Genomic DNA, 72,089 nt, shown 5'->3' with positions numbered 1-72,089 from the left:
TGACCACGTCTTTACTATATTATATATATGTTATTATCCATGAAGGATAACTATGTTTTACTTATTAATGTTTACAAAGTAGAGGTTGTCTCCCATTAATTATGATAACACATGCATGATCACGATATTATGATTGTAAGAACAGAAATCATAAGAAAAGAAATCATAAGAAAAGGAATCATAAGAAAAGAAATAATAAGAAAGAAATTAAAGACTGAAGCAACGTCATTTCATTACTTCCTTAATTATTTATAAATGTACGCCAACACTTCCTCCACCACTTTTCTCGGAGTAAAGTCGAAATAATAAAAACACGATGGTGGAAACTCGAAATAATTTCGTTTTTTATCATCGTACTTTGGATCTTGTACCACCGTTGTTCCGAGTTATGTGTGTGTGTGTGTGTCGCGACGACCCTAACGGGACACCGTACCAAGCGCACAATGCACGTATACCTTATGCTTACATCATGATCCAAAGACATTAACATTCCATTATTTCTTTGTTATTGTATTATTGGTAAAGATATTTTTATATATCGTCATCCATTGTTATGATCTCTGTGTGCATGTCAGACAAAAAAGCTAAACTACGATTATGAAAAGCCAAAAGCACGATAGTGAAATGTCAAGGTACGATGTTGAAATGTCAAGGTACGATGGTGAAATATCAAGGTACGATGTTGAAATGTCAAGGTTGATGATGAAATGTCAAGGTACGATGGTGAAAAGTCGAACGTACGATTGTGAAATGTCGAAGGTACGATGCTAAAATACGAGCTACGATGAAGGAAAGTCGAAACCACGATGATTATAAGAAAATAACGAAATCACGATGGTAAACAGTAAAAAAATGCGATGTTGAAAAGTCTAAAGTGCGATGGTGGAAATTCGAAATAAACAATACAACGAAACCATGATGGTTAAAGGACGAAAGAACGATGATTAAATCTCGATATAATTTCAAGTTTCCATCATCGTGGTTTCGCTATTCCGACTTTTCACAATCATACTTTCGACTGTTAATCATCGTACCTTCGAATATTTACCTTGTGGTTTCGTTATTTCGAAATTTCACCCTCGTAGTTTCGTGTTTTCGTTGTTTCGAAGTATGTGTGTGTCGCATAGGCCCTAACGGGATACCGTACATTAACACGTACGGAATACAAATAACGAAACGTGGAATTGCCGATTTAGATGTGTTCTTTCATGCAGGAATAGCACTATTGCACCCCTTTTTCCTGAACTAACATCAAATCATATGTGGGATTGAGTTGTGGCCCTTTATGCGTAAGGAAAACTAAAATATGGTAAACAAGATCAACAAGGAAAGGCGGCGTTCAATGACCGCAAACCCCATTAACCATTTACCTCATATATACACGAAACAACGCACTTTCGACCCCACCCCCCTTTAAGGCCTCAAATAGTGAAAAAAATGTCCTGTTTGGGCCCCAAACACATGTTTCCGTTTGAGAAATGTTGATTAAAAAGTTATCACTTTTTCGGCGCTGCCCCCATCAAAAAGGTTCATTAGGGGGTTGCTAGAAGGGGAATGTGCCCCTTCTATTTCGGGGGTTTGAAGGGGGCGCCAAGAAAATTTTGGACATGTTCAGGCTAAAAATGGTCTCAGGTCGATCGTAGAGTAACGTGTAACCAACGCTGAAAAGCCTTTTACTCTATCTCAATCCATTGAGAAGTTACAACACTATGAAATCAGTTTTGATGAAAAAAAACAACAATGGAAAATAATGATTTTTGGCAATTTTGAGACATCCCCCGTTACCATGGTAACAGGAAATTAAAATTGAGCATGCTGTAACAGAGGCTATTGTCCAGTCATCATTTGTGCCAAGTTTCATCAGTACTGAAGCATTATTCATAGTTCATATCAGTTTGAACTTGTAACAGGAGGCTTTTTAATTAAAACGGCCAATTTTCACAATATGCTCATTCGGTAAAGGGTTAAAAGTAGATTAAATGTTCTCCCATTGACAATAGAGGTTATAGTAGACGTGTGCGGTAAAAAGTTACAACAGTTAAGTCATACACTGTGCAGTAGTACATTTTAAATATATACTTTTTTGCGCTATCGGTATTACCTTGTATTTGATTTAACATACACGTATTTACAATAATTGATGGGGCCGAAGATACTGTAATCTTTCAAATCTTGTAGAATTATAAAGAAACATTGCAAATTAACAAACCACAATACGAATTTTGTGAAGTCCTTCGGAACGTTGAATGTGTACGCCATCAAAATATTCTTTAAAATAGAGATAATGGATATCTTATTATTATAACTATGTAAATATTTTCTTACCAAGGAAAAAAACCCATATACACCATTGGTGATAAATTCCCCCCTTTATTAACGCATTACCAAATGACAGAGTTAAATAGTAAGACACCTACCAATTTAATTCAATTCCTACGCATCAAAACTCCAAACCGGTGTTAAATAGCCGATAAACACCGCTAAGACCAATATTATTTCTTAATTACACACACATATTCTCTCAGTTTTCACACACGTCAGAGATTTCTTAAAGTTTTCAAGTTTCATTTACAATCTTTTTATGGAAAACTTTGATTCCAGAGTGTAATATACCATCCAAAACAAAAAGCAAAGAAGGGGTGGGGGAGAAATCAGAGGGGAAGAAGGCAAGGAAAAATGCCAACAAAAGAGGGGGTGTGAATAACGGTCGGAAAATGGACTAGCATGCCATACGAATACCGTCCGACAGCCGACCAGATATCGCACGTATACTTTACTGTCACCGTACGAGGGAGAATGACCGCCCACTTCTTCCCGGGCATGATTGAAATGTTTCTCTCCGATCTCAAATTATCAACGGTGTCTCATCGATCCCTCTATACAGTAATACCCGCTTATAAAGAACTCATTGGGACATTCAAAATATGTTCCTTATATCCGGAGTTCCTTGTAAGCATATAACGAATTATTTCCTTGTATCAGGAGTTTTTTTTATAGCGAACAAATTTACATATAACGAAGTGATTGTTTACCATGGTCCTCAATTTTGAAGAACATTTGTTCAAAAACAATTAGTCATTTATTTCTTTTTTGACACAATACCCGAGAGCATATGTTTGGAATTGGAAAATCCTTTGCTATTTCAATTTTAGTTTTACTCCCTTCCGCAATTTTTCATAAAATTTCATAATTTGTTTTTAAACTTAGTGCTTTTCGTTTTTTTTTCCAAGATAAAAAATATTTTCCTTTCCTTTATATTGAATATTACGGAAGAGCATTAGTGCCAGGTGTATGTTTTTTATTAACTCGAAATTTCGAGTTACTAACTCGAAATTTCGACTTACTAACTCGAAATTTCGAGTTACTTATCTCGAAATTTCGAGTTATTAACTCGAAATTTCGACTTACTAACTCGAAATTTCGACTTATTAACTCGAAATTTCGAGTTACTAACTCGAAATTTCGACTTACTAACTCGAAATTTCGACTTACTAACTCGAAATTTCGAGGATTGAATTCAAGATACTTTCTTTCGTGTGTAGCTGTTGCACATTGACAGAGCACCTTTAACATTTATTTAACAGAACAATTTTATAGGGTCAAATTGTCCACACATACTGAACATATCCTTCGCTTTTTTGTGGAGGGGGGGGGGGGGGGGGGGGGGGGGGTTGTAAAATCACACTTTCCACATTTCTGTGTTAACCGGGTGTTTCTTTTTCTTAAGCACACATACAACCATCATGTGGAGAAACAACAAGTCCAAAACCCACCCTATTGTAAACTGTGCAATGTCATGTGTTAAATAAGTTTTTATTGGCGTGTATACACCAGTTAGTCCGTCACGTTTCTTTATACTTATAATGTTTTAGTAACATTATTCATTAATTACTAATACTTTGATATTGTGTTGATAAAAGTTGATAAAAGTGATACTTGTTGTTATATATATGTTGGGAATAATATAAAAGCATCCGATTTTACAAGAAATATAGTCAGTCCAACAATGTTGACAAAGGCCTCAGCACGCCCTATTTTGGCCACGCCGCGATACTTTCCTCAGATGTCCCACACGTGAAGTATAGGATCGGTTTTTTTACAGGGATGAGAAGAATATGATTAGTGAAAAGATATGTTCGAACAGATGGGCTGAAGAACGCCTGAACGTACAAATTAAAGGAAGCCTTGTTTTTTTAGGTCGGGTGTGTACATGCCATTACTAAGTTTAAGTTAAATTTCAGTAGTTTTTGTCCAGGCACCCGTTTCTCCATCTCCATCGTTCAAAGGCACTGCCTACTATATCTTATACCATCTAACTAATAACTTTGGCCATTCTTGTAATGTTAATAAGTCGAAATTTCGAGTTACTAAGTCGAAATTTCGAGATAAGTAACTCGAAATTTCGAGTTAGTAAGTCGAAATTTCGAGTTAGTAAGTCGAAATTTCGAGTTAGTAAGTCGAAATTTCGAGTTAGTAACTCGAAATTTCGAGATAAGTAAGTCGAAATTTCGAGTTAGTAACTCGAAATTTCGACTTACTAACTCGAAATTTCGAGTTAATAAAAAACATACACCTGACACTAATGCTCTTCCGTAGAATATCTTCTGTTATATTTTAAGGATGACTTTTACTTATGAAAGATATAGATTTCTTTTCATTTCAATCACGCTACTTTGTAGTTTTCAATGGATTAGCAAGATCGAATAGCATGCGTGATTATGTTGAAAATCGATTATAAATGATCATAGTTGTTTTATCGAGTAAACCTATTTAAGAAAAGAAATAATAGAATAAAAGGAATAACAAAAACTCATGCTAACCGTGTTCGCTATTACCGTATATTTTTATATTAATTAAATAAAGAAAGGCAAAATTCGGGCCAAAAAAATTGTTCCTTGTAACCGGAAGTTCGCTATAATCGTGTTCGCTATAAGTGAAGTTTACTGTATATGCCGGTCCCCGCTTGTAATGTGACGTAGGCATAAATATCTTTTAGTATTATCAAAGTATATGGCCTCAAAAATATATATTATCAATTGAACATTTAAAACTAGTCAAATATTGCGGTATTATAATATACCGTAAATGTGACTGATTTTTGAATTAGCAGATTATATTAAATTGTGTTTATATAATAAAAGACCACCCACTCGCATAATATGAAAATATATTCAAAGGTCGGACAAAAAATATGTAAAGCCGTACGGATTCGGATTTTATGCGCCGCAATATGCGGTCTGTTCCAGAGTTCCTAAGGTTTACCTGTCGGCTATATGGACAACGGCAAGTTTGTTCTCGAAATCGTGACATTTTTGGTATTCAGTTATGGTTTTCCAAAACCGCATCGCTTTCAAAATTATGAAAGTTTGCCGATGTTGGCTTTGTGAAAGATCACGAGAAATAACATCGTAATTGGTCACAGTTAGATATTAAAGCGGACCGTTATCTAGAGCTAATTTTAATCAGATTGTACACATAGTACATTATATAATTACACTACAGCACATTACATACTGTGCATTCTACACGTTTTATACAGTACAGTCATTTCTCTTCTTTAAAGTAAATTCTGTATTTTATATGTACAATATATTCTGTAGGTATAAAAATAGAAAGGATGTGAATTACAAAAAAAATACTAACCAAGATATAAAGTTATAACAAAAGAAACTTTAATTGTTATATGAAATGACGAAATGTACAAGAAAGAATAACGAAATCCATTGACCGCAAAAAAGACATGCCCTGATAAAGAATATTTAAACAAATAATGCAGCAAATCTTGATAAAAAACATGAACATAAATGTTAACATTGATATATATGGTACAATTTGAAATAAATGTTAATACAAAACTATTAATTATTAAGTAGGTAATGTTTGAATTACCCTACAAATTCAATTTATATCACTCTTTGCGGATTTTATTAAGGATTAGCATTTTCAAAACTTAGACAACAAAATGTCTCTACAGAGCCCACGGCATCACGTACAAAACGTAAAAATAAGATGTATTATTTTGAAAATTCCCATTTTCTTTCAGATTGAGAAGGCCTTTGAATACTTAATGTTATAATGCTTATAAACCTCGCTGAACTTCATGTACAAATTATGTCTTGTCTGTAACTTTTGTTTGGAATCCGAGTCAGCCTCGTGTAGTTGTTTGTCAATGTATGAGTCTGTCACATTCATTTCATCTTACAATCATTTAGTGCTGCTAATCAGACTATTTTACTAGCCTATTTAAAGGGGTAAGTGGTCTATGTCAGCCAACACCAAGTTTCATATACCAAAATGTTCGTCTGGATCTGTAGTTTCTGGGATAAATATTCATTTGACCCAACCCCGATGCGAAGCTAAGGTATCCAAGATGGCGTCAAAGATGGCCGCCAAATTCCTAAATATTCTAGTTTATTTACGTTAGTTAATTTCTTTTCTGAAGTTTTGTAAATAAATTGAAATCTAACATAAAATTATTTATCTTTTAACTAATTCATGCTATAAATTCTGACTTTATTGCATTTTTTCTAGTTTTCAATTTTTCTAATTTTAAATTGTGTAGAATAGTTCGGGGCCTATAAATCTGATCTTATTAGCAAAATTGCCCACAACTATTATCACAAACCTAAATCAACTTTTGCTGTAAATAAACATTTTGCATCTAATTTAAGTCCCTTAAAATAGAAGATTTACAAGATGTATCACTATAGAAAGCTATTCAAACATAGTCTTATCTATACATACATACGTACATGTACGTAGGTACGTACGTACGTACGTACATACATACATACATACTAGAGATAAAATTATAATAAGAACAATGTATAGCCAAATGAGAGACTCTTCTTTCTTCTCTTTTTTTCATTTTGAACTTTTACAAAACTAAAATATGTTTCCACTCGTGCTTTAAATAAACCTGTTTATTTGTAAATATTTGTATGCGATACAAAATCCTATGTTATCTAGGTTTTGCCAAAATTCTGTCGGACTAGTTAGGCATGAATTTAACTTTGTAATGATATAACTAACAAATATCGAGTAAAGTTGAGGAAAATTGTAAAAACAATAATTCTCATATACTGACATAATGCATTTCTAAAATATTTATTTTTAGGGAACTACATGATCGCGCATTAATAAATTTCAGGTGTGGTTATGATGCTATAGATTATTATTACACTTAAACATTTAAACTGTTGGTTTGTTTTATGGTTATACAGATCGTGTTTAAAGCGATATTTTCCTTGATTATATCTCTTGTTTTGGTATGTTAAATAAAGAAAATGTTTTAACATTGTGACTACAATAGAGATAGATATCCATTTGTTTTTTTAATGGTAAATACTTTTTGAATACTATTTTCCTTGATTATTCTCATGTTTAGGTGTATTGAAAAATAATACAAAAAGTTAATCATCTTGTTTACAATAGAGGTATCTGGCTTTATTTTGTTCTCCTAATGCTAAGTAATAGAAAGAGCACCGAAACACGAGGCTATCTGATTTGTACGAGGGGGCGTAGCCCCAGAGTATTAATCAGATTGCCGAGTGTTTTGGTGTTCTTTCTCTTTTGTATCATAGTCAAACATAAAAGCTCGTTCCCTGTTGTCACAATATGAAACCCCGGCAAAAATGAACCAATGAACAAACATCTGAATATGACATTTCTGTCGCTTTCCCTTTCTCTGCCGTCAAAATATGTAAACCCCAGCAAAAATGAGCCAATCAATGGACATGCTCTGGAGTGCGGGTAACTAATACCCGCACTCCAGTTAACGCACTGTGCATGTATATGTATACGATTTAACCCTGACACATTTTCAACAGAAAGGTCTCCAAACTATGATACAAACAACTTTTAAATTATTTAACGAAAGAAATCTTCACGTCAGACTTCATGCAAATATCTGTCATTTCGATACTTTATATTATTTTATTTTATGCTTTTCAGTGTTTTATTGTAATATATCAGATGATTATATTCTGATAAACCACTAGTGAAATTTATAAAATATAATTTTCACTGTAGCCGGACTATATCTGAATGCGGATGAAAAGAAAATCATAACCAAATGGAATAACAGGCAGAAATAAATGCTGTCAAGCGTAAATTTTGCTTCTTTAGGGAAAGAAAGTTGATGTCACCATACATCATGTTATTAATGTAACAAAATTAGAGAAATTTAACAGAACTATATTTCAAAATTGATGATGTGACGTCATGATGTGATGACGTCACAAATGAGAATGCGCGACGTTACGCGGCAAAATCAGTAAAAAATACTTAATATCACTTAAAAAGCATGAAATAAAAAGAAAATTTATTTGTTTTACATATAAGATTGAAATAAATTTCATTCGTGAACACCAGCTATTATATTTTCACTCGTGGCTACGCCACTCGTGAAAATATTGCAACTGGTGTTCACTCAGTGAAATTATATTTCAATCTTACATGCAAAACAAACAAATATCCTCTATTTCATAACTAAAGATAAAGATACAATTTAAATGACATTTCATCGCTTACTTTCCCCTGGTAGTAACGACACTTTGGCTCAATGGACTGTAATTGGCGTATACTCAAAGTAAGCCAAGGTACGCCCCTGCAAGTTCGTGGCCAATTCATACGCATCAAAGTTCCAAATTGGTGTTAAATAGTCGATAAACACCATTGAGATCGACATTATTGGCGTCCGCGCCGAAGCGCGACGCCTTTTATGGAATGAGAAAGGGCAATTGCAACCTATCGGGCCTTTTCGTCGGTCATAATAGGTTCTTACCGGTTTTTTTACGGCCCTGATTGCACTAATGACATTTTTACTAAAATAGCCAATATCAATTATACCCCCTATATAGTATAAATAAACGCATACCATATTTGGGGGTATATTTTGGATATTATCGTTAATATTTATAGAATTTCAAGTTCCTGTGAAAAAACCATTTAATATTCTAACCTCTAGCATGCCTACCAATGTTAATGATGAACAATGTCTTTCGTTCGTCCATTCATAAATGATATACAATACTGGTTAAAACAAATTAACCATTGAAAAGTTTATTAGAATATCTGGTCATCAGATGTCTACTAGTTCATCTTCACTTGCTGCATTTCTTGCTTGGACGCCCTTTGATGCTTTGCATCAATGTTTTTCTTGTTTCGATTCTAACATGTCAAAAATGAGGATGATCACTGACGCCATTTTGTTTTTCAAGCGGACATTATTTCCACTGCCAATTTATTATTTTATAAAATTTTCAACAATTTAAAATTACGTGTCAGACTGGATTTATTGTGCCGATAAATCAATATTCATCCCCCACTCATAATAAATCATTATTCATCCCCACTCATATCAGTTAAGTGTTTAATAATACGTATTAACAAAAATAACAGGCACGGGACCAATTATTTTTGTTAATGCGTAGTATTAAACATTAACCTATTTAGTTTAAACATATTTATTCCCGAAAGTATATATAATGTACATACGTACAAATATATAACAAACAAAACATTTTACACAATGGAAAAGGATGAGAATGAAAGACAAGTCTTATAGAATTCTTAACCTATTTAATGATCTACATTACTTTTTGTCCAATCACATTGCAGTATTTTTCAGATTTCTGCTTAGTCTAACTTTGGTTAATGTGTAATAACTAAATAAAATTTACTTAATTAGTCGTCTAACTAGGTTAACTAATTTCAATAATGCATTATATCAGGGAGGAGCTACAGGTGTGGTTTGCACTCTGAAATGTAAAATATGTAGGTACGGCATAAGCGGAAATAATAAACTACCACAAAAAATAAAAATAAAAAACAAAGGGCTAGAGGTGTGGTTTGCACTCTGAAATGTAAAATATGTAGGTACGACATAAGCGGGAATAATAAACTAAAAAAAAAAAACAACAACAAAACATTTTTATAGAAAAATGATGTTCTTACTTCATAGAGGTAATTTGTTTGTTTTTTGCATGTAAGATTGAAATATAATTTAACCGAGTGAATACCAGATGCAATATTTTCACGAGTGGCGTAGCCACGAGTGAAAATAGAATAGCTGGTGTTCACGAATAAAATATATTTCAATCTTATATGTAAAACAAATAAAATTTTCTTTTTATTTCATGCTTTTTAAGTGATTTTAAGTATTTTGTTACTGATTTTGCCGCGTAACGTCATGCATTCTCCTTTGTGACGTCATCACATCATGGCGGCACATCATCAATGATTTTCTTTTCATCCGCATTCAGATATATATTCCGGCTACAGTGAAAATTATATTTTATAAATTTCACAAGTGCTTTATCAGAATATCATCATCTGATATATTGCAATAAAACACTGAAAAGCATGAAATAAATAGAGGATATTTGCTTAGTTCAGTGTAAGATCGGAATATATTTCACCAAGTGAGCACCAAAAGGTATATTTCACGAGTGGCAGAGCCACTATTTCACTATTTTGTGAAGACTAGAAAGGGCGGGACTATTTGCGACAATGTTCACGCAGTTTAGAGAAATGCCTTGTTTTTGTTGAAAAATAATAAGAGGATATTTTTTCGTTTGAGTGAAATATGGAATATATTTTCACGAAACATGATAAAATGCCACATATTTTCACTAGCCGGGAGGGCGATTGAAAATATGTGGCATTTTATCATGTTGAGTGAAAAATATACCATATTTCATGAAAATCGAAAAAATAACCTTTTTATTTAATTTCTTTTTCAAAGAAAAATGGTTACGAATCCTACTTCTTGCTACACAACAGCAACTATACAGAGCGCAGTAATATATTATTGCGTATTGTTTTGCACGCGATATTTGGCGCTACATGGTGACGTAACGTAAACAACTGTTTAAACGTCTGTACAGCGTTAATAACTGAATTAAAGATATTGGTGTTCGGATTAATTTTCTTAGTTAGACCATTTTCTATCACTCTTGTTTTCAAAGCAAAGTTCAACAAAAAGTTGTTTTGTATTTATCAGATTTTTCAAACAAAATGGCGAAAGAAGTCCCTTAAAGCAAATATGAGTTTTGACTCCGCCCACTTTCATATTTATATTTTTTAGTTATTTTTAAAAAATATGAAATATATTTGAATGATATTAAGAGGATATTTTTTCGTTTGAGTGAAATATGGAATACATTTTCACGAAACATGATAAAATGCCACATATTTTCACGAGCCGGGATTGAAAATATGCGATTGAAAATATGTGGCATTTTATCATGTTGAGTGAAAAATATACCATATTTCACGAAAATCGAAAAAATAACCTTTTTATTTAATTTCATTTTCAAGGAAAAATGGTTACGAATCCTACTTCTTGCTACACAACAGCAAATAATGTTTGTAAAATTAAATAATGTTGATCATTAACCTATACTTAGTGTTTGAAATTATTTTTTGTCCAATAAGATGGCACTGCGCAAGTTTGCATTATGCATTTCAAATTTTGACAGAATTAATTTTAGTAAATCAGCTTTAAACAACCAGTGCTACTAACCAGGTAAATCGAATGAACTGATTAACCGACGCTATTCCGCATTATAGGCGGAGCTACAGGGATATTGTTTTTTTTTGTTTACATTCGTGCGATGCACAAGAGAACTGTTTAGACGCTCGTCTTATAATATCGTGGACATTTTGTCATAAAATCACATAAGATTAAAGAGAAAGTAGCCGTGAAAACAAACATACTTATAAACACCCTTTCTCTCCAGAAAATAAAATATATGTAATAGATGGTGAACAGTTGTTTTACTCTAAACATTTTAACTGAAAACATTACTGATTTCCTAGCATTCTTTTGGCCCTTCATCGTTTTCGATCAGTATAGTCTTTTACCTGAAGGGCATTACCTCATCAAATCAGAGAGACATTTGTTTTCTATGAAAATAGTACAGTGATTTATATGTTTTGAAGTTTTGCATGTTGCTTAAAGTTACCTTAGAGGACTCGTGACATTTGGAAATAAACAACATCTGGGGAATTCTGGCTTGAATGCCCACGTGCAATAAAAAAATCAATACTTAGAATAATATATTTTCAGAAACCACATGGAAAAGGTTGGGAAGTTCTATTTTTTTATAAAATTTCTTATTAGTACTGAATTATATTCACAATATAATTTGATGATTTTTGATTTTGAATAAACATGAGAAAAGGTGTTACATTAAGGTCTATATTTCAATTAAAAAAATAAAGTAAAGGAGCAACATTGAAAACAAGGTAATGCTGGACAGATACCTAACTTAACGAATAAATTTACAGTTATTACATTGATGATATATTGTTATTAAAAAGCAAAAGGGTCGGACCATAAACATTAAACATAATCCTTAACCTTCACGATTTAAGTGGCAGTGAAGAGAGATTCTAATTTGCATAAGGCGGTAAAAGATCAGACGTCGCCGATATCGACAGGTCGCGTGACGAAAAAGGGCGGAGACATGTAAAGAGTATGGAAGCTTGAATTGACCCCCTAGATGCCGTGTTCATGATTACTCATATGTCGTCATGTCGACATATATTTACGCGACATGACGTCTTCTATCATCGTTTGGTGGGATAATAAAGAGGTATTGACAACGTTTGTTTCAAGGCATGTCGACATATTTTTTGTCAGTAATGGAGTTGATGAGAATCGATAAAAGCTATGTCAACGTATTTTATCGCGGCAAGCCTTGTTATATCTGCTTCTGCGTATTAACATCATGGACACTGTCGGAAAGACCTAATTAATATTCGGAAAGTAAGCCCCTCCCACCAAACCAAAATCTTAATACATTGAAGAACATATTGGTCGAAACTTTGAAAGGTCATTTATGTTTACACATCCGTGTTATTTGTGCCGTGTGGCGGCTGTAAAAAGTCTCCCCGTACATTTAATCAATGATGTTATATTTTCGATCCTTGAAGATCGTTCAGCACGACATTATTGTTGTGCTTGTGGTATTTTTAGTTTCAACTTTTCGGCATTTTCTAGTTGGGTGGTTCCAATATTCCTACTTGAATAATGTTGAATCACCCTTTGGATATGTTGCCTGCTTTTTAAATTTGTCTTTTGACGTCTTATCTGTGATACGCAGGCTTCATAACCTCTGATCCCCTTTCAAAATTCCATTTTATTTAGTTCCGCCCATTGTTTTCTCGTTTAGGGCACACGCTTTTTATTACTTGGGGACCATACGCCGCTTTTCATGGAATGGCACGGAAGTGTCACATTGAAGGTTCCATGATAACCGCCGTATGAACACATCTGCGGATGTTTCTAAATTCTAAATTTTACTATTTCATGTTTAAATGTTGAATTCTGCCTAAGCCGGTGCTAGGGGGCATGGACGGTAACATGCACTTTCCAGTACCGTCCATGAACAGGCTCAATCAAACCGAGCCTGCAACATTTTCAATTTTGCTGTGTTGGGCTTTCTTTAGGGACTCTGTATTTATCTATTTTAATTAGATAACATAACATAACAAAAGAAAAGAAAATGTTAATAATGGTATACACAGTGAGAGTAATGGTTAACATGTTTTCCAGAAGAACAAAGATGTCTAATTCTTGCGTAAAGTATAAAGCAAACGCGTTTTATCTTTAATATTAAGTATACTGACTGAAGAACTAATATCAATGTTTATCCGTTGCACACATGGAATATATTGACGACATGTCATGATAAGGACAAAACAACAAAGTTTACTGATAACAACGTTTTTAGGAAAAAAACAACATATTTGAATATCACTTATTTATTATGCTGAATATGCAAAGAATATTTTTGTTCATAGTGTACTGATAACATACAAGAGTATTGTTTAGACAATTCTTATTTGCAAAGCAAGGTTACAGATATTCTTTTTAGAAGTAACGGACATTGTATCATAGTTTGGGACCTTTCTGTTGAAAATGCGCCCACGTTAAATCGTATACATATACATGCAGAGTGCGTTAACTGGAGTGCAGGTATTAGTTACCCGCACTCCAGATCATACCCGTTGATTGGCTTATTTTTGCTGGTGTGACGGCAGAGAAAGTCAAAGCGATAGAAGTATCATATTCAGGTGCTCGTTCATTGGTTACCTTTTCCCCCGGGGTATCATATTGTGAAAATAGGGAACGTGTTTAATGTTTGACTATAAAATAAAAGAGAAAGAACATCAAAACACTCGGCAATCTGATTAATACTCGGGGGCTACGCCCCCTCGTTCAAATCAGATAGCATCGTGTTTCGATGCTCTTTCTATTACTTTACTTTTTAAATTTAATGATTAATGGCCAATGATGATAGTACGGTTTTACATATTTAATCCTTAAATCTTGATAACGCAGACAAGCGAGGAGGAAATGAAATTGTGTTTCCAGTTGTCTCATATTACACGAATTGCAGATTCTTTGTATTTGTTCGCGAGGAATATTATGATATCTTCCGGTTTCGATAAATAACTCATATGCGAAAACACTAAATCTTGACATCGCGATTCTATATTTATTTTCCGTTATGACACTTAAATGATTTTCTAACTCGAATTGATGTTTGAATATACAATAATACTTTAAATGACTAGAGTTATTTATATAGGAGTACCAAGATTGAAGATATATATCATAAAGCCGTTGTTTAATCATGTTAAAAGTAGATATAAATGGCTACGACTACCGTATGGAATGTCAGCTTCAAGCTACATATTTAGGAAATGTTTGAAGGACTGACTGGTCTTACTGCTATTGTAGATGATACATTGATATAAAGGAGGTCTCGCGAGGAGCATAATACAAACTTACGCAGTGTCCTCGAAAGAGCTAAGTCAAAATCCTGACAATTTTAAGTTCAATCCTGACAAATGTATTATAGGTGTTACTGAAGTCCCATTTTTAGGTCATCTAATTACACCAAACGGATTAAAAGCTGACTACAAAAATGGAGGCAATTTCAAGCCTTGAAATACCAAGGACGCGACAGCAACTTGAGAACATACTTGGTATGGCTAACTACCTACAGAATTTTTCTCCAAACTTAGCCCAGATCACAAGCCTTATGAGATTGTAACTCAAGAAAGACACTGAGTTCACATGGGATGAATCTCAAACTGAGGCATTCAACAAAATGAAATCAATCATTACAGCTAGCCCAGTACTGTCCTACTTTAACCCAAAGTTACCAGTAACACTTGAGTGTGACAGTTAAAAACTGTGGCAGCTGCAAGTTTAATGCAAAATGGGCACCCTGTTGCTTTTGCATCCCGAACAGAAACCAAGTCAAATTATGCAAATATTGAAAGGGAACATTTAGCAATACTGTACGCTTGCAAGCGCTTCCACCAGTATGTAAATGGTAGACACATAACTGTTCACTCGGATGTAAACCTTTAGGCTCAATCATGCGGTAAAGCTTATCGGCATAATCTCCTAGACTTCAAAGAATGAGATTACAATTGTCTAAGTATGACCTTGACGTTAAACATGTTAGTGGTAAACAAATACCCATCAGACTAACTGTCCAGACAGCCACTGAAAGACATGTTTCAACTAGACAGCCTGGACTTACATGTGCACAAAGTTATAAACGTTTTAAAACATAACTCATTGCAGACTTGACGAACTGAAGCATGACACTCAAAAAGATGCAAACATGCAAATTCTGAAAGGAGACAAATATTAACATTGAAAAGTTCCGTGTTATTGGGTCCCTTTGGATTTTACTGCCATGCACATTGTTGATATACCTAACCGATATACGGTCATAATGTTATAAATATAATAATTAACAGAACAGTAAATTTGGCTGTAAACTGAAAAGTCCTTTCACTGGTATCCGGATATCTTTTCTGTAGTAAATGCATAGCAATACGTTTTTTATGCCACCGCATCATCTGCGATGCGGTGGCATATAGCGATTCACCTGTGTGTGTGTTTGTATGTGTGTTATATAGATTATATACTTAAAAATCTTGTAAAAAACCACTAGTCCGATTTCAACCAAACTTGGCAGAATTAATCATTTGGTGAAGTATTTCAAAAGTTAATCCAAGAATTTCATTCCATGCAGAAATCTGGTTGCCATGGCAACCAAAAGGATTTATAAGAATAATTTAAAAAAAAAATCTTGTAAAGACCCACAAGGCCTAGAGCATAGATATTTTGCATAAGGCATTGTCGGGTATACATCTACCAAGATTGTTCAAATTATAAACCTGGGGTCAAAATTGGCCCCGTCCCGAGGGTCACTGATTTTCACTATATGTACATATAGTTAAAACTTAAAATATGTACCTTCTCGTCTGAAGGTACAAGGCTTTGAGCTTTGATATTTGGTCTATGATATCACATATAGGTACTCTACCAACATTTTTCAAATTTTACCTGCAGCGTAAAATTAGCCCCGCCCCGGGGGTCATAATTTTTCCTTATATGTATATAGTAAAAACTTAAAAAATCATCTTTTCTAAATTGACAAAGGCTAGAGGTAAGATATTTTGCATTAAACATTGTGTAGTGAATTTCTAGTAAGATTTTGCTGGCTCGCCACGGCGAGCCGGTATTACGTTAGGATTTTACTGAGAAACAACCTTAAACTCCGAATCCATCCAAAAATTTAATCGAAGCTTGGCTTCCAGCTTTCTACAAAATTGATATGTTAGGGCTGGAATCCAAAATTATTTAGCCAATCAAATTTAATCTTACATAGCGTCAAAAAACCTGCAATTTTCAAGCCATTTTTAAAAAGCAGCAAGTATTGCTTTGAGCGCAAAGATATAATGATGATTAAAATGTTTGTTTTCATGAATTCTTTTCAATAAATCATATTTGCACTGACTTTTAATTTAGCGATTTCACCTGTTTTCTCTGTAGTAAGTTTTCGTTTGGTTAATTAACATAAGTGTACATCTGGTTCTGGGCATTTTTTTCTTCTTTTTTTTTCCGGTCATTTTATCCTTTCCGGTATTTAGGGTGGGGGAAATCCCGGGATCAAGGACGCCCGGGATCCGGGATAGTATTAGATATATAAGGAAAAGGAATAAACTATATTTGTGGTGATTATTGTCGTTGAATCTTTGTACAGGAGATGGTCATTATACCAAGCTCTCTTACAATATAATTCCCTTTTATGCTGACTATGAGCAAGTTGTGCTCTGGTGAGCATAAACAGGAATTGGGATCCCTATTCATCTGTTGTCCCTAATGTGTAATTTAGTTTCTCTTTAAATGATATCTATGAAGCAAAAGACTGCACATTAACCACACTACAGGAGTTCTCTTTCATAGTTGTTCATATTGTTCTACACATAGGTCAAGGACACGTCTTATTTAGAAACACATACGCACATCTTTATACCTTATTAATGCTTAAACCTTCAATATTTGGCATGTGGTATTGCCTTGTTGATCACTTTAAAATTTTGTCCATGTATCTACATCATGTCTTTTTGTTTTAAATGTTTCACATACCAAGATGAAGTGGACATAATTTTTATTAAAATGCTTAGGGAAAATATGTTTAAGTCTTATTGATATAAACTTCAATGCCTCCAGCTTTAATACTGAATTTGTACCAATGCCTTGAAAACTTGTACAAATCAAATGTTAATCATGCCCCATGAATCTAAATTCGCCCACATCCAATAGAGTTCTTCAGTAATATATTCCTGTAAAAGACTTGTGTCTGTCACTCATTCCAATACTAAATAACATATTACAACTTAACTTCGTATAAAGAGACATCTTTATGAATTCTACCTATCTATTATGAATTCTACCTATCTAACATTTTTTTGGTCAAGGACAACAGGCCATATAGTAAATGTGCATAGACATAGGGATTTCATTCCATCTGTTTACAAGCATCTTCATATATACTCATATTCCTCTTTGTTAAACTGAGAGAACTGGCTTCCATAACTTTATATGTCACTTTTATTTTGATGTTCGCTGAAGTCTCTTCAGCTAACAGAACTGTCATTTTTACATTTAAACACACCCCTGGAAAAAAATTACGAAGCGAGTCGCTACTAGCTGTTTTAAAAGCTAACCTTGTTCAAATATTAGCCATGGGGTCAAAATTTGCCCTGCCCCAGGGGTCATTGATTTTCACTATGTACATATAGAAAAAATAAAAAAAATCTTATTGTCTGAAGGTACAAGGCTTAGAACTTTGATGTATGAAATCATCTATAGGTTCTCTTCCAAAGCCTCTAGTGTCAAAATTAGCCCCGCCCCGGTGGTCATGGGTTTTCCTTACAAAATACATTGGAATGTGAGTATATGCATAAAACTAATTGTTATGTTTATCTTCAAAAGTGTTCGGCGAAACGATATTTAAGCTATTTAACTTTTTTTTATATCCAGTAAGGTTATTGAACGAAATGCACAGCTTGTATTGTAAAAAATCAACTTAATCAAACCGAGCCTGCAACATTTTCAATTTTGCCGTGTTGGGCTTTCTTTAGGGATTCTGTATTTATCTATTTTATTAATTGACACATTCATATCAAATTAAACATCAGTCTGATTCATTTTTAATATAACCGAAATTGATTTCTTAATAATGGGCGATTCTAAATATTCAGTTTATAAATAAAATCAACGATATAGTTATACTATACATCAGTCATTACTCGATGGGAGTGATTTAGTTTTCGAATAATAATAATGACGTTCAAATGGTTCCCGTCCTGTTTTAAAATAGACAAAAGTTATGTCGACATGCCCGGATACAGGTGTTGTCAAGATTCTATTTTTTTTCTATCAAAACCATGATAAAACACTCCATGTCGCAGTAATATATGTCAACTTGACCACATATAAATTATCACGGACCACGACATCTCGGGGGGTCAATTCAACCTTCCATAAAAGAGTACAAAAATAATTCAAAACACGAAGCTGGTTAAAATTTATTTGAACGTATTTACAAAAAATAATTGGTCAGGCGCGACACAGTAAATAAGTACTATTATTTTATGCTTTTCAGTTGATTACTGATTAATCCGTGAAAATTATTAGAACGTTTTTACAAAAATAAATTGGTCAGGCGCGGCACAGTAAATACGATTATTTTATGCTTTTCAGTGGATTACTGATTAATCCGTGAAAATTATATTTAATAATTTCATTATCAAAATATAATTTCACACTTTTCAATGACGTAACTACTTTCTTAAGATTTTCCCCATGTGGAACCATAATTTTATTTTTGCTGAAATTTCTAAAAATTGATAAATAACTTAAATGTCAAAAGTAATAAAAAGAGGAAAACTTACTTCTACTCATTCAAATTACCAATCATTAAATATCATCTCTTTTGTTTAATTATACAGTCTGAAGAATACATTCCTTCCACATGCAAAACTGCTCTTGATGATATTTGGGCATATTTAAGTATCCTACGAGCAATAACTGCAGTATGCTTTATGAAAACTTGAAAAGCAATGACAGCCATCAGCCCGAAGAATAAGTAAACAACCCAGCGTCGTTAGGCAGCCTTTCAACTTTCCAAGTTTTCCAATTTCCTAGCCGCTTTTTGAATGTTAACACTTCTGTCAACACTTATTTATTGTCTGTTACAATTCTCAAATAAGTCTTTTTTCTTTTAAAAAGGTGTATGACTAACAAATCTAAATGATATCCCTCTGAATCAAACACAATTATTTTCCTCCCGTGAAATACACAACTTTTAATAATGGCGGCCGCTTACATTTAACAAAGAAAGGTCTAATATAAATTCGCAGTAAGAATGGCGGCCGCTTACATTTAACAAAGACAGGTCTAATATAAATTCGCAGTAAGTAAACAGAAATATGGATGGATGGTTGGACTTTTTCTCCTACTAGAATTATTTGTTTTTATAATTAAAACAAGCGATCATTCATATTATTTTAATAAAATGAATAATATCACCGCCATTAAACGTTGATGGTCGAACTTATTTTTCAGCCCAAAACTTCTTGTATTTAATGAGAAATTCGACTAAAAATGAGGCTCTCAATTGGGAAAAAAGATTTCAATATTAACGTTAATATTAAGGAGATTTCGCTTTAACTTGTTTTTAAGAATAAAATTAAAAGAAAATTTGTTTGTTTGTTGTGTAAGATGTTTTTTATTTCATCTCGTGAACTTTAAAAACAGTATTCTTACTCGTGGCTATTCCAATCGTGAGAATACTGTTTTTAAAGCCCACACGATGAAATAAATTTTCATCTAAAACACAAATATCCTCTATATAAACTTTAACCTATACTTAAAATGACGTAGCTCTGGCGCCTTTATCCTCAGGATGACATCATTTCGCTGCTTACGAATTGCCGTATATTTTTTGAATTGCTGTATATTTTTTTCTAATCTAACATAAATAAGGCGTTAGTGCATGCGAGATGTTAATTAAGCATCATATGAAAAAAAACAACATTTTATAAGAACAGAAAATATCAATAAAATACGTTATAATTGTTGTCCTAAAAGGCTTTATCTATCAAATCTTATTGAATTGAGAACATAAACGAATAAAGGACAGCCGGATATGTAATAACATCTAAGTTCCTAACCAGTGTAAACGCAGCTTTTATGTGTATAGTAATAAAATCACGAGGTATGCTAGAATTTTACGTATACATAGGTTAAAATAAATCCAGAGATATCACATCAAAACTGACAAATTATTTTCTGATTGTTTCATTTTGCAATCTAACTTCAATATATCTCTACCAGTAGTCTTGTCTGCACACTGCAAACTTGGAACAAATTTTATAAATGCATTTATTGACGTAGACATTGAACATAGTTTGTATATAAATGTATACGTTAAAATAAAATGATCAGCATAAAATGGCTATTATAGCGATTGAACTAGTAATGATAAGGCCTGGTCCCCAGACTTTCATTCCATCTAACTTGTCCGTGCCAGATCCGATATAGAAATATTCATCAAAGTCGTTTTGTGTTAACACGGTCTCCTTGGTATCATCTTGATCCCGTAAATAGGTCACGATCTTATGTGATCTGCTGGTTATCACGTGTGCACTTGAATCTTCAAAGAAAATAAAACTGTTATTATAGCACAATGCATGTAAATTTGACTATAAATTTAACCTAAAAAGAGTTATAAGCATATATGACAACATATTAACTGTAGCATCTATTCAAAATGATAAAGGTATGCGAAATTTAATAAGTAGAAGACGTGACACTTTAGGTAAAGGTTTAACATATTCTCCACAGCTAAACCTAAAAAAAGTCATAAAAAATCGGGGGAAACTTTAGTGGGGTTCACTTTTTCCCCGGGCAGACCCCAGGCCCCACCCCAGAATTTACCGGGATATTTAAATTTCGTCACACTCCCGTAGCACAAGGGTATCCCAACTAACCACCCAGGATGTGCTCCGGACCATCCAGGCAGAGCCAAGGTGAAGCTACGGTTCATGCCGGGGCTTCCTCGGTCGTTCCGGATGACGCCGCAAGAGCCCCGGTTGACCCAGGCACAGCCCCTGTCGATCCAGGCAGAGCCCAGGACGATCCAGACAGAGCCCCGGTAGAATCCCTGTGGATTGAAAACGCGCGAAAATGATTCCATTGATACATAATTATTATTTAATATAATATCTATTGTTCCAGAACAGTAATTCATGATGGTTTTCTGAAAAATCCTTATGCAAGACTGGCTAGAAGGGAAAAGAAAAGGGTTTTAATACAAACAAGTTCAATCATCGCAAATTGTCGTGATTTTTGTTTATGAACCGGGCTTTGCCGGGGCTCTACCGGGATCAAACGAAGCTCCTTCGTCATCCTCCGGGGCTCTGCCGACATACAACGGGGCTCTGCCAGCATTCAACGGGCTCTACCGGCTATATCATACCCCGGATCATCCCCGCAGAGCTACGGTGCTTCCCCAGTGTAACCCCGGTCGTTCCATGCAGAGCTAAGGATGAAGCCGGCAAAGCTTTACTTCCCGGATCATCCCGGACCACGCCGTTGATATTAAATATTTTATTCCATCCGGGGTCGAATTCAGGATGTTCCCGGATCATCCCGGACGTTGTCGCAGAGTTACGTATGTACCCAGGTTGTTCCCGGATCACCCCGGACGTCTACCGGGGCTCTGCCAGGATGTCAGTGAGACTGTAGCTTTATCTTAATTCATTCATTATTTATATATACATAGATTATACGTATGTTACCTTCAGCTCGACCCATTGCATAATATTAAATGTAGGAAAAAGGTCTGTGTATTTCAATCAACTTCAAATTTCAATCTAAATGATTTCCATTATTCAAGCAGTGAAACTGAGACTAAATAATTATTAGCCCGCCAAAACTTAAAATCTGGCACGACTCTATTGGCGTCTCTTACATACGTCTTATAAAATAATATTGACAAAATAGGAATATGTCTTTTTTTCTTACAGAATAATAATTTTTTTTTAAAAATTCAACCAGTGTCATTTAGGAAATGAGTTTATTCTTATTTTAATACATTCACCTTATTTTTTTTCTGTGCACTTTATTTCATACTTATAACAGTATAAATATAAATGCAAGTATCAACTCACTTTTGTCGAGTAATATGTCTGTATATGCTGCAGGACTTGTAGGGTACATCACCCAAAGAACGAGATCGAGTTTTGAAGCGTCAAAGATTATCCAGATATTCTCAAGAATACTCTTACAGTTGTCAAACTGCACCGTCGATGCTACCCTCTGTAGTTGCTCTTGGTTATAGTTGATATAATTTTCTTCGCTACTTATAAATTGAAATGTTCTTGTATTGCCATTTGACTTTTTGAAAAGTTCATCATATCCTTTAAGAACAAGAGCACAGTAACTTCCGCCTAAATGAAGAATGTCAGAAATCAGATGGGGATATTTACGATGATTACTTTCATAAAGTTCTTCTGCTTTTGCCGTGTTTTCAAAATCTGTCTTCGCTTGCGCGAGTGACACTTTCACACACGCATCTTCCTGTTCCTTAAAGTCTCTGAAAAGACCATCAATAGTTTGGTGCCATGATGTCATAGTCTCATAGTCAAGATTGCTGTATGAGAACTTTTCGTATAAAAGATCCATTGCAACAGCATCTGATACCAAAGTCATATAATAGGTTTTGAACTCCCAAAACTTCGGTATACTACAATCGTATTGTTTCACAATGACACTTAGCAATGAATTAGAACTCCCACCAAAGCTTACTGTGAATGTTAACAAACTTTTAATTTTGTAGATTTTGACTCTGTTGTTCTTGAAGTCATCTACAAATCGTTTCCGATATTCATTTGCTTGATCATGGCCTGATTTTTGCAAAATATTCATAACTTCTGACAGCAACTGTTTAATGATTAAAGCAATATCACGCAGTTCTGCAATATATGACTGCAATTCAATTTTATCAATAATTTTTTCCGTTGATATTTCTATTCTCTCTGAGATACTATCTATTATTCTGTCATAATCAATTGATTCTTCACTTTCTTCAAATAAAGAGTCGAAAAACGAATACAAATCCAATCCGAAAGAAATCACGTCTGTTACTGTCGACAAAACATTTCCAATTTTTCCAAGTTTTGTATCAACCGTCCTGACAGTTAAAATGCTGACAAGGAAAATGAAGTTAAGAATATATAAACCTTTCATAGCTTAAAATTTGTCTTTATTTCTTACAGTTTTCTTAATACATCAAATGGAGCTCGTCAGCTAAATCGTCCGAAATATATGATACAGGGTGTATATAGAGGCTGAATTTTAAAAAAAGGTAAGCTCCGCCTTGAAAGTTAAGCTCCGCCTAGCAATTTCTAAATGTCTAATTTTAAGAAAAATAGGAAGTGAAAAGGGAAGTGAACTTATTCATATCTTTATTAAGTTTAATGAGCTTCTATATAACGAAGTTGTTATGTATCAGAAAATCTCGATGCTCAATATTTTCAATACAATTTGATTAAACTTATAATTTTTTAAATCCTGAAAATTTAAAAGCCGGTCTTTAAATGCAAGTATTATGATTCATTTAAACAATTATTTCTGATTAAAAAGAAGTACAGTTTCGGTCGCTGACAGGAACGATGACCATATTTTCGGACGCAAACATTAAAAATGTATTGTATCACAGGTCGGGGACCTTTCTGCTGAAATGTGCGTTAACTGGAGTATAGGTATAAGTTACCCGCACACCAGAGCATACAAGATAGATAGATTGGCTCATTATTTCTGGGGTTTACCTATTGTGACGACAGAGAAAGAGATAGCCACAGAAATATCACATTCAGATGCTCGTTCATTGGTTACCTTTTTCTGGGGTTTCATATTGTGACAGCAGGGAACGTGTCTTTATTTTTGACTATGATACAAAAAGGAAAGAACATCATTGGCGCGATAGCTCAGTTGGTTAGTCTGACTGTCACTCCTGAAGTTCCGGGTTCGATCCTGGGTAAAACCCTTAGGATTTTTCAGAAACACCCTCAGTGTTTCCCACCTACTAAGAGGTTTACTTGTACGAAACCCAGGTAATCCTCGCATGTATCAGTGCTATACACTGGACATGTAAAAGAACCAAGGGATATATTCAATAAGAGCTAGGGACTGGTTCCCGGATTTCCTTGTATCTCATACCTGTCTATAGTGTCTGCTGAGGTGAGTCACGACCCTACTGGAAATAAGTGCTTGCACTTTCGAAGGCTATCCTTGACCGGCCGGTCTAAAGAAAATCAAATCAAATCGGTCTAAAGAAAATCAAATCAAATCAAAATACTCAGCAATCTGCGCCCCCTCGTATAAATTAGATATTCTGTGTTTCGATGCTCTTTCTATTACATAACAACTCCTTATCAACCTCAGCTATTCTCCTGGATGTCATCAACATCATCAAATAAGAAAGCATTTGGAAAAAGAGCAACTAATAAAACAAGAACCGGTTGAACCGGTAGATGCTCCCCGAGAAGGTTTTGGACACAGGAAAGTATATAAAAAAATGAACGAAGGGCAAAAACTAAAAAATTAGGCAAGGCAGAGTTATGTTTTTTTTTTGCACTGCACTTCTATTCAATAAGATCTATTTATCCATAAAGTTCCGAGACAATATTTCTTATAGTTTCAGAGTTAAGTCCCGGGTAAAATTCAAAGAGTAAAAATTAAGAAAGGGCAATAACTCCAAAATTAGACAAGGCTGTGTTTAGGTTCTTTAGCATTGCAGTTCTATCCAATGAGATCTATCTACCTTCAAAGTTTCATGTTGATATCTCTAAAAGTTTTAGAGTTATGTCCCGGACAAATGTCAAAAAGTAAATATAAACAAAGGGCAATAACTTCAAAACAAGGCAAGGCAGAGTTATGGTTCTTTAGAACTGCACTTCTACCCAATGAGACCTATCTGCCTACAAAGTTTCATGTTGATATCTTTTATAACTTTAGAGTAATGTCCCGGACAAAGTTCAAAGCGTCAAAATGAACAAAGGGCAATAACTCCAAAATTAGGCAAGACAGAGTTAATGTTCTTGAACAATGCTCTTCTACTTAATGAGATCTATCTATCTACAAAGTTTCATGTTGATATCTCTTATACAAAAGAGTTTTTTCCGGACAAAGTTCAAAGTGTAAAAATAAACAAAGGGCAATAATTCAAAAATTAGGCATGAATGAGTTACGGTTCTTGTAAATTGCAAACCTACTCAATGAGATCTATCTACCTACAAAGTTTCATGTTGATACCTTTTTGGCTTGCAGCAAGCCATTTCATTTGGAAAACTTGTTCCGGTTAGGTGGTTTCCTGCTTACATCTGTTGGTGCATGATTGAACGGGAAACCAGCTGCAATCGTGCCTATCGCAACTTTTCGGCCTTTTCCGTCACTCTTCGGATTAATGATAATAGCCGATATAGTTCCGATTGCAATCGTGACAATTCGGGCGATTCCGTCATACTGCGGAATCAGACGAAGTAATATTACGGAAATCTAAGCTATTTTAGTTACTTCGGTAATCCCAGTTTGTTTATATAAATAGGATTTCTATGTTTACTTGATTAATCGGTTTAAACCGTAATAAATTATAAACGAAATTGTTCCGTTTCAATTGTTTTTCAAGACGCAAAAGTTAGTTTCTTTTATAATTGTTTTTTGTCTGTATTAGTTTTATACACTGTACTAGTATTCCGTCTTCAAAGGGTGGTCCTGCTTACCAAATCACGCATGATCGAGTTATATTTAGATCTACTGAACGCAGGTAATCTAAAAATATCCCATGCATATCATTAACCTTGCCACGTGCTGATCTACAGATAGCGCATCGTGTAACATAGTTGATACATGCTTATTAATTGGTACCACGTAACGAAGTATTTTAGTGCATTTACTTGTCTATAAAGCAAAGGAATGATTTCGCTGCGAAAAAGGGGAAATGAAATGTGCACACTTGTTTTCATTCAGTATCACGTTAGTATTTTTACGATTGATCATTTTCTTTATTAGTTTTATACAATAGAGAATTATGGTGGCGTATTTCTGCCACAAGATAACCTGAAGTCTAACTAGTTAATTAAGAGGTTAACTAGTTACCTGATACCTAACAAGTTAATTAAGAGGTTAACTAGTTACGCAACTAGTTAACCTGATACCTAACTAGTTAATTAAGAGGTTAACTAGTTACGTAACTAGTTAACCTGATACCTAACTAGTTAATTAAGAGGTTAATTGAAACCAAAAAAAAAAAACACAATTTTAAAGGGTTGGGATGAAGGCACAACTGTGCAAGCCTTTCCTTTTAAAAGGAAACTTTATATAGGTTTAGTGTTATGTCCCGGACAAAGTTCAAATTGTAAAAATAAACAAAGGGCAATAATTCAAAAATAAGGCAAGTTACAGTTCTTGTGCACTGCAAACCTACTCAAAATCTATCTACCTGAAAAGTTTCATGTTGATACCTCTTGTTATTTCAAAGTTATGTCCACGACACGAAAAGCGGACGGACGGACAGACAGACGGACGGACGGACAAAGCGGCGACTATATGCTCACCCTTCGGGGAGCAAAAATACCCATGTCAAATGAGTGTTAAGTTTCTGGCTTAATGAAATTACAGCTTGGGTTTCAACTCACACCGCTGTCGATTCATAGATTACTTCTCTGACACATTAACCACTGGACCATGATGCACAAACATGTATTTACTTGGGGTCCTTACGTCTCTTTTCATGGAATGTCACGAACATGTCACATTGAAGGTTCCGTTATAACCGCCGTATGAACACATCTGATTATTTATCAAATGTACCATGTTAAAGGGGGCGTGCACGGCAGCTTGCACTTTCCAGTTTCCCCCATTAAACAGAAGCTTCAACACTTTTCAATTTGGCCGTTTTGTTTCTTTAGGGAATCTTCCAAAACCGGACGATGTTTCGCTTTTAAGTGTCAACATTATGTTAATAAAGACGATTTGAATATCTTTTTATTAAAGTGGTTGCAGTCCTCACCACTATCATGCTTTAGCAATGTCGAGTGTCGTTTACATTATAAGGTAACAATTGAGTTTGATTATAAAGCATAAAAGGTATATCATTTTATGAGAAAGGAATTTTAGCATTTTATATAGGTGTATATTTGTATCATGCTTACTGATTTAGTTTTTCCTTATTTCACAAATTCTTACGTAGTAACTTGATACTCAATCGCAATTTAAGCGTCTTATTATGCGATGTTTATTAACATATTTTAATTTACTATCTCGTCATCTTTTAAAGAAATAATAGTTATACATATTCTAGGAATGTGATTTTAACAATAGAGAAACGAAAAGAAAATACAAGGTCAGTTTTATTTATAATTATAACTACATTCTTCAACTTTATTTCATGAGTAACATTTAAAGATATATTAAAATCCAGTAAATAACTCAAAATAAACAAAATTTAGTGCTGGTTTTAAAGGGTATAAAGTTATATCTTCTGTCCGGAGAACTTTTATAAAATTCATCAACAGTAAAATCATATTGTTTCCATAATTTTATGGTCTATACTCGAACAAGTTATATTACACAATGTCTTGGTAACACAAATGAAACTTGTACGTATCCAGAATATAACGTTCCGAACAAAATATTAATATGCTGTTTTTTAAGGAGGATTTTAATCGCAAAGCAAATATTTTGTGCCTGCACCATTCTCTTTTAAGGCAATTTACAACCATATTTCTTTATTCAAGCATTTTGGAGATATTCTTTTAAAAAAAGTAAAACAATATTTCTTTTGCAGCAGATATATAGATTTTTACGAGTACCCTTTCAAAAGTAACTTTACCATAGGACAATCTTTCATTTCCATACCAGTGGGTTAATATTTTTGACATTTTAACCTATTTATAAAATAGAATAATATAAAGTTGGGCAACTACAATAATAGTTTTTCTAACTTATGAAGTTATCATACATTTTTGAGTATAATGGACAAGTAGTGACAGCTGTCAAAACTATATTGGACGAGGCGCTAGCTAGGATTTGATATGGATTTTGAACTCTTAAAAATTGTAAAAGAGGCTTAATAGGTGCGATATGGATATGATGTGAAACTTTGGGCTCTGGAAATGAAACGAAGCTATATGGGGTGTGATTTGGATTTGATATGTACATTTTGGACTCTGGAAATGAAATCAAGGCTGCCGGGGTGTGATATAGATTTGATATGGACTTTTTTGCACTCTGGTTATGAAAACGAGGCTAAATTGATAAGACGGGGTCCTATCATGTTTTTTTACCGGAACTCTACGTGGTGCAAATGCTGAGAGTGCATTGGTTATATTTTATAAAGCGTGAAATAAATAGTAAATATCTTAGCGTTTGTGAAAATCGTAGATCATAATGATAATATAAATTATTAGTTATTTTGATATTTCTTTTAATTATGATTTTGTACAAATTTTCACGAATATATTATTTAAAAAGCAAGTTTTAGTACATAATAATGTAACTTGACTAGTACAGATTGTGCGATATCATTATACATGTCATAATACTACGTTACAAGTATATATATGATTTTATTTCAACAATTTCTTTTTCATATTCATAAATTAACGTTAGACAATTTAAAGCCACGAACGGCAGTGTCATTTCAAATATCATTTGATTTTTTGTTGATATATCCAAACCATTACAAATGCATAATAACGCAAACCTGAGTAGTTACTCAACCAATTAATTGCTCACAAAAATGTATTCAAATGATTGAGTTCGCTTATTTAGTCCAACAATTTGAGCGATTTATCGTAAGTCATAAACGCTTAAAGCTAAATCTCTGGCTAGCAGCTGTTAATATAACATCTAACAAAGTACAAAATATCGCATTTAAAGTGAACGATTGCTCATGGGACAGAAAAACCCGTTATATCCGTTTGTCAGATATCGGTTGTTTGTTTGCTTTTGTTTTACGTCACACCGACACAATATATGTCATATGGCGATATTCCAGTTTTATTGGTTGAGGAATACCTCAGGTGCCCTTCTGTGCATTATTACAGGCACGAACGAGCATCTGTGTAAGACACCGACGTTCCGTAAGCCAGCTACATAGTTTTCTCACATGAAAGGATCCAAGAGTGTAAACTTCTGTGCGTATCGAGTCGGGAATGCAGCAACAGCATCGTTATAAGCGGTCTATCGTTATAACCGATGTCATTTTAAGCGGAGTTTATTGTACTTGATCCAGTATACTGTTAAACGGTTAAATGCACTTTTCACAGACGATGTCATACCATCGAAAACGTGAACTTTTACATACACATGAAAACAGTCAACATTAGCATTCATCGAACTGAATATTATCCTTGTATACAGTTTTTCATCCTTGCATGGTTTGGCATGTAATAAAACCTTCGCATTTTTTCTGCTCTACACTAGATCCGCGCATGTAATAAATGAAATTAATGTTCTTTATGTTCATGTACTAAGATAATTTCTCTGTTTATATCAAATTAATGTCACGTTTTAACTGTTTTAAAATTCGTGAATTCATAACCTGTAGCAGTAGCATTATCAAAGCGCTGACAAATCACCTAGTGAAGGAGTTAAGTCTTAGGACTAAAGTCGTGAATTCTACCCTTTTGCAACACACATTTCTTTCTATTCTGATTAATGTCGAATCTCTGTTTCAGTTCATACATGTCCAGCAGTTACCAGCTCTTTATGAATCAGTTTAAAATTATTGTGCAGAATCCAACATTAATCTTTAGATATGTATACAAACGACTGATATACAGCAAAGCCAGATATTCAAAGACATGTTAAACTAACACCAAATTTATGAATCATATTGTATCATTAATAAAATAAACCTCTCAACACAGTAACAACTACAATAGTATATATGCTATGTATAATCGGATATAATAATATGTATATATAAAGTTTTTGCAATTTATAGACAAGTGGTATTTAAAACGTTTCACGCGTGTATCCAACCCGTCTGAAGCGCTCTTATTTCATGTTTGACTTGCTCATTTACCCGCATTAAGAATAATACTTTTATTAAATACGTATGACCTGGATGCATAGTTTAAATTAATAAATTAAGATATTGATACCTTTTATTTATTTATTAGATTGATGACCCCAAAATATAAAACAATATCTTATCTTTTATTAATTTCAGCTTAAACCTGTACTCTAATGCTGCAAAATCATAACCTTTGACTTTATCCTTGATATGCATTGACGATAATTCAGATATAATAACAATACAAGCTACATGAATACTGTACGATCAGACGAACATTTAAACTAGATATTCTTGTTTGCATGTCTACCTACCATAACTTCAGTGTAGTGACAATCATGTGTGTTATTCGTGTATCAAATGTTTGTACCTTGCCGACACATATCAAACCTTCCATTGTATAAAACAAGTCAGCTAGAATAGATCAGATACTAGTATTGTAATTTTAAAGTTTTGAACAATGATGTAATTGATAAACCTGTGAACTAATTAGACATGGGTAATTGTTATAGGGAATTGAGATGATAGTATCAATAAATGACATTTCAATGTGACCTGTCAGTAAATTTAATGATCAAATTTTCATCTGCTATTAAATGATTAGTGGGCTTAAAGCAAGTTTCTCATATAATTTAATTTGCCATCATGTACTACGTCCCCTAGGAATAATGAGGAAAACGCGTTTGTCTTAAGTCTGCCCACGAAATGCGATGGATTTGTGTAAAGCACAATGTAAGGGGTGGGGTGACGTGGAGGTATTTAACTGGGGGTTTATTATCTCTTAGTTAAAGTGCAAGCTTATTCCCGGTGTATGATGCATTGTTTAGTTATCTTTTGAAATAGAGCAGTTAAATTAATAGATTTATGTATTGTATATGCTCTAAACAGTGAAAAGCATGCTCAATTTCATCAGAGCTCTCATTAACTGTGATCAAAATGATGGCAACGGGAACCATTTGAGAGTCATTTGACTATGTATCTGAGAAGCTGATAGTCTCCTTGACGTCAGTATATAAGAACATCGTTAAAGTACAACCTGCACGAGACTCAACTTTAAATAACTTGTTCCATTGAATTCGATATTGACGACAGGCAAAATGCTAATACACATGTAGTTTACAATAATCTTTTTTAATTTGCGTTATGAGATGTACTAATTTCCAGGGGGTCGTAAAACATTGTGATAATACAAAGTTTAATCGCTTGTATTGTAATAAGTAACAATGCAGGGTATGGTTTCTTTTCGATAAATGATGCACTAATGTTAATGCCAATGGCAAACGCTTGACTTTAACCTTAATTGTAAATGTCATTATCGAAATGTTACTTCGAAAATAGCCCCTCATCAAATTTGGATTCACTTTACGACGAAAGATCTATTAGAAAATATCTCTCTATAAGGGTTGTTGGTGCTTAGTAAAATCCGCGACTAACTTTTATTTTAAGTTAAGTTCTTTTCTGAAGTAGATCTACGTGATAAAACAAGTTCTGGTTTAGATCTATCATCAGAACATTTTGACTAATAACATAATTTTTCTAGTGAAATATCATTACTGGTTTGAAAGTACTAACTATTCTTATCCATGTTATCTTAGTCTTGGTCTCTTGAAGAAGTTGCTAATTGTCTCACATAAAATACTATAAGATTCTTACACTGGCTTCCGGTACAGACCGGAATATCTTGCGCGAGGGTAACTGTTTACGGCGGTAACGAGGCTCTGTCGAGTTTCCGCTTAACAGTTACCAGAGAGCTAGATATTCCCGTCTGTACCGACAGCCGGTGTTTGATTCTTTTTCTTGCATATTACATATCAATTATTTTCAGAACAGAAATTACGAGAAATGATATTCTCATTACGCACTGTTTTCTTAAAGTAGCGTATGAACTTACAACTTCATTCATAACAGTAAAATGACATCATCATAAGAATGCAATTCATTCATAAAAGGCGCGCGATGATGACGTCATTTTAAGCACATTGGGGTGTATAGCACCGGTGTCAAAGGTAGACAATCCTGTCTGAGACGTAAATCCTGGGGCGTATTGTCTTTAACCAATGCACAACGGGAGGTTCAGTAACACTCATTTATAATGATTTAAAATTTACAATAATCAAGCCAGCTTCGAATGTTTTAGAAGATAAGACATTATGATGCATAAATAAGTTGCCAAAATCAACTCATAACATTGTAAATAGATCGTTATAGTTTTATTTTTTTTAAAATTAATGTATAACTCGTGATAGATGATTTATTAGTGATATTTGGTCATATCTAATGTCGAATGACGCATAACATTACTACACATATAAAAAATGTAGATCTACATTTTGTTTAGTGCATAATGCGAACCGTATTAGACTTGTAATTGTATTTCAGTTTTCTTTACATCTGATTGATGTAATGCCTAAAGTTAAAATAATGAACACTTTCGTTTGCAATACAGATAACGAAAGCAACGCATGCCTTAGATTGGCTTCCGACTAATAATAATTTATGTCAATTTACTATTTCTTACATGAATACACTGCTTTAATTTATTATTTTCTTTTTAAACTTTTATGCAGAACTGTTTAAAGGTAGTAGGTCTTGTAGACATAATATTTAAAATACTTAAACTATATTGATTATTGCGGACTGTGATATTTTTGGGAAATGAATTTATATCAATAAAAACATCAGATGATAGGATCTACGATATTTTGGACATATTCTTCCATTGTAATTATTTAATGAAATAAAAATGACTTCTGAAAATCCATTTATATATTTCTGTCACCCATGTTCACGGCAACAGAAGTATCAAATAGCAACAAACTACTGCAGGGATTGTGGGCAAACTGGAGCTTTTATATGCTGGCAGTGTAAACGGCAACACGAGAAGTTTGAGGTGCTCGGAACTCATGTTATACAAGCAATATCTGGGAACTGTTCAAGCACGGGTAAAGAATGTTCATGTCCGGACACGTACATGAAATACAGAGGTAGTGAGCCACAGGCAAACAAACGGTACCATTTATCATCAACATTTTCAAACCTTTCATGACAATTAACATGTTTGCTTTTTTAAAAGTTCTACACTGTTTAGTTTATGATTGAGAGAACATACGTAACTTATCGGTAGCAGATCACACTAATATCTAGTATTGCAAGAGAATAGTTTACAGAATAAAATTATTTCTGGCACTATATATTGCATTGAATAAATATCAATTTGCCTTTGTAGAATCTTTATCTGGAATGGAGAGTACTGATGATCTCACTCAATATTCTATTTTTTCCGTTCGTTTATTTAACTGCTGAGATTTAAAAGTATGTTCATTAAATAAAATACGCTTTAATGATACAATAAACTATGCAGAATTTTCTATTGTATTTTCAGAGTAAAATTTTGCATTTATCAAGAAGTCCAAAACCTGATAGACTTATATGAGAAATCTAAAGCTAATCTATCAACTGTTGAGGCAAAGAGAATCGCAGACATTGATGAATTGAAGAAGGATAAAACTAAAATTAAAAACACAATTAAAGACATCAGGGGAAACTTGAATAAGCAGCTTGATAGAATTGAAAAGGAATCGCTGAGAGAACTTGATATCAGATCACAGAGATCAGAGGATAGGATCAGAAACGAAGTTAAATACATACAGGAAATGTCGCATAAATGGGACAATAAAATGAGAGAAGTTGAACTGTTTAAGGGAAATGACGTTTATGAATTTCAGAGGGTTGTGTACGAAGGTAAAATGTTGAAAGAGAAGAGTGATACATTATGGGAACATGTGAAGAAGAATGAGTCAGAGAGGTTAGATTTCGTACCAAATCAAGATATCTGTAACGGTAAATTTGATTTCAAATCGTTTGGAAATTTCGTTGACGATAGGATCTATGAGTATAATACGTCCTTGCAAGATGAGTATGATATCTCAATAAAAACCGATGATACTGACCTTGATTGTGACATCACAGGATGTTGTGTAATGTCTGATGGCTCAGTAATATTAGCAGATCATACCAACGCAAATCTAAAAAAACTGAATATCAATTTCAAAGTATTGTCTTCATGTAATCTTCCGGGACCACCCTGTGATGTTTGTGCTATAAGTAACACCGAAGTTGCAGTAACTCTACCAACAAAAAAGACTGTACAGTTTGTAACGGTTGACGGAGAACTTAAACTTGGAAAATCTCTTTACGTTGGATATGGTTGTATGTGTATTGAATACTGTTCAACTTCGCAACAAATATTTCTCACATATGATTGGCCCATGCAAATTTGCGTCTTTAGTAAAGATGGCGACTTTTTGCATGTCATCTGGAGCAAAAAAGAACAAAGTCTAACGAATGAAGGTTTGAGCAAAAAGGAAAAAATAGATTCAAAAACCGATGCAAAAAAGCAATTAACTGAAAAGACTAACAGTTCAAGCATGTTTTCATGTATTTCTGATAAAAGTAGAAAATCTAAAAGTGAAAAGAAAGGAATTTTCCATTATCTTGAAGAAATAATGTTTAGTTCGGGTGATCAAAGATTGTATGTATGTGATTTAGAAAAAGGTCTGATAGTGCTGTCAGTGGATGGGCATGTTATTTCAGTTGTAAGAAACTTCAGAGAAATGCCCGAATTTGCTCCAAGAAGAATATGCAAGGGATGTAACGATGATTTCTTTGTGTATGGGCAAAGTGAAAAAAGTAAAGATTTTGGTATGCTTCATATTGGAAGAGACAAGAAAGTTGTAAAGATGAGAGGTGATTTACTGAGAAGACAGGATTTGGGAGATATAGAAGCAATGTGTTTTAATAGACTTACAAATCAGTTGATAGTAACGACTAAAGCTGACAACTGGATCAAAGTCTTCAATGTCTTATAAAACGTTTTATTTTGCTAAGACATCAAGTCTTTACGCTTTAACCTTCTCAAACAATGTTTATAAACATGCAAATCTATGCTTGAATAAAGAATAATTTCCATTTAGGTATTTTTTGAATAATAAACTTTAAAACAAATATCTTTAAACGTTTTTATAATACAGAAATATAGTTGAGAACAATCATTTAAAAACGTTTTCATATGTTTACTTGAGATTATTAATGAAGAAATGCAAAATGATTGTTTTGTTTAAAACTAAACGTGATGACATATTGTTCTTAAAAGGTTTGGCTATGAATGCAATGTCACTTTAAGGAAATAAGCAGTGTTGCTTACACCATAAACTTTGTTTAAACATCAGTTCTGCTTTAATATTAAAATTCTAAAATTGACCCCGCATCTTTTCTTGTACAGACAAAAGAAAGAAAGAAAGAAACAAACAAACAAACTCACAAACTAACAACACATAAATTGTCCACACGTTCATAATTCCGATTTCTATGTTTTGATTTTTGCAATTATTAGGAGTTTTTATTTTTTTCTATGGTTTCAGAAAGCCCGCAAATAATTTGCATTTATCGGTGGAAAATGAGAACTGTGCAAATATATTCAGTTATACAGGGCAGTAAACATACACATTGCTCTCAAGACACCGTATATTCCTTTCATTTATTACAAATTACTTCGAATTAACAAGACGGTATATGGTTTTACTATGACATGTTTTCGTTTTCTTTTGGCACGTGTCGCGTCCGCGACAAACTCAAAATAGAGATCCTTATGGCATAAATAGTATCTGAAGTTCACCTGCTATACAGTCATTGCGTGAGAACAGTAAATAGACATAGTTATCACAAAGAAGATTTTTATGTGTATTTTGTAGATTGTGAATAACAAAGCCGTATTCATTGTTTCTATAGAATTTATGTAGCTGTAATGTCTGCACGCAAGTTTCGGTACTGGTAGTAATGAACGTGTGTGGGAAGAGAATGTAGGAAAAACAATTGAAAAGGGCACAGCAATTTTCATTTTTGAACTGCTGTGATAAAGAAATGACATTGGTTTACTTACCAATGAATCTCATGACGAGCTTCAAGCTTGTTTCGTTTCGACGTTGAATTACCATCGTCATGTCAATATGGTGTTCCATTTAGACAATCGTGCTCATTTATTCCCTCCTTACCCGCGATGAACGATTGTACGATAGTGAAAACGTGATATCGTACAATCACGACTTCACCATCGTACTATTGCGTTTTCACCATCGTACCATCGCACTTTCGTGCAATCGTGTTTTCACGTGCCTTTCCCTTCGTACTATTGTATTTTCGCCATCCTGTTATCGCATTTTCACCATCGTGATACTTCTTCCGTTGGTCATGCGCAATGCTACATTCAACATCAAATGAGTTCGCATTATTAAACCCCGCACTCCTTCTATATGTGTATTTTTGAGTATCTATCCGCCTATGTAGTTTAAAGTTGATATCTTTATCATTCTTTGAATAAAAAGTATTCTAAGCATGAAGAATAAGAGAAGGCAGTCAAGGAAAAATTATGTGCAGTAAAGTTATAATCCTTGTACACTATACATATGAAGTTTCAAGTTGATCTAAATACATCAATAGAAAAAAAAGAAAACATAAGCATATATTAGATAGTATTTATTCTATATACAGGATTATTGTGAAGATTATTTATAACTTTAAATAAAGGGTTAGTATTTTAAACTTGTTATTACTATCTGCCGTATCAGAATCTTGAATATGCACTGGTTATAGTGACCGGATGGCGATGGTACGATGGTTAAAATGTGATGACATGATGGTTAAAACGCGATTGTACGATGTTGAAAAGGTGATGGCAAGATGGTAAAAGCACGATTGAACGATGGTGAATACGCAAACACGGTAGCACGATAGTAAGATAGTGAAAACGCAATGGAATGATGGTGAAATCACAATGGTACAATGATAAAAACTCGATATAACATCGCATTTTTACCAACGTAACATCGCATTTTCACCATCGTACATGTACATCGCGGGTAAGAATGTAATAAAAAGTCACAGTTGTCTAAACGGAACACCGTAGGTCAAGCTAATAAGGAATATGTGTACGCAGTTAACTCTCGAGTCAAATTGTTGAGATAAATTAAATAATTTTTGTCTAATAGATTATTTTTTCTTTATTACTAATACTTGCTAGGTTTTATAATCCTTTTCATAAGCAATACACACGTTATATTACTCTATGTGTAAATAGCAAATTACATAACATTACAGTACATTAAAGAATAAACTTGTTTGGACAAAATATGCTTTTTGGGTAAGTTTGACTAACACAGAAACCTTATGACAAACCATATAATCTTAAGATGAATAGACGAGACCATGTTTTTATAACATTGTACAGTTGACAAGTTAAACGATTCAAGTACTTACTGATCATTTTACCATAATTGATTTTTTTATCTTATGCTTTTTATTCGAGTGACGTTTCGGGCCATTGGCGAGTTTTGTTTTGTTTGTATTTAACAACTTCATTTTGTTAAACAAATAATATGGAGCTCGAATGGAAATTGACCGAAGATTCCCTTTCTTTTGGATACACAAAATATTAATTTTAGGGTATGGTATATTATTTTAGATTTTACGAATATCAGGAAATGGAATTTTGATATGAAATAATGATACCGTCTCTGGAACAACTGCATATTAATTCTACAAGACACATCAAATAAAACAATGACTGTTTTCGTCTGGAAAGCTTACCAATTTTTATCTCATTTGAAGGCAATCGATGTGTTATTTCTAAGAATTTGTTACCAATTTAGATAAACGTAAATGGCAATTTAATTTCGTAATAATTTGAAATGCTGTAGGATATCGTCTGAAATAATCAGGTAAATCAATCAACCTGAAATCTCCGGTTTCTTGAGAAAAGGCAAGAGGAGACAAATATGTTGTTATCATTACAATCGTTTAACTACGTCCTAAGTTATTATTTTATTACAAAATATAGATATAAACCGTTTACAAAACTGTTCGTTTTTGCAATACATACCGAAATGCAGTTAGACTAGAAACTGACGATGCATGAAAGAAATGTCACAAAACCTTTGTAAAACCACATTTAATGTTCATTTCTCTTACAGAGCAAAATAATTCACAAACAAGAACTCTAAGTATGAGTCTCTCCATTGCATTTTATGAATTGTTTTTCGCTCATAGCATCTTGGAAGTTTAAAATTTCTATTATTTCTTTTCATGCACCTCGCAGTTAAATGTATGGTTAATAATTACCTGGTTGGTTTGGGATAGTCAGAGTGACGGTCAACCAATTGAACTTAAAGTTTGTTTGTATACATTTTACCTATTACTAGATGTGAGTTATCCGCGTATAAAAAAAACTATTACAACGTTTTGTATAACTTTTTAAGCAGTTATCACTGACATGATAAGCAAGAAATTCAATATAGAAAATGTTTAATATTTTACTTCATAGAATACATTTTGAAAAATGAAATATTTCCTCAATTTGATTTCCAAGGAAGCAAATCTTTACAAGGACAATCCAAATAAATGTCTTTCAGAAATAATTAATAGAGCTTTGTAATCAGAAAGCAAATTAATTGAGCTTGGAAGAATGTGATACTTTACTGTGACATTTGAATGCTATAATGAGGCGCGAGATGTATCAAATCTAATTTGTTTTAAGACATATAGGCTTCGTATGCTTGTCTTGTAAAGAACATATTAATGCGTGGCTTAAAATGTTTAGAAACAAATTAGATATGAATTACAAATGTATTGGAGAGCAACATTCACGGGTCCCCACAATATTCCGAAACAACAGCGTCTAAACGGGTACCAAATAGAGAGAGGAAAATAAACGACGCGTAGGATATTACAAATATTAACTAACAGGGAGCTAATGTTTGATCATGAGTAATGAACGATGTCATGGTAGGAAATGTAGAAAAATGGAAAGGTTGCAAAGACCAAAATGAAAAGAAGGAAACACCGAATAGAGGGAAAATAAATTGGAACACTAGTACTTAAATTCGTAAGTTTAGATAAGACATAACGGAAAGACAAGGCGGGGTCTGAATGGTTGGATGCATTCCTATGGAAGAAGCTGTAAACAACGTTTATTTGCGCAAACTGGCAGACATTCAAGTTTTATATACAAGTTTTACAAGTACAGAAATTTGATACAAATATGTACCAAATCAGCCACCATCATTATTACATAACAACATGATAAATATAGTTCATTGTCTGCTAAAACCCTGACTAAAACAATAGCTTCAAGAATTTTAGACATTTTAAAATATATATTTGTAAATGATTGCTATATCTCTTGTTGTAAACATTCTCGTTGTAAACATTCGAGAGGCGATCTGAGTTTTCTTTTATCTTTATACCACAGAACTGCCACAAATATCGTTGTTAACCCTTAACCCTTAACCTGTTGAATCTAGTATTCTGAAATTGACCAGCTTTTGAACTGTAATAATTTACCCAAAACTAAAGGGGTTTAAATGTCAAAATGCAACAAAATGAACTTTCAACAATTAAGAGCCTGGCCAGACTTCACGGATGTGTAGGTGCCTGGTTCTAAATTTTCTTCATCCCTTTCTAGTACAACTGTCTTCACCTATGATTAAAACGGGACAGCGTTCCTCGAACTTTGCTTGTCTTTTGCTTTGCTTGTTTCCCTTTTCCAACATTTCATATTTAATTTGATTTCGAGACATTTTAGGTTATGCCTTGATATCCTCTTAAATAATTTCGATATGGTTTGTATGATTTTATACAGTTCGTGCATTATCAATACATTTAAGTGTCACATTAAAATATCACATAGTTTCAATTTTATTTGATTTGTTTTCTAAAAACGAAGCCCTATTTAGAATGGTTACATGTATCATAAGATTTCTTGTCTTTTGAGCTATTTTGCTCTAGAAAATGAATACTCATTTCTTGTTGTTAACCAAGGTTTTGTGACATTATCCACGAAGCATCGCGGATTATTTCCTTTTTCAATGCATTCTCTAAACAACACTCACATGTTACGGTTTATAACTATATAATAACAATAATTATTTTACAATGTTTAAAATGTATATTCCCGCGTTCCCAATGTGCTTTTTGTAAGGTAACAAGAGATTTCGGACCTTTAGATTTACTTAATAATCACAAACGATTTCTCACAACTTTGCCAATTATTTCTTTTCTTATTTTTAAAATTAAATTGCCAGTTACGTTGATCTAAATTGGTAACAAATTCGTAGAAATAACACATCGATTGTCTTCATAAAAGATAATATAATGGGTAAGCTTTCAAGACGAAAGCAGTCATTGTTTAATTTTTATGTGTTTTGTACAATTGATATGCAGTTGTTCCATAGAAGGTATCATTCTTTCATATCAAAATTCCATTTCCTGATATCTTTAAATTCCTGATAAGAATGTATCATAAAATTGATATTTCGTGTGCAGATTCCAGTAGAATGTAAAAAACAGTATCACGTAATTGGACGTCATAATTAAAAGTTAATGTAAAACCCAACTTATCTCATAACAATGCATGTTAATGTATTGATATTGCTCTTAACTGAATGATTCAGAAGGACATGACATTCGCTTTCGAAATACTAGTTGTTTCAGAATATCGAGTTTAAACATGTAAATTGGCCGTAGACCTATATCAGACAGAACATTTATTTAATATAAATTGCTGTCTTTCCGTTGGTAGTGTTCAGCAACTTTCCCTCCCCTTTGAGAATAATTTTGTGTAAGCAAAATAAATATCTCATCTTGTATTTCGCCTTTTTGATACTGTTTGACTTTTTTAATGCACATAAGTTTAAAGAAAAACATATAACCAATTATTCTGTATGTCATAAGTTGATATATGCTAAGGTATACATCGCAGGCACAAATTTATCTTCGTTACTGGTAAATTGAGCCGGTTTTGTGCCATTCTTGTATGTTTTGGACACACTAGAACCCATGACAGAAATATTGTCGGTGGCAAAAGTTGAGCACTTGTTTAGGATTAATTACAAGTTAGAGATACCTTATCCAAAAATAAATATTTGTAGATGTACCGACTTCAACATAACGCTAAAAGCAAAATTGAATATCAAATAATTACATTTTTTAAAACAACATATAGTGTAACAAGTTACACATACATTTGCAAAATATTTGTGAAGGGAAAAATCTTTAAGGATCTATATATCACACATTGAGTATTACGTGCGTCTATAGTTAATACCGTGATGCCACTTGGCAGACAATACAATCTTTAATATGTTATCTTAGACATGTTTGATAAACTACACTCTGATTATCAATTTCCTACATTGTGACAGAAAACAATAAACATGACATAAAGATAAATGTGTTTTGCTCTGAGATTTTCTCATCATTTTCTTTACAAACTTCAAGATATTTCGGAAGTTGATGTTTTGCTGCTTTGCTTTTACTGGCCGGTACAGTTGTATTTTCATTTTGCTAACACTTTCTTTATTAAAAGATACAGTATACAAAATACATGTGCTTGATATAATGTTGTATAGACGCATAGGTCGTAAACTCAAGGCCAGATTACTTCTGAGAAGTAAATAAAAAATCTTTAAGTCTATAATCTACCATTGTTTTTGTTATTTACATGTTTGCAGAATTTTTAATGTTGTTTTATAACTATCCAATCAGGTCACTGAAATAAACTTAATTAATATTAAACCCTACTTCTTCAACTTACCTTTATGATCACATGCTAAAATAGTAGCTATTTATTTCAGTCGTTTGTGTAAATATCTTTCTAAAGCAAGTCCTTGATGGAATTCACAATTTGGTCTTAACACATCAAAAATCTATCTATGAAACTTCATTTGACATTACAATATATAATATTTTTGTGCAAAATTTGGTAAAGTAAAGCATATAACATTTCTCTCATCTAAACTCTTTATAATTATGCGTATCTTATATGCGTATCTTTTAATGCAAATTATTTTATAATATACAAATCAGAAACACAACTGTTTTTGCATGTTAGAATATATCCCAAATAGCACTGCCCTGTTTAAAATACTTCTTGAACTCACTAAAATAGAAGCTTTTTATGTCAGTTGCTTGTTAGATGCTACATTTTACCAAATTATGTACAACAACAATATATATTGTTATCACTTATCTGTGAAAAAAGTTATGAATCATTAACAAAATGAGACTTAGCTGTGAAAAAACGTATGAATCATTAACAAAATGTGACGAATAAAAAATAAAAATTCACGTTATATGTCATATGGTAAGTAAACTTATTATCGTACGATATACATGTACCACTGAATTAATTGACTCTCTGGTCTCATTTTAAAGATCTATTAACAAATTCCACAAACGTTTCTGTGAATCATAATACATGTGTTATTAATATCATAGTACATTTGTTATTAATCGACTATTTAAGAAGTTATCTATAGTTGAGAAAGTCCCCAAAAACTGTTTTATAGACTGCAATATGTTGACATAAAAAGCACTTTGTGTTCGTATCCAATAAAAAGAAAATCATATTAATATAAAAAATGTATGGAGTTTCCTTTTAACATTCATCACACTGCTGATTTTTATTTTTGCCATTCTTTCACATTTATGTTTATTCATTATAAACCGCTTCATATATTTAAATCATTAAAGTTTATATATTGTTTGTATGTTTGCATTATTTAAAGTAAATATATGCACATGCTTATAAAATTAATGTAAACAAGACAATTATTACATGTTGTCCAATACAGATAAATAATAAATCCAATGTTTATAAACAGCTTTGTGGCTAACAATATTAGAAATATGGCTACCATTTACATGTAAACAAAATAAATGTAGTTACGAAACCGTTGTGATTGTATTGTTTTTGCGTGAGCTTTATCATTAATAAAGAACAAAGGATTTCAAATGAGCTGAATTGCCCAATACTATTTAACAGCAAAATTTGAACTAAATAATTGTGCGTATAGCTTTACTGTCAAACCTTTTGTTCTTAAAGGAAAACATATAATTGTACATAGTTGACATTTTAATAAGAATTCAAAAGCATGCAACATGCATATACATTTATTTCAAACGTTTGCATTATCAAGATTATTTACAGGCAAAGCTACCTTTAAAAATGTATGACAAAGTATTTTTCAAATATTACCTGTAATAATATTGATTTGTATTAAGGCGACGAAAATGTTGAGTAATACTTAGTTTCATGTAAAAAATAGAAAATTCCAATGTTATGTCTGCTAAGATTTGTGTCAATGTATATTCTGTGGCATTTCTAAGCATTTGAGCAGGAAGCAGAAAAAAATGTAGATACCCATCCCCAACTTTAAAAAAAGTTTGATATATATTTTTGTATTTTATATTTGTACACTTGAACAGATAGATTATTACATTTCAGGTTTGGTACTCACGTGACAAGAGGAAATGTCTAATTTCCGCGCTCATTACTTAAAATGTTTGTTTTTTTACTTACATTTTGTTATATTTTTCAATATATACATGTAAATAAACAACATATACCATATGCAGGCAAATATTCCCAATCCCAATGGCACATAACGTTCCTTTGCAGTATTTTAACTTTTCCCCGTTATGCTCGATATAAGTTTACATCAACATTCCATTACTTTTGTACGCAAGCAATATTTGATCAATATATTTTCAATTCAAATTCCTAAAAATTATTTGGCCACATATTTGATAGTTCCCATTCTTAATATAAAATCAAACGTTTCTACTCGATTTTCTTTAAGTTAATTGGTCCATACTGGAAGGTCTGTAAAACCATACATAATTGTGTTGATAGTACTGAGAATCACTTATCACGGTACATGTATAGGTTGGAAATACTTGATCCGATTTGACATATCTTTATATAGCAGGTATTAAATTGTTTTATTATAAAATGTTATTATTCCAGTTGTATCAATGTTCATACTTAATCACTCTATCAGCTTTATATCTTAAAAAACGATATCAAAATGAAATCCTAATGAAACTGTACACATTGTAGACCAGTCCACTTCAGAATATTTCGGAATGAACATTTTCATATTCACATCTGAGATACACCGAGGACATGTCATTCGCTTTCATTCAGAATATCAAGTTTTTACATGTAAATTGGCTGTAGAACTATTTCAGACATTTCCTGATATATAAATTCCACATATAAATTCCTGTCTTTCCGTTTGAAGTGTACAAAAACTTTCCCCTTTTTTTAAAATAATATGTAAATATATAAGCAAAATAGTTATCTGCCTATGTATTTTGCCGTTTTGTCACTGTTAGACTTCATTAGTGCACATATGTGTCATTTATATTTTGCTAAACCATCTATTCTGTAAGTCATAAGTTGAGATATGCAAAGGTATACATCGCATGCACATATTTATCTTCGTAACTGGTAAATTGAGACCGTTTTGTGCCATTCTTGTATGTTTTGCACACAGTAATATTGCTTATTTGTATAGAAGGGGACTCAATCAGAATGGAATAGTTAGAAAAAATAGCAATTGCATATTGTTTGCAATTATTTAAATGAAATTGCTTTATTGGTGCTGTTCGTGCTTTAAATACTTCGTGCAACTTTAATGTCCTTTATGATAATTCAGTTAAAGGCAATATCAATACATTTTCATGTATTCTAATGAGATAAATTGGGTTTTTATAATTACTTTTAATAAGATCATGATGACGTCCAATTACGTGATACTGTCTTCTAAAGTCTACATAATCTGCACACGAAATATCAATTTTATGATATTTTCTATCTGGATTTTACAGATATCAGGAAATGGATTTTTGATTTGAAATAATGATACCGTCTGTGGAACAACTGCTTATTAACTCCACAAGACACATCAAATCAAACATAAGTTGCTTTCGTCTGGTAAGCTAACCCGTTAGTTTATCTTTTCCGAGAACAATCGATGTGTTATTTCAAAGAACGTGTTTCCAATTAAGATAAACGTAACTGGCAATTGAATTTCGAAAAATGAAAAATAAATAATAAGTTGAGAGAAATCGTTGCGATTATCAAGTAAATCTAATAGCCCGAAATCTCTTGTTACCTTACAAAAAGCACATTGGGAAAACGGGAATATACATTTTAAATATTAAAATATAATAATTGTTATAACAACGATATAAAACGTAACATACGCTATATAATTACAATTAAATGCATAAAAGGTTTGATAATCGAAGAAGAAAGGTACAAGATTTTTAGAAGTTCTCCTTGACTGGAATTTTATCAACTGCGGTTGGTGAACAATACGATGACATATAGTTTACGCTGAATCCATAAAATTAGAGAAGAGTAAAGGCATCTGAGCTATCTCTACTTATTGATTGTATTGTTTCATATAAGCAAAACAATAAAATATGCCATCATCCTAACTCATTATTATTGTGTGATATCATAGACACGTGTCTTAGATAACATATAACAAACGGTGTGCATGGACCTACAAGTTATACACTTAACAAAGACATTTCATTGCAAGAATCGCATACCTTCTCTGATGTTTATATAAACAGATATTTAATTCTTAAATGTTTTTGTTGCAATAAATAGATACTGAAAATTGACAAAATTTGGTTGAATTAAAACTTTACCTGAGTACTACATCTATTTCACTTATAAAAGAAATGATATCTTGACAAATATTAAGAGAAAAGAAATATCGATTCATCTTTTAGAAATTTACTAGGAAATAGTAACTCTGTATTGAATGATTTACATTAGAATATTAAGCGTATAATTTATTGTCTGAATGTCTGAATAAAACAATAGTTCCAAGAATTTCAGACATTTTAAATTACATACTTGTAATTGAATGATGTATTTACGTCTACGTCATCACACGATAGCACATGTTGACTGTTACCCTACGAGACGTGATCTGACTTTAATTACTTTCTTTCACGAAATTTGATCTCTACCTTTAAATGGCAGGAACTGTCAAAGAGGTTGTTTACTCACAACCATCTGCATTTGTTACATATGAATTACCCTACTTTGAGATTAGAAAAGTCTACTAAAAGGTTAAACAGACTCAATAACAAAATGCAGAAATGTGCTTCAAACATTTAAAAGCTTGGCCAGCCTTCACGAAGGTGAAGGTTTCCCTTGCTCTATGCCTGGCTCTATACCTATATGTGCCTGGCTAGCTGTATGCTGGGGGCAAAGCCTGACCACTTTCAGTTCAAGCAGGTTAAGGATTAATTACAAGGTAAATACCTGAAAAGTAAATGTTTGGAAATGTTACTCTTATAACTGGTGGGGAAATACCTCAGATGCCCCTCTGTGTGTTATTTCAGGCACGAAAGGGCATTTAAGTAGAACCCCCGACGTTCCGTAAGCTAGCATAATAGATGCAAGGGGACTGAAGACAACCAATAAACCAATCTTCACGGACACCCCATATTTTAAGCTTGAAACGACTTTCCTATTTGTAACAGGAAGCTACATTCTACATAAATACTGTAAATATTACCTTGTTTTTACTATTTTGAATATACAACGTAATTGTTAATTTCATCCCAATAATTCTTAAATATATAATGGAAATTTAGTCATCCTTTGATCTGATTCTTACACCAATAACTTAATATGTTCCTATAGGCAGCAAAAGTCACTTGGATTCGTACCAATGAGCATGTCTGAATTCCTGGAATAGCCTACTTTACATACGTTGATAAATATAGCAAAAGAAAGAAAAAAAGAAAGAAAATAAATAAAAGAAAAAAAAACGTTTGAGGGGGCAAGTGTCCGGTCATGAAATTATGGACACCGTATTTGACGAGTTCTTTTATATGCGTACAGCCTTGTTTAAGTGGCAGATCGATTGAGAACAGTAGGTCCGAAAATATATCAAAAACATTTAAAATCCAAATGAACTGGTAAAGAGGGCTAGTACTGCATTGTCAGCGTGATGGCTTATTCATACAGCAAATGCGGCGTAAAGTTGATTCAATTTATGTTCATAGTGTAAAAATGGGATCACTGTCAGAAACTACTAATTAATTCTTTACAACTTGCATCTTTTTTGCGAGCATGCAAACATTTCTTTACTTCCGATCACTGTACATATCATTTATACAACTTAAAATGTTTATACAACTTAACTTTTACTATTTGTTGCCAGTTATTTTACCAAAATATTTTCAAATTTTATAAATGAAAACATTTAGAGACATTTTAAGTCTACCTGTTTTAAAATATTTAAAAATTATGATATTATAAATATCAATCGCTTATTGCACACGTATCTTTATCAATGTATTCATGCACATGTATCTAGTAAATGTTTATGAAATAGATAAAACATAACTTTGTTAAAATATTTCCTCATATCTAAATAAAAAGTGCTTTTCCTTTGCTTGAGTTGAGCCATGGATAAGAAGGACACCTGTGTAAGACACAAAGTGTTACAGCTGTCAGCCTTATACAAGTTTAACTGTATATAATTGTCAGAAAAATTCATGAATGTAATCATAACATAATATATATGAATATGAACTTAATAACTCTTTATTGAAATATATCTATACTATCTATACTATAATTAATATTTTACAAAAATGCACGTGTTTAGTATGCTTTTGCATAGACACATGTGAATCAAAATTGGTAAACAAACTTACGGCTGGATAATAATCTATAATAGTCTTTAATCTACAAAAAAACTTTCTTTGTTCTTGTTATGTTTCCTTATGTTGTTTATTTCCCTGAAAAACAAAACAAAAATCAACTTAATTCATATTTAAACCTACTTTTTGCACTCACTCAGACAAGATCATACATATTCAAGTCCAGAAATTATATTTCATATTTTAACAAGAAAACACACGTTTGTAAGTAATTTAGAGTCGATAAATGAATATTTTAGCAGCTGAATAATCAGCAGGTCCCTTTCTATGTTCTGTTTTAGTGGCAATAATATTTATTCAAATGACATGATATAACATATTACTAAAATTTCTTATAACAAACAATAAGTCACACAGTTTGTAGATACTTCAAATTAGTCTAGCTGGTGTCTTTTGATAGATGTCTTCAGTAATCACACTCGATTATATAAATATAGAAGAACTTTCATTACATTTTAATAAGTTGTTTCTAACAACGGTTTGACTTGTAGGTAGATAAAAGGTCTCCAAATATAAACCATTTTTTTCTTGACTGATTATTTACAGTTTTCAGAGAGTAACTCTAGTTTTAATATTGCGATTAATCAATAATTCTTATAGCATATGATATCTGTGTAATCATTAAAGAGGAGACGAATAAAATAAGAAATTGGGTATCAAATATGTTGGATATTGTAATCTAAAATCTTAGCATACTTATTACTATACATTTTACCACATTACTGATAGGTTCTCCGATCCGATAAATTTTAAAGATATAATCGAAGTTCCACTCCGAAGACAAAAGTTTCAGACTTTTCACCAAATAATTAAATAGTATCGAAATACTTGTATATTTGTACTGCTAATTAAACATGCAATTTTCTTATTAAAAAAATCTGTCGCTAAAATCTGGTCAATAGATTGCAGCATTTTGACATAAGACAAACAATTCTTTCCAATGACTTGAATAAACACTGTAAGAAGTTACATATTGAAAAAAAAATCCCAAACAATGCTGGGACATACCTTTCTTATCCTTTGTATTCTATTACTAACGTAGTAATGACATGTCCTTTTATTTATAAGCATTACATTTATACAATCTTACATGTTTATATTTTCCCTGTAAGGTAAAAAGGTTTTACTATTATACTATACACATAAATGTACGTATTAAGTTAAAAGTTGCCATGAATTGTTATTGGCCAATTTTCAACTAAATTGACATTATTTGTACTTTATTGATGATGAGGCTGGCGCAATAATAAATACATGCATAATCACAAACAATTTTGAAAACACAATACATGTGAGGAAGCTATCCAGCTAGCTTACGGAACGTCAGTGGTTCTACTCAGGTGCCCGTTCGTGCCTGAAATAATGCACAGAAGGGCACTTGAGGTCTTCCTCCACCAGTAAAGCTGGAACATCGCCAACTGACCTATACTTTGTCTGTGTGACGTAAAACCCAAACAAACAAACAAAAACTACAGTAAATATGACGTTTGTCTTAAAAAAAAGGTTACTATGTGCATTACTGATGTTTTAATAGGAATTCAAAGACATTTAACAGGATTCTACATTTACTTTAAACTTTTGTATTTTTTAGATTAAACAATAAATTAAAATCCTGAACAATTCATAATAAAGTGTTTTCAAAATGACCCGTTATTTTATTGCACTTTGACGTTTCGGAAAAAGAAAAGAACAAACGCATGGCATGGACGATACGCAAACTATTAGCTTATACCTACCTTTATGTACGAATTGGCCGAAATCTTATGGCTGCCAAGATAAATTAAATTTGATTAGGGACACAAATGTTACAGATGATTTTTTATTTTATGTCTATCCTGCACATCTAATACCACAGTTTTGCCCATTGAATGGTTTATTACATTTATATCAACAAATTGATTAACGAAATTTAACATCAACATTCCATTATTTCAGCACGCAAGCAATTTATTTTTTAATTAAGAGAATGTGAATAATGTCTTAGAAATTGCTTGAAAATTTATTCTATTCTGAATATAAAATCAAACGGTTCTACTCGATGAGCTTCAGATATTTTGGTATGAACATTTCGATAATAACATCTGATATACACCGGGGACATGTTATTTGTTTCCGGAATTTATTTCACAATGTCAGGTTTTAGCATATAAATTGGCGGTAGACCGAAAGTCAGACAGAAAATTTCCTAATATAAATTCCGTTTTTCCCGTTGGAAATAGACTACTGCTTTCCCCATATAGAATAATTTGCAAATGTATAAACAAACATGTGTCTGCCATTGTGTTTCACCAACACTTCTCTTATGACTATTATACTTCATCAATGCACATATATCTAAAGGAAATCATATTTGTATTGTACTAAACCAATAAGTACGGTACGTTTATCAGAAGAACTTTAGCTAAGTCGCAGGTATACACATCTGTGTTTCGTCACTGGTAATCATTATGCAATAATGTAAATATCAGTTTTTGACTCATGCAGCAGGAAACATTGTATGCGAAGCTATTTCATTTTGTTAATTTGACATGGAATTAGACTTTAAAATGTAGAATCGTTCGATTTTATATAAAAATCTAAATTTTCCCGTACGGTACATAAAAAGGCTCAATCAAACTGAGCATGAACCATTTCCATTTTCAATTTTGCCGCATGTTTTTCGCTATTTAAAATGAAGTGATCTAATTATTGATTCTAACATAACAACCTATGTGCGCTTCGAATTTGATGATTTCTATTGATTTCGATTTATGTCCAGAGATTTTCAGAAAATCTAACACTTGACAACAAGCTACAATATATACAGCATGTTTATGAATATTGAAAATTTCTTTATTACAAACTATTACCAACTCCGTTGGTCGGATGTGTCTTCTTATCAATAAGATCTATCATCCTGTGAAGTTTCAAGTCCATAGTTTTTATAATTTATGAGAAATTGCCTGGACAAAAATAAAGTACGAAAATTAATAAAGGGTAATAACTCAAAAATAAGAAGTTCAGAGTACCGGTTCTTGTACACTGCACTTATTCTTAATGAGATCTATCATCCTATGAAGTTTAAAGACCATAGCTTTTATACTTTAGGAGAAATGGCCTGGACAGAAAATAAAGTATGAAAATTAACAAAGGGCAATAACTCAAAAAATAAGAAATGCAGAGTAACGGTTCTTGTGCATTGAACTTTAGGTCATTATAAGAAGCATGCATACCAAGTTTGAAGTCAATCCAACTTATAATGACTGACTTATGCTCCGGACAAGCTTAAGGGGACGCGGACGACGACGCCGACAACGACGCGGACGACGACGCCGACGCCAACAAAAGTAACCCCTATATGTCGCCTTTTTCAAGGCGACACAATAATTACAAGTAAAAAATGATTTGTTTTCACGATCAAGATTTTAAATTAAAAACTTAATATGAAAACTCTTTATTTTATGTTTTTAGGAAAAGCCTTTTAAGTGATTTTTCATTTCAAAGGAAATTCAGTTATTTTCATAAATACATTAAGTTTAGCTTTAATAAAAAATATGTATGTATTGCTCAAGTTTTGCAGTATTTGCATTTTGTCATCTGAAAGAACATGATAAAATTTACTTCTACATATTTCTTTACGCGGGGTGTTTCAATAATGATGTCATTTACCTTTGTTATCCTAAACTAGAAGTATTTTCATCATTTTAAATTTCTCCGGCCCTCAAAATACTCCCCACCTACCTGACCACACCGTTTGAGTCGCTCAATCCGACTTTGAAAGCAGAGTTCATACTCTTAAATGGGGACAAGCATTAGGTACAGGAAAACAGCAGAGACTTGTATCTCTTTCCAGACAATTGGAATTTGAGTTTTGGAAACAAGAAAAAGTCACAAGGGGCAAACTCTGGTGACTATGGAGGATACGGAAAAACAGTACCTTTTACTGATGCCAAAGACTCGATCACAAGCCTAGCCTTATGAGCGGGGGCATTATCATGCAAAAGCCGGAGGTACTTGATTCCCGTGCTTGCGCGGCGGCGTTTTGTAGCAGGACTTTAATTTTTTCAGAACAAAATTTTTGTAGAACTTTGCTGTTACCGTTCTGCCTTTTGGTACCGGACTTAACAGTGCATTGGCGCTTGGCAATACTTGGACATTTTGCATTTTTAGTGACCCAAATTCTATTTGAACATTTCCGCTCTGGCACAAAATAGTAAACCCATGTCTCATCACCAGTAACGAAGTTGTGGAAAGCTTTTTTGTTATATTTGGGATACATTTTGAGAAGCCTTTTTTGCATTTGCAACACGGATTTCTTTTTTGTTCGTCTGTTAGCAAATGAAGTATCCATCTTGTATTTATTTTTCAAAGTTGAAGATGTTTCTTTAAAAGAACCGTTAGTCAACCGTTCGTAAATCCCTCACAGTGTATCGGTAATCTTTGTTCAGCATATTCTTGCAGGACGACCTGGGCGAGTAGCATCTTTGACTTGCTACTGACCGGTTTTAAATTTAGCAACCCACCTTCAAATAGATCTGTGAGTCATTTCACCGTCCCCATAAATGTCGCACACCTCAAGGTGAATATCTACAGGCTATATGCCGAGTAATGTCCAACCTTTTATATAAGTCCTAATTTCAAGCACATCTTTAAAGCTTTTCTACCAGTTTATCCATGTATAGTGTAATGAATACGCTATAAAGTAATATACAATATATTGAGGTAAGTGAAATTGTGAACGAGATTTGCACCTGTGTAATGCTTAAGTGATCATTCTATCAGTCCGAAGTGATTTGTAGTACATAGCACACGATTTAATGCACAAATGACATTATTTTTGGAACACCCCTCGTATATTTGGGTAACACATATATTTATCACGATCAACCCGTCAACAAATCAATACATTTACAATTGTCTGTCAGGAAAGCAGCTGAAAAACTACATTACACATACATATTCACAAGAACGGCTTGATATTATAACAATCCTTATTGATTGAAAATGATGTGTTTCAGACGAGTAAAAAAAATAATTCAATTTGTCCAAGGAAATAAAGCATCATTTGCGCTTAATTAATCTTGTTATTTAATAAAAGGTAATAATACTTACATGAGATGGACTATGGGATTACAATAACAATACACTGTACCTATAACTTACCATTTAGTCATCTTAAGATATTTACGTAAGAGAAACTTTGTACTGTAAAACACATCAACGCAGGAAAACATAAAATTAGGTCAGATTGTTACGGAATAATCTAATTTGTTATCTAATTGGTATGAAATGTCGAATCTTATAAAAACCTTTATAAACACGATTTCTTTTTTAGCGCTTTTTTTGCAACAATCTGATTTAACAAATAACTAATGCATCCTGAAAATTAGAAATCAAATCAAATCAGTGACGAATACCATTCGACCTTATACATTTGATAATTGAATAAAATAAATTGGTACTTTTAAGCTTCATCTTTCAAATCAACAACAAAAAAAACATACAAAAACAAAAGATAAAAGATCTATGCAAATGTGTTATAAACGGGGTCTTACTGTCTGATTTATTAGACAATGTTATTTGCTGTAAGAAAGAAATTTAGATATGCACTTCTACACACATGAGTGTCAATACATTGAAAATAGGTGTAATTTTAATTCAGTAAATTAATTCTTATAATATGAAGTAAGTTATCATAAGCTAAAATATATAGCTATTATTCGTCTATTTTCATACGTGTTTTCTAGAGATTATCTTAAATGAATATCTAAAGTAGAAATAGACTTTCTATATCGACATGAAATCAAATGTCCTTCAAATTATCATTTATAATTAATTAGGTGTTAGTTGCCATATATTTAAGTATGATCATTTGCTGTAAAGATATTTAAAGAAGAAGATGAAGAAGAAAAAAAGAAGAAGAGCGTTTATTTATTACTTAAACTACAAGTTTCTCGTGATTAACATATATACACGCACGCACATATAATAGTATGAAAAATACAATGACATAAAGGTAAACATGATATATTGGATGAACGAAACAAAATATAAATGGCAAGAATAAAAAGAATGATGGCTAATACATACTTTTCTATACACAGTAAAAACTTTTCATGTAAGGTATACATAAAAGTAGGTTGAAATACATATATATTTCCTGGTATCGTAATTTGAAAGCCGCATTTATATGTTAACAAAACATTATTGTTTCTTTATTTTTATCACTTCGTAATAATTGGGTAAACCTAAACATACTTGGTCTATTTCTATAATATTTCTTAATATATGTATTTCTTAAATTTTTCATATGCAGGACACTTAAACACAAAATGGAAATCCTCCTCAATTTCATTGATATTGCAAATTAAACTGTATCTTAAATTACGATCTACTCTTTCACGTGAATATCTTACCTGTCTGTATTCTAAGATTATGAGTTGAAATACGCAGTTTTGTCAAAGCTATTCTTAGTCTTCTCGCTCAATACAATATTTTCTAAATAAGGTCGAATTCCATAACTGTTCTTTACCGATTTATATAAAAATAATACATCATTAGAATTTATACTAGCTCTCCATTCTTGTAAATATTCATCTCTAATAAAATAAATTTTGATTTAAAACTTAAAGGGTTTAACCATACACCAAAAAAAAAACTGTATTTTTCTTAAGGACTTTGTACATTTGCAAACCAGTTTGTATACCCTATATTTATATCAGACAAAGACATGAATTAACGATTGAATTTATAATATTATTACTTGAACTTATTATCTTAAACTAAAATTTACAATTCGGACATATCTGTTTAAATACAACGGATATCTTCTAAGTCCACCATACACAGCTACGTTACTAGTAGTTTTCTAACACCAATAATAGTTTTTAAAAATATTTTCTAACATTTTTGTCTTACAAAAACCCCATACTTTACTTGCATACATTAAAGAAGAAGCAATAAAAGAGTCCAATAACTGTAAGGCTTTTTTTTTGGTTTTGCTTCATATTTTGTCAGATTTGCCACTAAATTATTTCGGGTTTTTAAACTTTTACCATATAAAGTTTGTGTATTTAAGATAAAATTTCCTGTATAATTCAATGTGGCACCTAGATTATTAAAATAAATCATTTACAATTTCTATATTATCTTGACCATATAACCAGTTTTCGTCTGCTCTAAAACCACATCTCTTTCGAAAAACTACTTTTTTAGTTAATTTACATTAACATTTAATCCCCATTTATTACAATATTCATGAAGCTTATTTAATAAACCTTGGAGCTCTAGAGGATTTTCATCAATTAATACCATATCACCATCGAACAAAAGTAAAATGAGGCAAATGTCTTGAAGGTTTATACCAAAATTTAGATTATTTTGCAAATAAAGTTCTAGATCTTCAATAAACAAGGAAAAAATAACTGGTAAAATTATCTCCCATTGACGTAGTCCAATCGAAATATCAAAACAACAGAAAAGTTACCACAGGACTTTTCGCAAGATTTAACAATTGTACATACGTCCTATTATTCTTAATAGTTTACCGTTCAAACCAGCATAATACATAATACTTAAACCAAAGTGCATTCCTGAAACTTGAAACTTGTATATAGAATCAAAACAACGTTTAAGATCAATAAAAGCACACAATCTTAAAGTTACTTGTAATATTGATTCTTGATCTTGTTCGTACAATATAGAGTTCTCTTCACGTAAAACCTCGCTCACCTCTATTGACTGGTCTGTAGCCTAAGGCGATAATCCGAATGTTGACGGTTAACTCAATTTAATTCATCAACACTACTTTCACTATTTTTTTCCTTTTTCCTCTCTTCTTGTTTTTCATATTATCTTAATATTAGGCCCATCTTTTCATTGATTAAAATTCTCTCTCCACTGATATAAAGATACAAAATGTCAGTTTACTATTTCCAACAACAAAAAAAAAAAAAAAAAAAAAAAAAAAACCCAACACTCAATTTCGAGAGACACAAAAATACACGTCTTACTTCTTTCGCGCCATACTATAAGCCTTCTTCTATAAATAATCATTTATAAATAATTATGTTTTAGTTGCCATACATTTAAGCATGATTATTTGTTGTTAAGATATTGAAATTAGATCACATAAGATGACATTAAAGAAACAAACACATGAGTTCATCCCAACCTGGATTATAATAATTTCTGACAAAATTGTCAGGAAATAAGTTAATTTATGTTTATTTTTAATTTTTCTTTATGTCAGAGGGTCATTGGTTTCCTTATTTCGAAATAAAACTCAGTTATAATACCTTTATATAGTGTTTTTCCATAAGATGTATGAAATCAGCAATTCAAACAACATGTGTTAATATGATATTAATGTAAGCTTAGATAGCCAGTACATTTGAATAAAATGCAAAATAACACATGAAATGATGTACGCCAGCTTTCAAAAAAGTATGTTTTCTTGGAAGAAGATGTATTATTGTAAATGTTTTTTGTGAAAGAATTATTTGTGAAATATACATTTCTTTTCAAGAATGTAATTTGTACAGTTTATTTTTCTAGAAATTTTACTGTTAAAAGCTGCATTTTATAAATATGTAAAAATGTTTTATCATCGGCCTAGTAGTTATCTAAAACACGGCAAATGTTGGATTTTCTCATCAAATCTTGGTTTGAAAAAGAGTAATCATCTCATAAAAAAGATTAAATTAGTATGACAAAATTAGTTATAATGCAGAAATACATGTATACCATTTAATTCGGACTGCTACTTAAAGCCATGTTGCACACGCGCACGCACGCACACGCACACGCACACGCACACACACACACACACACACACACACACACAGAAGAGGACACAGAAAGAACGGGAGTTAATATGAAACACACTTTGTAACGATTTGTAGCTATTTCTGTTTTTATGGAATTTACGTACGCTTTCGAGTATACATGTTTATGTTAAAATAAGTTCTATAGAATGTTTTGTCTGAGTGCCTGACAAAAATGAATGGTAACGTTAGTCTAGACATGTAAAGGTATTAAGCTATTATCGATTGTCGGATTTTAATTAAACTTTTTTAGTTTATTTTGTTTGTCTCGAAGGGTTGGAAATAATTATATATTTGTCGTGTATTTGTAAAGTTAACTACTCAGAAAGTTACGACAGATAATTAATAGAAGGTTAATGCACCATTCGTTGTGCTATTCTATAGTGCTTTTCTTGCATAAAAGCATAATTCTGCGTTTTGTTATTCAATTGCTTTCCACTTAACCATGCTTTTTTGTGCTAGTGTGATGGCATCTGACAGCTGTGTTTTGATAATTTAACTACAGGGGCCGTCATTACAGTAAGCTATTTTACATGGTGCCCTGATCTATAGATAATAAAAATGTGAAATAATGGCACGTTCTCGTGTGATATGATCCGTTTATGCATGTTAACTTCTCTGTTAATGTATACTTAAGTGTACAGTTTTTATGCTAGAATATGAAATTATCATTTCAATGCGTCCCGAAATTTACATTTATTAGTATGAAATACTAAGTAAATATTATGTAAAATTTAAACAACTGTTACAGCTATTTTTACATGATTAAAACACATTACAACGAGTCTAAAATATAATATGCCGCGTAACTCTGTTGCCAATAATGTAATCGGAAACAGATTTTGATAGACAAGACAATTATAATCAATTTCCTTAATGTCGAGGAAAGTAGTTATACTATTTAACACTAGTAGACGGCGATATTTATAGCTGCTATTTAGGATAATCTCTAGAAAACATGTACAAAATAGACAAATAAAAGCTATATATGTTCAGCTATAGATAAGTTACTTAATATTGTAAAAATCCAATTACTATATTAAATAACGCTCATTTTCCATGTAAAGACAGTCAAGTGTATGGAAGTACATTAAAAATTTACATCTAAATTTTTTTCGCACAAATGATAGCTATTTGTCTGACAAATCAGTCAGAAAGATCCCGTTTTTTACAAAGTTGCATAGGACTTTTGTCTTTGGATTTTTGCCATGTTCAGTCTTCTTTTTTTCAACTTAAAATTTAAACTTCATAATGTTGTTGATTTTAAAGATGAAGCTTAATAGTTTCAAATTCATTTATTTAATTGTAAAAAGTCGTAAAAATGTATAAAGTCGAATAGTTTTCTTTACTAATTTGATTTCATTTCTCATTTTCAGGATGCATTAGTAATTTGTTAAATCAGATTGTTGCAAAAAGGGACAAAATACTGGCGCTAAACTAGAGAAATCGTGCCTATCAGTTAGATAACCAATTAGATTATTCTGTCACAATCTTACTTGATTTTATGTTACCCTGCAATGATGTGTTTTACAGAACTAAGTTTCTTTTACGTTAATATCTTTAGCTGATTAGATTAATAGGTACAGTGTATTGTTACTGTAATCTTTTCGTCCATCTCATACTTACTTATATACTTTATTCAGAAATAAGATATGATATGTCCATCATCTTACATAGCTAACTATATTAATACACAAAAGATTGTAATATCTAAATTTCACAATAAAATATCATCACAATGGCAGTCAAACAGTATATAAACAGTAAATAACAATCGTATCTAATCTGCAATCACCTGGAAAAATATATATCTAACTGATTTTAATTCACAAATCATGTTTTTAACTTTAACAGGGAAGAATTTCTGGTGACTTAAGAAAAAAATAATAAAGAAATACAATTTTAACAATTACATAATACGATATATGCAAGATCCATCAATTCTTGTACATGCACATGTTTATATCTATATATATTTTACATAATTCGGTTCAAATATTGTGTTCTTAGTTCAAAACTTTTTAAGACATACAAGGATAGCTTCTGAATAACTTCTTTGTTATCATTGTTTAAAATCTCAGTAAATTTTAATACATTAGCATTTCTCCAAAAATATTCTTTTATATATCGTTTGCGTAAATCAATATACAGAGGACACTCTAGTAAAAAAATGAAATTCATCCTCTAATGTTTTACAAATTAAACATTTACGGTCTAAATATGGGATTTTTAAAGGTTTGTGCCACCTGCCTGTTTTTATTTCTAATCTATGCGCCGAAACCCTAAGCCTTGATAATGCAATTCTTAATTTGGTGTTTTTGATAATATCCAAATACGGCTGAAATCTAAATTTTGCATATAAATTATACGTTCTTGCTCTAGATGACCCTTGTAGTTGACTATTCCAATTTTGAATAAAACCATCAGTAAGTCTGCTTTTAAAATATTCCAAAAATAAAGTTTTATTTCCTACTCCCTGAAACAACCATGCATAACTAAAACCTAAATTTTCTAACAACTCTTTAATAGATTTAGCCCCAAGAATTCTTTGGGGATGCAAATCTAAATCATTCAACATTAAGCAATATACCTTTTTAATATACTTATTTTCATCACTTTCAATAATTTTAAACCAATAGCGTACAACATTTACTAACTGTTTATAAAATAAAGTTGTGCGCCCCAGTTCACCATATATAAAATTATTTTGTGTTTGAGGCCTAGCTCCTAGTAAATGTTTGCAAAATTGTAAGTGATCTCGTTCTATTTTTTCTGAATTATAGAAACCCCAACACCTCACTACCATAATTTAAAATGGGTAAAATAAGTTTATCAAATAGATTTAAACAATGACTTATTGTAAGACAAGGGAATTTCACTAGATACGATTTTAATTTGAATATACCCTTTAAAGCTTGACCACTTAATGTTTCACATGTTGATTGAAAAGAACCACCAGTACTAAATACAATACCTAAATACGAAAAAGAATTAACTACTTCAATAGCAGAATTTTGATATATGAATTTTAAGTTTTGTCTATTTCTCTCGCCTTTTCTAAAAATCATAGACATATCATCAATTATCATATCAAAAATATTCTGTTCAGTTAACATTTCCCTGCTACTTTCTGAAGGTATGTTATATGCTAAACACAAAATAACATCTTTTTCAAAATTAAACACAAATTTGTCTATTTGCAGCCAAATAAGACAGTCTGTATTACATTTTAATAGTTTCGCATGCTATTGATTCCGAAATATAGATAATTAAGCCCCCGCTATCTCTTTTTGAACATTTATTTTTCCGTTCTCTATTCAATATATATGTAGCATAATTTGGAACGCTTGGATTAAATGTGTCATTCAACCATGATTCCGTAAATAAAACTATATCATTTTCTTTAAATATTAATTTGGTTTCATCGGAGTCTAACTTGTTATAACTTTTGCCCATTAGTCCCTGCACATTTAATAAGCACACTCTAATTCCTGAATTCCCCCCTTCAGAGCCCTATAGTTTGGGACTTTCCGTGTCTGTTTCACTATAATATTGGTCATTTCCACTGGATTCTGATTGGTCGCGTATATAAAGTTTGCTCATTTTCACATTCCCCCCAGTATCAAGTACCGACTGATTTGGTTGACTGCTTGCGCGTTTCTTGTTCTCCTCAGATCTATTTATAGATGATCTCCCGGGTGTTGACACATTTCTAGCACGTGCTTTTTGACTTCTTTTGTGTTTGGTTACTGAAGTTAAATTTGAATTTGTATTTTGTATTGGTGCTTGTTTATTCAACATTTTGGATTTATAATTCTCGCTGCTTGACGGATTAACTTGACTTTTAGATGGTAAGTCCATATTGATTTCATTCACTTTGTTTTGATTTTTATTTACCTGCAAAGGTGTAGATTCAGCCAAAATGTGATTTTCATGAGTTTGCGAGAAAACATTTTCGTCACTTAACTCGACATTAATTTCTGTTTCTTGCGAATAAAGTCTCTGTCTAATCTGCTTGTTCTCATGCTCAATATAGGCCAGTTCCTCCATACGATCTCTCCCCATTACATTGTACCATTCTGGAAACATATCCCGTACCAAATTGCCATTTATAATCAATTTTGCTGGATAAATGATTTGCACTTTAGCCCTTTTTTCTCTAGCCAGTCTCGCTTCTTCGACAAGTACAACACTTTCCTAGCTTTTGATATCTCAAAGCGGATAGTCTCTATCAACTCCAAACGGTGTTCCTTTCAATTTGTATGACTGCTCCATGACAATATTAGTGCAGTCAAATTTCTTTGAATTTAACAATTAGTGGCCTTTTAGGATCTTGATTGTTTCTATTTCTCTGATTGTACCTATATCCTAGCCTGTGTGCCCTTTCAATTTTCATGTCTGTTTGTGTCTACTCCCAATTCCCCCCTGCATGAACGAAATTATTAAGTCTTTGTCATTTTTTGATAAATTCTTCTGTGATATTATAAAATATGATATTGTTACGTCTATTTCTTGCTTCACTATCTATAGAATGATACGTAAGGTTTTTCAACATTAGTGTTTGTATATCACACCTTTTCTCCACTTTCTTTGACCCTCTCATTTGTAGTTACGTAACCTTTGTTTACCACATCAAATTTTATTTCTACATTGTCAATTTTCTCTATAGCTTTGTTCATTTGATCAAACATACATGTTAGTTTTTCATCTGTGTTTAAGTGGGCGAATGAGTCTATTTCAACACTTCCTTTGCTTCCCTTCTTCCTTTTACGAGTTTGTGTTCTACATACCCCACCCGCCAATTTTCGTTCCCGCTCTTCAAAACGATTACTTGTTGGTATTGAAAACTCTAATATCGTTTCCCCTAGTACATCAGAATCTTCCATGGACGACAAAACATCGCTGTCATATTCAACATTGCTTGCCATTCTACTTATTCTATTTTTTATACCTGTTCTATGCTTGAATTTATTTATTTCTTGCACTGATTTTTCTACCGTTTGACCACCATTGACCACCATTGAACGTATAAAAAACATCTATATATATAGTTTTATGTTAATTTGCCCTGATGATTATAGAAACCGGTAGGCAATGACTTTAATTGAGTAAATCCAGTTAATGTCAGTTAATTTTTAGTATAATTTTTCTTGAATCGGCACTCTTTATCATTTGTTTTGCTTTTTGACAATAATTATACAAACCGAGTGAAAGATTGAAATATTTTGAACAAACATGCATGCTTGTAAAATGTTTCAAGTAAATACCATCCAGATGACGCTGAGTGAATGTGATTAATAAAGATAGGGAAATGTCCAAAGTTAGAGTAGAATATTAATGGATAGATGGCATGCTTTATGATATTTAAGATAATATTGAAGGAAAATCACACACAGAAAGTCATAAAGTAACAATACATTTTCCTTAAATCGAATTCACAGCCAACTTTTTCCAATAGCTGATCTGACTTAACATTTCCCGATTGTGATTGTGAAAGGAGAAATGATTTATGCTCTTTCAAAAGACATTGACTCAGTAAATTGATTGCAGGAGCTCTTTCAATTTTAACAATATTGACAAAAAATGTCCATTTTTATGCTTTGCCTTTTAATAAGACAGAAGAAAATTGAAACTTATCAACAACGGTTGTTAAGCATTGAATTTTGAGTCCGTTTAAGGCAGCAATTCTACCAAACGCGATTTATTTTTGTAACAAGCAAATTATGTTTCACAGTGATCTGGTTGTCTGCTATATTTTCATATTTGAAATATTTTTACTACAAACTGTCATCTTTACCTTGTTCCGAGGAGGTTTCAGACGTATGTCATGCAACTGCATACATTTAAGATGATCAAACACTTTTTAAATTTAAACATACACTATAGAAAACCAAAAGAGAGATTGATGCATAAGACAATTATTTTATTAAAATAAAAGGGAAAATAATTTCTATCACAATACGTTTGTAAGTCTGAATTTCCATTCACCATAAATGTATTACCACCTTTTCGTTTTTTCTATTTCGTTTTAAGAACAAAATCACAAAGCAAAATGGTGGAAATCATTCAAAGCTATACATATCGACATGTATTAGCAATATATATTATAACTACTCTCCTCGACATCAATGAAATTGATAATAATTATCTTGTCTATCAAAATATGTTTCCAATTACATTATTGGCTGCAGTGTTACGCGACATATCATACTTGAGAATCAATGTTATATGGTCCTTTAAACATTTAAGAATAAATGTAGCAGTTGTTTACATTTTATCATCACTTTTACTTACCTTTTTGTGACGAATGAGTGGCAAATAAGTATTTTATACTGATATATGTAAGTTTCAGGACGGGCTGAAATGATCATTGTATATGCTGACCTAAAAGCTGTGCATATAAATATACATAAACAAAGAAGTTAACATGCATGCACGGGTACAGTCACGCGAGAACGTGCCTTTATTTTATCTATAGCTCAGGTAGCTTACTGCAATGACACCCCGGTAGTTTTATTATCAAATATGATAAACAAGGAAAGACGGCGTTCAATGAACACAACCCCCCAAACGACCCAGCAAAAAGAACAAGAGGCAAGGAGCCGCTTGATTGATTAATGAAATGTAACAGCAACATTACATCAGTTCCGCATGCAGTTTATTTACTGCCAATATTTTTCCAATTAAGCGAATGTGAATAATGTCTTAGAAATTGCTTGACAATATAATTGATAATTTATCATAATTTTAATATAAAACCAAACAATTAAATCAAACGATTTACTCGATGTGCTTCAGATACTTTGGTATGATCATTTCGATAATAACATCTGATATACGCCGGGGACATGTTATTCGTTTCCGGAATTTATTTCACAATTTCGGGTTTTAGCATATAAATTGGCTGTAGACCGTATGTCAGACAGAACATTTTCTAATATAAATTCCGTTTTCCCAGTTTGAAGTGTACTACAGCTTTCCCCTTTTAGAATAATTTGCAAATATATAAACAAATGATTAGTCTGACATTGTCTTTCGCCACCATTTATCTTGTGACTGTAAGACTTCATCAATGCACATAAATCTAAAGGAAATCATACTTGTGTATAAAACAAATTAGTACGTATATCAGAACTTTAGATATGTAAAGATATACGTCGCAGGCTTTTGTATTGCTCAAGTTTTGCAGTATTTGCATTCAATCATCCGAAAGAGCATGGTAAAATTTACTCCTAGATATTTTTTATATTTGGGTAACTCATCTATTAACCACGATCAACCTGTCAATAAATCAATACATTTACAATTGTCTGTTCTGGAAAACTACTGTAATGTACAAGATCACAATAATCTCAGTCGTAAAAAGTTGCCCCGTACTTCACTTCTGTGTTGTTATATTTTTCTTGTCCTTTTGGATCATTTGGTCCAACACTATTAAGTGTTGAGAATTGAGTGCCGCTCATGTCGTGCTAGGGGGCGTGAGGGATGTTGCACTTTTCCATTATCCCTCATGTACAGACTCAAAGAACCGAGTCTGCATTTTTCATGTAAATTTGCTGTTTTTAATGCTCCCGAGGAACACTTTGTTTCCAGATATTGAAATCCCTATTTATTCAAAATGATCAGTTTGAGTTTTAGAAATTATGCCTCCTGCTTAAGATTGAATAAAGAAGAATAAAAATAGAAACTAATTCAATTTGTCCCAGGAAATAAAAAATATTTGCGCTTAAATAATCTTGTTATTAAAAAAAAAAACTTTGGCATATATATATATATTTACACTTTCATGAGATGGACTATAGAACTACAGTGACAATACACTGTACCTATAAATAACCATTTAGTCAGCTAAAGATATTAACGAACTGTAAAACACATCATTGCAGGGTCACATAGAATTGAGTCAGATTGGGGCAGAATAATCTAATTGGTTATCTAACTGATTAGACACGATTTCTCTAGTTTAGCGCCAGAATTTTGTCGCTTTTTGCAACAATCTGATTTCACAAATTGCCAATGCACCCGGAAAATTAGAAATCAAATTAAAGTTGTGACGAAAACCATTCGACTTTATACATTTGATAATTGAATATATTTATTTGGTACTTTTAAGCTTCTTTAAAATCAACAACATTATTATGGTTAAACTTTTAGTTTAAAAGAAAAGAAGATTAAACCTGACAAAAACATGACAAACATCCAAAGATAAATGTCTTTTGCAATTTTGTAATAAACGGGGTCTTACTGACAAATTTCATTTGCTGCATTTCTTTAAATATGTACTTCCACACACTTGAGTGTCTTAACATGGAAAATGAGTGTTATTTAATTTAGTAAATGAATTTATTCAATATAAAGTTACTTATCAATAGCTAAAATATAGCTTTTTGTCTTTTTTATACATGTTTTCTAGTGCTTATCATAAAAATATTGGAAGAAGCAACAGACTTTCTATATCAATGATATTAAAGCCGTTCTATATATCATCATTAATGATTAATCAGGTTTTAGTTGCAATATATTTTAGTATGATTATTTATTGTTAAGATATTGAAATAATATAGTATAATTGCAGGAACTATTCTTAATAGTCATACACATGGGTTCTTACCAGCCTGGATTATCAATAAGTCAGGACATAGGTGATTTCTGTTCATCATTATTAATACAATACAATACAAATACTTTATTCGCTTTAAGGCCTCCGGCCCATGCAAAAACATATATACAGAGAAACAATTTACACAAAATTATAGCATGTGCACAATGTTTAAACATATACTATATAAATTTAACTGAAAATAACTTTTAAGCATAAAAAATTTTTCTGGGAGTTTCTTAATTATCATTTCGTATCTAAGACATATTAATTGTTAATCTTCCTTTTTTCAAAAGCGTAATACAAAAATGTTGCTGTACCCTTTATAAGATCATTATTTTTTGTAGACATTAATATATTAAATTTGTTTCGGGTTGGAGCATTTAGGTACTTAATCGGTAAATATAATTTTCTAAGTTCTGAATAAAAATCACAACATAGTAAAAAATGAAATTCATCTTCTATTACATTCTTAGAACATTTTTTGCATAATCTGTTTTCCCTCAATATCTTTTTATGTCTACCAACCTCAATTTCAAGATCATGTGACCCTATTCTAAAATTTGAGTATATATATCTAAATTTTCTAATGTCTAGAACATCTAAATAACATTCATATGAGAAATTTTCCTTAAACATACCATAAAAAGACAATTTTACATTAGAGGTTACAGATGAATGCCACTCTTGTAGGTATATATCTTTTAACCTATTTTCAAATTGTGCTATAAAGTATTTATCTGATGTAACAGATTGACTTTCCCATACATATCCAAAACCATGACTTTGTAAAATTTTTCTTAAAGATGTAACCCAATTGTCATGTCCCTGTATATCATCATTAAACATCATTAAGTAACACTTTTTAACTAATCTATCGTTTGGCATTTTAATAATTTTTAACCAATAGTTAATACACCTCTTAATGGATATTAAATACATGGGATACCTCCCGCAGTCGCCTAATACAGCTACATTGGATGCATTTTGTTTACAACACATAAAGCGTTTGCATGCATAATATTGTACTCGTTCTAGCTCTTCAAATTTACCCATGCCCCAAATTTCAGCCCCATAAAGTAACTGAGGACATATTTTAGTATCAAATAGTTTAAAAAATACTTTCTTATTTAATTGGCCACAATCATACAAGGATTTTAAGATTGATATAAAACCCTCTTACCCTTTATGCATAACTCGTGTACCATTCTTTTCATAGAAAGTTGTCTTGTAAATGTTAAACCAACGTAACTAAAAGCATTAACAACTTCAATCTGCTTGTTTTTATAAGTCCATTTTTCAATTTTACATAATGTACCACCATTTTTAAAAACAACTATTTTTGTTTTACTTTCATTTACTTTAAGTTTATATGTATCGCAAAAAAATGACAAAGTATCTAACTGTTTTTGTAAACCAGAAACTGTATCTGAAAGGAGAGCAATATCATCTGCAAACATTAAAGATAAAAGTTGTGTCTCAGACGGGTGTAATTGAATTCCTCTTATGCCACTATCATCTAAAATATGTTGTAATTCATCTATATAGAAAGAGAAAGAATCGGGCTGGCCAAACAACCTTGTTTTAATCCTACTGAACTTAATATGTAATCACTTCTTTCATTATTACATCTAATACATGCTTTAACGGTTCTATACATACTTTGAAAAGCTATATACAATTTTCCACTGACACCCCCATTTCTAAGTACATTCCAAAGAATTTGTCTATTTATGGTATCAAAACATTTATGAAAATCAATGAATGCAACAAATATCTTTTGTTTTTTATTTTTAACTAGTCTATCGGTTAAAGATTTTAAAATAAATGCATTATCCACAGTTGAGTATCCTGCTTTAAAACCACTCTGGTTTTCAGAAAATTTACTATATATTTGTGCAAAAAAATTTAAACGAGCCACTAAAATCCCACAATATATTTTACCTAAAACATTTTGTAAACTTATACCCCTATAATTGTCCACATTGTTTATATCCCTTTTTTGTGAAGTGTTGTTATAATAGATTCACACCAGGATTCTGGATACTCGCCTGTAGCAAATAGTCGATTAAACAATTTAACAAGTATATGTATAAAGCTATCTATACCGTAAATGAAAAACTCTGGGATTAGATTATCAGGACCTGGTTTTTTACCAGTTTTAATATGCTTTACAGCCATTCTTACTTCATCTTCAGTGATCTCAGAATTAAAAATGTATTGATCAACTTCATTATCTATTTCTTCATTTATCATTTCTAAATTTTCACCAGTATTTTCATCACATTCATAAGGGTTTAGCAGGCCTGTAAAATATTCAAGCCATTCCTGGGTAGAAATATTGTTTACTGTCCTACTTTTCTTGCCAGTCATAGATTTAAGTTTTGACCAAAATGACTTAGGATCGTTAACTTTTGCTGTCAGGTCATCAAGGTTTTGTTTATTGTATTCTCGCATCTTCAAATTACACTTGTTTTTAAACTCATTTCGTTTTAAAAGATATCTTTGCAAATTTATGTCAGACCTACAATTCCTATATTGTCTTAACAGTTTATATTTTTGATTTTTTAAAATCTTACAATCTAAATCGAACCATTTTGGTGATGAAGGAAGCTTAAAATTTGACTTTTTTTGAAAATGCTTACCAATATCAGTTAGACATGTACTAAAATTAGATACAATATTATCGATCCCAACTTGAGTGTCCTCAATGGATTTACAAAAGTTCAACATTACATCTTTTGTGAATAATTCACTCAGTTTCTCTTGATAAACATTCTTATCACTATATGGGATTTTGTAAAAGATAAAATTGTTATTCCCTTGGGCATTTAATTTTTCTCTTTCATTTTTATACATTTTCAGCTTTATATTTAATGGAAAATGCTTTGATTCGCCCCTTTCATCAATTTTAAAATCTGTAATATTACTTATCAAATCTTCTGAGCATAATGCATAATCAATTACACTGCAGCCCAAAGTAGAAGTATACGTAAAATGACCATAATTTTTGTCTTGTCCAAAACGCCCATTCATGATATATAAAGAATACACTTTACACATTTCAATAAATAATTTACCCTGCGAATTTATAGTCTTATCACAAGATTTACGTATTTCATCAATTGGACTTTGAAAAAATTGGTTATATTCTTCAAGTTGGTTAATATTGTGTTCAACATTTAAGCATTCGCTCAATTCACCACATCTTGCATTTAAATCACCCATTATAATAATATTACAGTCTTGGTAATTACTAATAGCAGAGTTTAATACTTCCTCCAATAATGATACACCTTTTAATGTTTTATTACTATAAAAAGGGGAGTCAAGTGGTGGTAAATAGGCAAAAAATAACAATGTATCTTTAGCTAATTTTGTAACAGACTTTGAAATTTTCAATATAATGCCTACTTCACATTCATGGATAACACGTGTAATATATTTAATCAATTCATTTTTTACATACACGGACATGCCACCCATGGCCCTGCCAAACATCGAATTTCTAACTGCTGGTAAAAAGTAACATTTATGTGACACAAAAATATTATTTGTAAGATCATTATTTTCTTCCCAGGTTTCTCCTAATGCAAATATTTCAAAAGTTGACAAATAAAGAATAAAATCATGAAAAAGTGTTTTTGACACAAATCCTTCAATGTTCCAGAAACATAAATTTACTTCTTGTTCATATGGGCTTTGGCCTGATCGCTATTTAACACTAATATGATTTATGTCATTGTTCTGGTTAACTTCCATATCAGAGCTTTCCTGGGTATTTTTACGCCTTGCGTTAATAAATGTTCTAGCCCTTTTTTCTTCCTCATCTCGTATATGAAGTTTTCCTTTAAGGAAATAGCCTGTTTTTTCCATTAAGTTTTAATTCTGCTAATGTGGATCTTTGTCTAGAAGTAAGCTCGTCTGATATACGTATAACCATTAATACGCAAATTCTCCCTGCCTTTAAATAGTTTAAACTTACAGTATTGTTCTTTGAATTTAACTATGACCATTCTAGTTTCACTTAGCCGTTTACCTCCCAATCTATAAGCATCTAGTATACAATCTATATTCCAAGTATCATCTGGGCATGCCACTTTCAACACTTTATTCAAAATTGAAGCTTTAAGAGAAATATCTGTTTCTTCTTTGTTCTCAGATAAGCCAAATATTCTTAAATTATTTCTTATATTTTGTCGCTCAAGCTTTTCAACTGTATCGCCAACCTGATTAAAGATTTCCAATTTCTGTTCACACATTTCATGCATAGTGTCAATATCTAAATGTAGCATTTCTATATCACCACGTAAATGCTCCATATTTGATTCAATTTTATTACATTTGCTTTCTTGGTAACTCTGTTTAATTTCCAAGGCATCTACTCTCCCTTTAACTTCCATGCAAATGTCTTTTACTAGTTTTACGTCTGATTTTATTTTTGTCATTGCTTCATTGTATTCTTTATATATATATATATATATATATATATATATATATATATATATATATATATATATATATATATATATATATATATATATATATATGTGTGTGTGTGTGTGTGTGTGTGTGGCGCGGGAGGAGGGTTAGTTAGTGTTCTACATATTTGTACTGACTTCTTTGAATGCTTGTGTTAATGTGCTTGAATCTATCGGAGGCGAGATGTTTCAATAGTCATGGAATACTTGCCTCACTTATTGCAATATCTCCTGTGACAGTATTTTCAAATTCAAAAAGGTGCCTGTATAAATTCTGCATCAATAATGAAATAATGAATACTTTGGATTGTAATAATTTAGTTTTCGGATGAATGGGTATTTTTGTGTAACAAATAATCTGCTAACAAAAGGTTTTCATACAATATGCCACAGTGTCACTGGTTTCCTGATTTCTAAATAAAAATTTGATAAAATACCTGTATACAATCTTTTTTCCTTAAAATGTGAAAAAGCAATAATTTAAACAACATTTGTTTAGTATGATATTAATGATAGCTTAGATAGCCCGTACCTTTAAATAAAATGCAAAATAATTTTTTCAGCAATTAAGTAATCTTGAAAGAAGATGTATCATTGTAGTAAATGTTTTATGTTTTATTGCTTATTTTTTATTTTTGTCTAGAGCTGCAAGCAAAAATTGTACTTTCGACTTCTCCACAATGAGATTGCGACATAAAGGTCGCCTAAACACCAAAAAAAAAAAAAAAAAAAAAAAAAAACCACATCAAATAAACAATAAAAATAAATAATAAAATAAATGGTAACATTGTTTGAGACATTAAACATGTTCAATAATTATCGGTTGCTACTTTTAATGTTTATTTTGTTTGTCTCGAAGGATTGGAACTACTTATATATTTGTGGTGTATTTGTAAAAAACTATTCAGATAGTTATGACGGATAAATGTGCACCTTTTGTCGTACATAAGTGCTATTTTTTGCATGAAAGCATACGGTTGTTCTGTGTTTCGTTATTCGATTCTTTTCCGTATAAAGAAAACGGCAGAACCATGCTTTTCTTTGACAATAAATCTACAGGGGCCGTCATGAGCTATGTATAATAAAAACTTGCAATAACGGCAAGTTCTCGCGTGATATTATCCGTTAATTTAGAAATAATATATCTCAGTGATTTTATCGCTAAATAAAATCAGTGTTCTAAGTTGGATGTGAGGAATGTTATCACGAACACGAAATCAACAAATAAATGATGCCGTGCCTTATATTAAGCTAATATTGCGCCATGTTACCTAACATGCTTAATGGTTACGTCCAGTGTCTACATATAGAACGTCAACAATGGTTTTGTTGCATATTCTAACACCATATATTTCTCTTGAATAAACACAAACTCCTTACAGTGATTACCCCATTGGCAGATTGTACTGATAAGGGGTTATCAGTGCGTAGGAGATTGATATAAACAAAGAAGGCCTGAAGCGTGATATATTTCTCAACATTGCACTCGCCGTTCTTATTTCCTCTCTTTGTATTTTCAAACCGACACATTCACGACGCCAATTTGTTTGAAAAATCTGATAATTAAAAAACAAATTTTTGTTGAATTTTGATCTGAAACTATCTAGAATGATAGGAAATGGTCTAACTAAGAAAATAAATAGGGACGTCAATTCAATAATTAACACTGTACAGACGTTGAAAGAAACAATGTAGCGCCAAACAGCGCGTGCAAAAACAGTCAAAACAAGAATGTTATTTAAATATCGCAAACCAGTTAAATTTCATATTTATTTCACTATAAATACTCTGTATTTCGCTTAATAAATATTAAGTGAAATAGAATAAACACACAAAAAATTATCAACATTTCAAAAAATCATCATTCTTCAAACGGCAGATTTAACAACATATTTTTTTAACCGACTTCAACCAAACGATTCTACTTGAAACCCTGAGGCGAAGAAAAATTTAACCACAACTATATTTTTTCTTGACGTGTTAGAGTAAACCTTCGTATATTATAGTTTATAATGCACGGGCTTTCATTCATATGGTTTGTAATTAATCGCTCAGACCTTCTGGCTTTCGCTATTATATTCCTATGCATTTGAAATCAAACCGTGCATTGCTCTTCAACAATACACTCAGAATT

General features: G+C 32.1%; 2 protein-coding genes across 3 annotated transcripts; one reads left to right on the top strand and one right to left on the bottom strand.

The window, feature by feature from the left end:
* Window positions 1–20,359: 20,359 nt before the first annotated feature.
* Window positions 20,360–23,730, bottom strand: LOC132735164 (uncharacterized). Its single transcript, XM_060722082.1, has 2 exons — window positions 22,564–23,730; window positions 20,360–21,044 (listed from the first exon to the last, which is right to left on the bottom strand). The coding sequence occupies exons 1-2, from the start codon at window positions 23,639–23,641 to the stop codon at window positions 20,833–20,835; spliced, it is 1,290 nt and encodes a 429-aa protein (XP_060578065.1). The 5' UTR covers window positions 23,642–23,730; the 3' UTR covers window positions 20,360–20,832.
* A 3,934-nt stretch (window positions 23,731–27,664) lies between these two features.
* On the top strand, window positions 27,665–35,551 carry LOC132735163 (uncharacterized). Of its 2 annotated transcripts, XM_060722081.1 has the most exons (3): window positions 27,665–27,797; window positions 33,274–33,485; window positions 33,859–35,551. In XM_060722081.1, exons 2-3 carry the CDS (start codon window positions 33,448–33,450, stop codon window positions 35,342–35,344), a joined length of 1,524 nt encoding a protein of 507 aa, XP_060578064.1. In that variant the 5' UTR covers window positions 27,665–27,797; window positions 33,274–33,447; the 3' UTR covers window positions 35,345–35,551. The 2 variants fall into 2 exon arrangements, with proteins under 2 accessions (XP_060578064.1, XP_060578063.1); XM_060722080.1 differs by lacking the exon at window positions 27,665–27,797 and having other exon boundaries at window positions 33,089–33,485.
* Window positions 35,552–72,089: the final 36,538 nt, after the last annotated feature.

Source organism: Ruditapes philippinarum, unplaced genomic scaffold, assembly GCF_026571515.1.
Source record: "Ruditapes philippinarum isolate M1 unplaced genomic scaffold, ASM2657151v2 ctg2633_1_1_1_1, whole genome shotgun sequence".
NCBI lineage: Eukaryota > Metazoa > Mollusca > Bivalvia > Venerida > Veneridae > Ruditapes > Ruditapes philippinarum.
Note: the sequence above shows the minus strand (reverse complement) of the source record. Positions and strands in the feature narration are given on the sequence as shown.

Excerpts from the sequence above, each read along its gene's own strand:
- LOC132735164 (XM_060722082.1), bottom strand. The coding sequence starts at position 23,641 with ATGAAAGGTTTATATATTCTTAACTTCATTTTCCTTGTCAGCATTTTA. Across the intron at positions 21,045-22,563 it reads AGACATATTACTCGACAAAA|ATTCAAGTGCACACGTGATA; the intron begins GTGAGTTGATAC and ends TTTTCTTTGAAG.
- LOC132735163 (XM_060722080.1), top strand. The coding sequence starts at position 33,220 with ATGACTTCTGAAAATCCATTTATATATTTCTGTCACCCATGTTCACGG. Across the intron at positions 33,486-33,858 it reads GAGCCACAGGCAAACAAACG|AGTAAAATTTTGCATTTATC; the intron begins GTACCATTTATC and ends TTGTATTTTCAG.